This window comes from Nicotiana tomentosiformis, chromosome 11, assembly GCF_000390325.3.
Source record: "Nicotiana tomentosiformis chromosome 11, ASM39032v3, whole genome shotgun sequence".
Lineage (NCBI taxonomy): Eukaryota > Viridiplantae > Streptophyta > Magnoliopsida > Solanales > Solanaceae > Nicotiana > Nicotiana tomentosiformis.
In genome coordinates this window covers 2,401,630-2,473,718 of record NC_090822.1, presented here as the reverse complement: position 1 = coordinate 2,473,718, position 72,089 = coordinate 2,401,630, and the positions used below count along the sequence as shown (strand labels likewise).

The window sequence follows — 72,089 nt, the reverse complement described above, 5'->3', positions numbered from 1 at the left end:
ACTAGGAATTCGTAATGCCTTACCGAGTCTGGAAAGCTATCTTAGGGACATCAGATGCCCTGATCTTCAACTGATGGTGACCAGACCTCAAATCGATCTTCGAAAATACCTTGGTACCCTAAAGCTGATCAAATAGGTCATCAATCCTTGGCAGCGGATATTTCTTTTTAATATTAGCTTTGTTCAACCGCCGATATTCTATACACATCCGCATAGAGCCATCTTTCTTCTTTACAAATAGTACTGGTGCACCCCAGGGCGAGATACTTGGTCTAATAAATCCCTGATCAAGCAAGTCTTGTAAATTCTCCTTCAATTCTTTCAACTCCAGCGGGGACATACGGTATGGTGGAATAGAAATGGGTTGAGTGCCCGGAGCCAAATCAATACAGAAGTTAATATCTCTATCGGGCGGCATCCCCGGCAAATCTGCAGGAAATACTTCTATAAATTCATGAACAACTGTTACTAAGTCCATAGAGGGAACATCCACACTAGGATCGCGAATATAAGCCAAATAGGCTAGACACCCTTTCTCAACCATACACTGAGCTTTCATATAAGAAATAACCCTGCTGGTGGATTGACCGAGAGTTCCTTTCCACTCTAACTGAGGTAACCCCGGCATGGCTAATGCCACTATCTTGGCATGACAATCCAATATAGCATGATAAGGGGACAGCCAATCCATATCCAAGATGACATCAAAATCTACCATATCAAGAAGTAGAAGATCCACACTAGTCTCAAGATTACCAATAGTAACCACACACGAACGATAAACATGATTTACTACAACAAAGTGTCCCACCGGTGTAGATACACATACAGAAGCACTCAGAGAATCACAAGGCACAATCAAATATGAAGCAAAATAGGAGGTCACATAAGAATAAGTAGATCCTGGATCAAATAGAACTGAAGCATCTCTATGGTAAACTGGAATAATACCTGTGATCACACCATCAAATGTCTCGGCCTAAGGTCTAGTTGAAAAAGCATAAAATCGGGGCTGGGCCCCACCACTCTGAACTCCGTCTCTAGGACGGCGTCTAATGGCTTGACCTCCACCTCTAATGGTCTGACCTCTACCTCTAGCTGCCTGACCCTTACCTCTAGCTGGCTGAGCAGGCGGTGGATGGCACGAGAATCCTGCCGAGATCTGTTACTCGCCAACCAAGGGCAATACCTCCTGATGTGACCAATATTCCCACACTCATAACACCCATCTTGATGCCGTGGCTGCTGAAGCTGAAGATGACCCAAATGGGCCGGATAACCGATGTAGTAACTCTGGAGTGGTGGTGCACTGATAGGAGCTGAATGTGCACTGAATGTTGGCTGCCCATAGTAAGGCATAATAGGACCGTGACTCCCTGAAGCACCGTGAGATGCATGAAGTGTTGAATGAAACGGTCTGGGAGGATGACCCCTACCAAATTTACCCCTGCCTCCAGATGAGGCACCACTGAAACCACCAAACTGATGAGGCCTCTTATCAGTCCTCTTTCCTCTCTCCTGTGCAAGAACTATCCCGATCCTCCTCACGACATTAGCAACCGCCTGAAAAGAAATCTCACTTCCGGTGTCCTTGGCCATCTGAAGCCTGATAGGGTGAGTGAGTCCCTCAATAAACCTCCTCACTCTCCCTCCCTCAGTAGATAGTAAAAGGAGAGCATGATGGGCCAAATTCACAAAACGGGACTCATACTGAGTAACAGTCATACTGCCCTGCTGTAGACGCTCAAATTGCTTGCGGAATTTCTCTCTTAGTGTGATAGGAAGGAACTTCTCTAGAAATAGCTGAGAGAACTACTCCCAAGTAAGTGCAGGCGATCCAACTGGTCTGGTCAATGTATAATCTCTCCACCATCTCTTGGCGGAACCCATCATCTGAAATACAACAAAATCAACCCCATTGGTCTCAACTATACCCATGTCCCGCAGCAGCTCGTGGCAGCGTTCAAGATAATCCTGTGGGTCCTCAGAAGGTGTACCACTGAAGTGAACTAGAAAGAGCTTACTAAACTTATCCAATCTCAATAAGGCCTCAAAATACATGGCGGGGCTATCACCGTTCTGTGCCCCAACAACTGGATGAACTACCCCAATTGGCAAGGTTGCTGGAGCCTGATTCTGGGGAGCCATCTACTACGGAGCGGGAGTAGTGGGAGTTTGTGCTCCTCCCCCAGCCTGTGAGACGGCTGGTGCCACTTGAAATGTACCATTCTGGGCCACGCCCTCCATAAGACTTACCAAACGGACTAGAGCATCCTAAAGTATGGGAGTGGCTATGAATCTTTCCAGGACCTGAACTGGACCAACTGGTAGTTTTTGAACTGGAACCTCCTCCTGAAGGTCCACCTGAGGTTATACAAGGTGCAGCTGCTCGAGCTCTGGACTGAGCTCTACCTCGACCTCTGCCTCGGCCTCTAGCATGACCTCGGCCTCGACCTCTACCCCCGGCTATAGAGGTATTACGTGTTCTCACCATCTGCGAGAGAATAAGTGTAGAATGGTTCAATCATCGATAATAGAATAAAATCGCATGACAGAATAAGAAAAAAGTAATATTGTTCCTAAACTTCATAGCCTTTGAGAGATAAGTACAGACGTCTCTGTACTGATCCTTCAGACTCTACTAAGCTTGTTCATGACTCGTGAGACCTATGTAACCTAGTGCTCTGATACCAATTGTCACGACCCGAAATTCCCACCTTCGTACCGTGATGGCGCCTAACATTTCACTTGCTAGGAAAGCCAATATTAGAATAATATTATCCATTTTTAAAATAATTTTTAAATTTATTAATAACAAAGAACAAATGCGAAAGTAAAGTCTAAAAGTAGTGAATAATCCATAAAAATAACGGTGTCTAAATACCATCCCAGAATTGGTGTCACAAGTGCATGAACTTCTAGAATAATACAAATAAAGGTCTGAATAAAATAAAGCTGTCTAGAAATAAACGCACAGCTAAAGTAAAATAGACAGGGACTTCAGAATTGCGGACGCCATGCAGTTATACCTCAAGTCTCCTCCGAGTAGCTGGAATCCGAGCAAATCTATGGCACGCCACAAAGTGTAGTATCAGTATACGCGACCCCATGTAATGGTAAGTGCTGATCCTACCTTCGACAAAGTAGTGACGAGGCTAAGGCGGGTCACTTACATTACTTGTACGCAATATTAATAACAACAACAATAATAGAAATAAATCAGATAACTCATTTATAATAATTGAAGCCAACTCAACAGTCATAACCAAATATCATTTCCATCAATTTCTGTTGCAGCGTACATCCCGCTCTCATAATATATTCATATTTAATTCTGTTGCGGCGTGCAACCCGTTGCTCCAATATATTCATTTTAATCAAGTATATTGCGGCGTGCAACCCGAGCCCCCAATATATATATATATATATATATATATATATATATATATATATATATATATATATATATATATATATATATATATATATGTCGACTTTTGAATAAGTCTGTTACGGCGTGCAACCTGATCCTCCAATATATTCATTTGTGTATATATATATATATATGTTGACTTTTGAATAAGTATGTTGCAGCGTGCAACCCGATCCTCCAATATATTCATTTGCCAATTCTTATAGAAGAAATTACCCCAATGAATGCAACAATTAATATAAAGTTTTTCGGACAACAAGGAAACAATAATAAAGATTTAGTTATGAAATAAACAATGACAAATAGCAATTTATTAAGGAACTCAGGGAGAAAATAGGCAGTTTAATGTTAAATATGTTAAATGTCAAGTATCAATTAATACACATAATTCAAGTAGCATGTAACAATTATTGTAGGAATTCAAAAATTAATATTTGTCAAAGAATAGGAAAGAAACAATTATTATAACAATTAATTCATGATTAAAACAATTTATGATTTTACAAGTAATTATGCAAACAATTAATTCGACGACGTATAGACACTCGTCACCTCACCTGTACATCGTTCACATGCATTTCACATAACAAATAGTTTAAGGGTTCTATTCCCTGAAGTCAAGGTTAACCATGACACTTACCTCACTTTGCAAATTCCAATAAATTATTCGACCACAGCTTTTCCCTTTGAATTTGTCTCCAAAAGTATCAAATCTATTCACAAATAATTTGATATATTCAATACGAATCATAGGAATTTATTTCATATGAATTTAGTAATTTTCCGGGTAAAAATCCAAAATGTATTTTAATATTCGACAGTGGGACCCACATTTCAAATACTTGAAAAACTCACAAAATCTGAACACCCGTTCCGCTACCAGTTCAACTATACAAAATACTATCCAATTCTGATGTTAAATGGACCTTCAAATCTTAAATTTTTTTTTTTGGAAGATTTTATAAAAATCTGATTTTTCTCCTAAAATTTTACGGATTCATGATATAAATGAGTATGGAATAATAAAATATAATCAATATAGGATAGGGAACACTTACCCCTATGTTTTCCCATAAAAATCGCCCAAGAATCACCTTACCCGAGCTCAATAATTGGAAATGGTTGAAAATTGGTCGAAACCCCATTTCCAAAACTTAAGTTTTGTTTTTCATATTTTTATTCATCGCGATCGTGGAAATTCGTTCGCGATCGCATAGAACAAAATTTGCCCAGGTTTGTTTAACACTACATGATCGCGTATAAGTCCATGCGATCGCAGAGAACAATTTCTCAGCCTTACGTGATCGCGTACCGGTTTACGCGACCGCGTAGCACAATTTTGATGCTTCAGCTTCTGCCTCATTCCTTCTTCACGATCGCAGCTTTGTGCTCACGTTTGCAGTGCACTGGGAGCTAGCCTTTTGCGTTCGCATGCCTATATTCGAGAACGCGAAGATTAAAACTCACTGCTCAAAAAGTCTCTCTTCGCGATCGCAGGAATGGCTTCGCGATCCCTATGCACAATGCACGAGAGGACAACAGAAGGTCAAAAACCAGATTTTCTAAGTTCAAAATTATCCCGTAGCCTATCAAAAACTCACCCGAGCCCTCGGGGCTCCAAATAAAATATGCACACAAGTCTTAAAACATCATATGAACTTGTTCGCGCAATCAAATCATTAAAATTAGACCTAGAACTACGAATCAGACACCAAATCAAAGAAAATATTTCAAGAAACCTTAAAACTTGTATTTTTACAACCAGACATCTGAATCACGTCAAATCAACTCTGATTCTCAACGAATTCGGCAGACAAGTCATAAATATTATAGTGGACCTATACTGGATTCCGGAACTAAAATACGGACCCGGTGTCAATAAATCCAGCATCAGTAACTTCTTAAATATTATTAAGCATTCATCTTTGAATTTGTCTCCTAAAGCGTCAAATCTATTCACAAACAATTCGATATATTCAATACAAATCACAAGAATTAATTTCAAATGAATTTACTAATTTTTTGAGTAAAAATCCAAAATTTATTTTAATATTCGACAGCGGGACCCACATTTCAAATACCGAAAAAACTCACGAAATCCTAAAACTAGATTTTAAGTTCAAAATCATCCCGTAGTCTATCCGAAACTCACCCGAGACCTCGGGACTCCAAATCAAACGTGCACACAAGTCCTAAAACATCATACGAACTTGCTCGCGCGATCAAATCGTCAAAATTACACCTAGAACTACGAATCGGACACCAAATCAAAGGAAATTTTTCAAGAAACTTTAAAACTTGTATTTTTACAACCGGGCGTCCGAATCACGTTAAATCAACTCTAATTCTCAACAAATTCGGCAGACAAGTCATAAATATTATAGTGGACCTATACCGGATTCCGGAACCAAAATTCGGCCCCGGTGTCAATAAATCCAACATCAGTAACTTCTTAAAAATTATTAAGCTTTCATCTTTTAATTTTACATCAAAATTCCATATCTCGGGCTAGGGACCTCGGAATTCGATTCCAGGTATACGCCCAAGTCCCAAATCATGATACGGACCTACCGGAACTGTCAAAACACTGATTCGAGTCCCTTTGCTCAAATGTTGGCCAAGGTCAACTCAATTGAGTTTTAAAGCTCTATTTCACATTTTAATCCATTTTTTATACGAAAACTTTCCGAAAAATTATACGGACTGCGCACGCAAGTCGAGGAATAATAAATAGTACTTTTTGTGGTCTTAAAATACATAATTAATTATTAAATTTAAAGATAACATCTTGGGTCATCACAACTGCCTCATCTATGTTATATTGTAGTTACGTGACTTGTCGGGGTGCTTGGTTTCGGGGTAGGGAAAGTTTCATAGTTAAATGTGACATAGGTCGTTTGGAAATGGACTGTTCCAAAAGCTCTGAATGGTGATTTTAGACTTAGGAGCGCGATATGATGTAGATTTGGAGGCTCGTAGGTCATTTCGGCGTGATTTAGCGAAGTTAGGAAAATTAATATTCGGAAGGTTTGGAAAGTTTGACCGAAAGTTTACTTTGATGATAGCGGGGTCCGATCTCGATTCAGGATGTTGGAATAGGTTTGTAATGTCGTTTATGACTTGTGTGCAAAATGTGAAGTCAATCGGAGTTGTTTTGGAATGAATCGGCATTAGTTTTGGAATTCAGAAGTTCATAAGTTCCTAGGCTTGAATCGATGCACAATTTGTGATTCTAGTGTTGTTTGATGTGATTTGATGCTTCGAGCGTGTTCGTATGATGTTTTAGGACTTGTTGGTTTGCTTGGTTGAGGTCTTGGGGGCCTCGGGTGTAATTCAGATCACGTTCAGCGCATTTCGGAACATTGAAGATTGTTGGATCTGGTGCTTCTGGTTTCCATATACGCGATAGCAAGTGCAAAAATGTGACCGCGAAGATTAATGTGGCACTAGAGGGAGTTTGATCTATACGATCGCGAGGTGGTGTATGCGATCGAAGAAGGTTGGTTTAAAGTGAATCGCGAAGGCATGTAGGAGGTCGCGTTAGCGAAGAAGGAATGACGAGGGTGGGGCTGAGGCAGTTTAATCTACGCGATCGCGTGGCCTACGATGCGATCACGAAGTTGAGGCAACTTGTTAATTGCGCTCGCGGTTGCTTTCACGTGATTGCGGAGAGTAAATTTCAGCTGGGCAGAATTGTGTTACGCGATCGCGAAGGGATTTTCGTGATCGCGATGTGTAAATCATTGGGCAATAGACTTAAGTTTTAAAATCGAGGGTTTATTTAATATTTCACACCTTGGACTTAGAAAGCTCGGTTTGAGGTGAAATATCAAGGAATTTTCAGAAGAGAACATTGGGGTAAGAATTTCTAACTCGATTTTAGTTAAATTACTCGAATCTATCATTATTTTTATCATGTAATTAGGGATTGGAGTTGGAAATCTTGGGAAAAGTGGTAGAACTTCTTAGACTAAGTTTTTTAGTTTTGAATGGCGAAATGGGGTCGGATTTGAATAATTCTTGTATGGTTGGACTCGATATCAAATGAGTGTTCGGATTTTGTAATTTTGGTCGGGTTCCAAGATGCGGGCCTAGGTTTGACTTTTGGGTTGAATTTTTAATTCTTCGCAATGATCGTAATTTTTATTATTTTAATTAGTTTCCTATAGTTGCTAGATTCAAGTCGTTCGCAGTTGGATAACCGAGGGAAAGGCCTTCTAGTTAATTGATTTAGCGTGGTTTGAGGTAAGTGGATTGCCTAACCTTGTGTGGGGGAATTACCCCTTAGCATTTGGTGTTGTGATAATTGTGCTATCTGAAAGCCGCGTATGCAATGTGACGAGTGTGTACACGGGCTAAATGTGGAAATTGCCAATTTTTAGCTTTGTAGATTCCTTTCTAGCTTTAATTGAGATACTTTAACATGTCATAGTCATTATATTTGGTCTAATTTCACATGTCTACTTGTCCTGTCTTTCAGTTGCTAATTTCTCTACATGTTTAGTTAATGTTCTTGTTTCCTTATTCCAAATTCATTATTTAACTGTTGAATTCTTACTTGAAATTGCTATTTCTTGGAATATCTTATTGTTGAAATTGGTATTAAGTTGCAAAGGTCGTGATTCCTATTGAGGCAAAGTGTTAAATTGTGAAATATAATTATATTGAGTTATTCTTTGAGTTATTATTGTGTAGACTTTGGGTACATTGTGGTTGAGCCGTGGGCTCCTTATTGTGAAAAACTGTTATTGTTTGGTTTCTCTGGTAACCTATGATATTGGGCACTTGAGGTGCGATTTTTGATACGTTGTCATATTTATACGCATGCGGTGGTATAAGGTCTGCGTATTGAAATGCATGCGGTGAGATAAGGTTGGCTTGATATACATGGCTAGTAGGGGAACTATGTCACGACCCGAAATTTTCCACCGACGGTACCGTGATGGCGCCTAACATTTCACTTGCTAGGCAAGCCAACGTTAGAGAATCATTAACCAATTCCTTATTTCCATTAAGTAATTAACAATAATTAACTAAGATGAAATATAATAAGTGCAGAATATCATAAATCTGTATTAACTACTACCACCCGGATCTAAAGTCACATTTCACAAGCATTCTAGAATTTGATATAAGTAATAGTCAGAAAGAAATACAACTGTCTGAATGAAAGAAACAGTGGAACAGAAAAGATAGACGGGGAATTCAAGGTCTATGAACGCCGACAGATCTACCTTGAGTCTCCAGATAGCGGACCAATAGCAGAATCTCGATCAACCCGAGCCGGTATCAAAATCTGCACAGAAAGTGCAGAGTGCAGCATCAATACAACCGACCCCATGTACTGATAAGTGTCGAGCCTAACCTCGATGAAGTAGTGATAAGGATAAGGCAAGGTACCTACAAATCAACCTGTACAATTTAACAGTGTTTAGGCAAATAATTGAAATGAAGAACTAAACAGGAAATGTCGGGAGGGGAATATACTGAGGGGAATACAAGATAAAGAACTACAACAGAGTGATCATCGAAGCAGTCAATATACCATGAATCAACAGGAATAGTGAGTACAGAAAGAAAAACTTCACGGCATCACCCTTCGTGCTTTTATTCTCAATCTCACAATAAAATAAATAGAATCGGCATGGTATCACCCTTCGTGCATTAACTCTCATATCATGACACGACATCACCCTTCGTGCATTAACACTCACAATATAGCACGGCATCACTCTTCATGCATTAACACTAACAATATGGCACGGCATCACACTTCGTGTATTAACACTCACAATATGGCACGGCATCACCCTTCGTGCATTAACACTCTCCCTTACCATAATACAATGCATAAATATCAACATGGAGATAGAATAACAAATACAAACCTTACCTCAACATTTGGTTCCATAACATCAATCTCAACTTTGAAATAAAAACTCAATTATCACCAGGAAATCCGTAAACATGATAAGAACGATAAATTGAACAACACTAGTATAACATATCGCAATTAGGCATAAGAATGAGACAATATAAGAAAAATTGAGAAACATGAAAAACAGGTAAATTTGGCTGCGCATAAGTACTCATCACCTCACATATACGCCGCTCACATGAATTTCACTTAGCAAGTAATCTAGGGTTCCTAATTCTCTCAAGTCAGGGTTAGACACAACACTTACCTCGCTCCGAAGGCCACTTAATTCTCAATCACAACCTTTCCTTTGGAAATCACCTCCAAACCACTCATATCTATTCAAAATGACTCAATAATATCAAATATTGCTAAAGGAATAAATTATATTGCATAAATTAAATTTCCTAAATTTCCCTCCAAAAAGTCAAAAATGGACCTCGGGCCTACTTGGTCAAAACCCGAGGTTCGAACCAAAATCCATATACCCATTCACCCCCGAGCCCGAACATATAATTGGTTTGGGAATCCGACCTCAAATTGAGGTCTAAATCCCCAAATTTTCGAAATCCCTAGTTTCTACCTAAAACCCCTAATTCTACCATGAAAACCTTGCATTTTAGGTGGAAATCTTGTAAGATATAGTTAAAGATTGAAAGAGACCAGTTTAGAATCACTTACCTATGATTTGGGGAAGAGATGGGCTTTGAAAAATCGCCTCTTGTGTTTTAGGTCTTGAAAATTTGGGAAATGAATGAAAATTCCCGCCCAAAAGTCATTTTGTTCAGCTGCAGACGTCACATTTGCGACCAGAGCTTCGTAAATGCGAAGCTCGTAATTGCGAAGAGGCTATCGCAATTGTGAAGCCTTCACAATCCTTCTGCCCTTCGCAAATGCGAGGAAAGTATCGCAACTGCGATCACTGACCTCGCAAATGCGGACAAAAGATCACATTTGCGATCCATACCCCTCCTAGACTCCTTTCGCAAATGCGAAGAAAAGTTCGCAATTGCGAATACAGGCTGGCCCAGCTTCTCTTCGCATTTGCGATGAGAAGTTCGCAAATGCAACCTCAACAATGATCGCAAATGCCAACCCTGACCTCACATTTGCGAGGTCTGAGGCCTGCAACACAGCTGAAGCACACCAGCTATTTTTCTAAGTCCAAATCACTCTGTAGCCTATCCAAAACTTAACCGAGCCCTCGGGGCTCCAAACCCAACATGCACGCAAGTCTAAAAATATCATACAAACTTGCTCGCGCGATCAAATTGCCAAAATAATACCTAGAACTACGAATTTAGTACCAAATCAAATTAAATTCTCAAGAACACTCTAAAATTTCTATTTTCTCAACTGGACGTCCGAATCACGTCAAATCAACTCTGTTTCTCACCAAATTTCACAGACAAGTCTTAAATATCATAATGAACCTGTACAAGGCTATGGAACCAAAATACGGACCCGATACTAACAATGCCTAATATCTATCAATTCTTAAAAACAAATAATTTCCAGACTTTTAATTTTTATCAAAAACTTCATAACTCAAGCTAGGAACCTCCGAATTCAATTCCGGGCATACGCCCAGGTCCCATAATTTGATACGGACCTACCGGGACCATCAAAATATAGATCCGGGTCCGTTTACCAAAAATGTTCACCGAAGTCAACTAAAATCATCTTTTAAGCCAAAAATTCTTATTTTCATTATTTTTCAACATAAAAGCTTTCCGGAAACCTGCCTGGACTGCGCACGCAAATCGAGGAGGGTAAAAATGAGATTTTTAAGGCTTAAGAGCGCAAATTCGAGTTCTAAAATATAAGATGACCTTTTGGGTCATCACAAACTACTAGAAGTCATGGGGTGTGATAAGGTGGGCTAAAACGCGGGATGCTATTTCGGGAAAAATGATTTTTAAAACTAAATGTAAAGGCTCCCGCAATGATATAAGAAAAGTTTGTGATTTATTTTTGTGATTTGAGACTACGAGGTGGTACCTCGGTAGTGACTCTTTTTTACATTTCCCCATTCTTTTGTACTTGTCTTTGATCGTTGTTTCCTTAACATACTATTAATTTTCCTTATCCATATTGAACTAATTGTTTAGTTATGTGTAGCAAATCTTGTTGTATTATTCGTTGTTTCAATTTCATTACTGTCTTTATTACACTGTCTACATTTGTTCAGTCTTTTATTATTTCTAGTAGGGTCCTGACGAGACCTCGTCACTACTCTATCGAGGTTTGACTTGGCACTTACTGGGTACCGCTGTAGTGTACTCATGATACTATTCTGCATATCTTTTTGTGTAGATTCAGGTACTTCTTACCAGCCCAGGAATTAGATGGGAGTCTAATGCGGAGACTTCAAAGTATACATGCTGGCGTCCGTAGGCCTTGGAGTCCCCCTCTCTCTAGATCTCTTATTTCATTATCCTTCATATCTAGACATAATGTATGGGATTATCCAATATTCATACTTAGATCTTGCGAATTGTATTACGTCAGGTCTCGAGATTTGTGTTTGATGAGTTGTAACGTTGTTTTTATATAGCTGTTGCATATGAGACTTATATCTATTATTATTTCAATTATTCCGCATGTTGTTGGGCTTACATAGTCTTAAAGACTAAGTGATGTCACGATGTCCTATTGAAGGAAATTAGGGTCGTGACAAGTTGATATCAGAGCTCTAGGTTCATAGGTGTTATGAGTCACAAGCAGGTTTAGTAGAGTCTCACGGATTAGTACAGAGATGTCTGTACTTATCTTCGGGAGGATATGGAACTGTTAGGAAAAGATTCACTTCTTTGATTCCGTATCGTGCGAAATTGTTGACTTCAGGATTCTAAATTTCTGTCTTTCTATTCTCTCACAGATGGTGATGACACATATAGCTGGATCGGATGACCAGACACTCGCACCCCCTATTAGAGCCACGAGAGGCTAGGGCCTGGGTAGAGGCCAAGGACATCCACGTGGTGCAGCCCGAGCTTCTACAGAGTAACCACCAGTAGCTCCAGTTGGAGAGCAGGCACCTGTGATGTCTGTTATTACCGCAGCATTTCTGGAGACCCTCACTCAGTTTCTGAGCATGTTTGCACTCTGGCTCAAGAACGGTTAATCCTGCTTGCTCCTGCCACATCTCAGGCTGGGAAAGATGAACAGACTCCTGCCGCCCATACCCTAGAGCAGGGGGTCCGGGTTGACCAGGTCCCAGAGGTCATACCAGTACAACCGATTGTCTAGTTCAACCCGAGGTTAGGGTAGCATCTTCTGAGGGGGAGCAGCTCAGGATCGAGAGGTACAAGAAGTACCACCCTCTTACTTTTAGCAATTTAGCGTCAGAGGATGCCCAGTGTTTTGTTGAGGAGTGCCACCGTATCCTCCGTACCATTGTGGAGCCTAGTGGGGTTGCTTTCACTACATTCCATCTTAAGGGATCGACTTATCAATGGTGGCAAGCATATGTGTTGGGTAGTCCGGCTGAGGCGACTAGACTCACCTGAGATCAGTTCTCAGATATGTTCTTGAGGGAGTTTGTTCCCTAGAGTCTCAGGGATGCATGGCGCGTATTATTTGAGCAATTGCGCCAGGGTTCTATGATCGTATAGGAGTATGAAGTCCGGTTCAGTGACTTGTCCAGGCATGCACCAGCCTTGGTTGCTACTGTTAGAGAGTGAGTTTGTCAATTTATCGAGAGGTTCAACCCTGGTATCAGATTTAGCATGGTGCGAGATCTAGATATGGAGATCGCATGCCACCAGGTAGTAGAGATTGCTAGGATAATAGAGGGTATGAGGATTCGGGATAGAAAGGAGAGGGAGGCCAAGAGGCCTCGAGATTCTGACACATATAATGGTTCCCATGCCCTAGTTGCTGCCCATCATGGCATGGGCTATGTGAGCCACCCTATTAATTCAGCACTTCCAGCTTCCATCGGTATTCCGGCCACTCTTAGGCCCTAGGTTCCCCATTATGCAAATCTAATGTCTAGTGCACCTCCTGCACGGGGTGCTTTCAGCGGTCAGTCCAGCCGATCAGGCTCGAGCCAATCACAACAGCCACGTCCTTCCGAGAGCTTTTTTTTTTATTGTGGTGAAACTCGTCATATGGTGAGGGATTGCCCCATACTCAGTAGGGGTGCACCTCCATACACTACTCAGGCTCCGCGTAATCCACCGGGGCCTCAGGCCATGGTTACCGCACTAGTTGCCACTCCACCTGCACAACTAGCTAGAGGTGGAGGTCGGGCAGGTAGAGGTTGCCATAGAAGGGGAGGCAAGCCACATATTATCCTCTTCCTGCTAGGACGGAGGGAGTCGTATCCGACTCAGTTATCACATGTATTATTCGGTTTGTCATAGATATACATGGATATTATTATTGCTCATTATGGTAGATTTTGATGTTATTTTGGGCATGGACTGGTTGTCGCCCTATCATGCTATACTTGACCGTCACGCCAAGACTGTGACACTGGCTATGCCAGGTTTAACATGGTTAGAGTGGAGAGGTACTTCAGAATATATTCCTAGTAGGTTTATCTCATTTCTAAAAGTGTAGCGGATGCTTGAGAAGGGATGTGATGCGTATCTAGCATATGTGAGAGATGTCATTGTTGATAGTCCTATCGTTGAGTCAGTTTTGGTAGTGAGGATCTATCCGAATGTACTCTCGGAGGATCTTCCAGGCACGCCGCCCTATAGGGATATCGATTTTGGTATTAATTTATTACCGGGCACTCAACCCATTTCTATTCCACCATATCATATGGTCTCACTAGAGTTATTGCAGGAGTTTGTAACTAAAGGAGTAGTTGCAGGAGTTTCTTAATAAGGATTTCATTCAGCCCAGTGTATCACCTTGGGGTGCTCCAGTCTTGTTTGTAAAGAAAAATAATGGTTCTATGCGCATGTGCATCGATTGTCGTTAGTTGAACAAGGTTACAGTAAAGAACATGTATCCATTACCACACATTGATGACCTATTTAATCAGTTACACGGTGCCAGAATGTTCTTCGAGATTGACTTGTGTTCAAGCTATCATCCATTGAACATTCAGGAGCCAGATATCCCGAAGAGTGCCTTTAGGACTTGGTATGGTCATTACGAGTTCCCTGTGATGTCTTTTGGCCTGACCAACGCCCAGCAGCATTCATGCACTTGATGAGAAGTGTTATCCGGCCATATCTTGACTCATTCGTCATTGTGTTTATTGACGATATTCTTCTGTACTCCCGGAGATGGGAGGATCATGAGCAACCCCAGAGGACTATGCTTCAAACCTTGAGAAAAAAGAAGCTGTATGCAAAATTTTCAAAGTGTGAATTCTGGCTTGATCCAGTGGCATTTTGGGTCATGTAGTGTCGAGTGAGGGGATCAAGGTAGATCCAAAGAAGATTGAAGCAGTGCAGAGTTGGCCTAAACCGTCTTCAGCTATTGAGATCCATAGTTTTCTTGATTTGACAAGGTATTATTGTTGATTCGTAGAGGGTTTCTCATCTATTGTTGCACCTATGACAAGAATGATCCAGAAGGGTGCTCCGTTCAGGTGGACCGATGAGAGTGAGGAGAGCTTTCAAAAGCTCAAGACAACTTTGACTACAACCCCTATGTTGGTGTTGCCTTCGGGGTCTTATACTATGCACTGTGATGCATCGCGTATTGGTCTCGGCACGATATTGATGTAGAACGGTAGGGTGATTACCTGCGTCTAGATAGATGAAGGTGTATGAGAAGAACTATCATGTCCATGACCTTGAATTAGGAGCTATTGTTCATGCCTTAAAGATCTGGGGGCACTATTTGTACAGTGTCCCTTGTGAGGTCTATACCGACCACCGGAGTCTCCAACATCTGTTCAAACAGAAGAATCTTAACTTGTGGCAGCGGAGGTGGTTAGAGTTGATTAAAAACTATGATTTCACCATTCTATATCATCCAGTAAAGGCTAATGTGGTGGACGATGCCTGGAGTCGCAAGGCGGAGAGCTTGGGTAGTTTAGCATATCTACCGGTAGCAGAGAGGATATTAGCCTTGGATGTTCATGCATTGTCGAACAAGTTTTTTAGATTGGATGTTTCAGAGTCGAGCCGAGTTTTGGCTCGTGTGGTTTCTTGGTCTTCGCGTATCAGAGAGCGTCAATATAACGGCCCCCATCTGGTTGCCCTCAAGGACATGGTTCAGCACGGGGATGCCAAGGAGGTCACTATTAGGAATAATGGTGTATCGCGGATGCAGAGCAGGTTATGTGTGCCCAATGTGGATAGTTTGCGTAAGTTGATTCTCTAAGAGGCTCACAGTTGGCGGTACTCCATTCATCCGGGTGCCGCAAAGATGTATCAGGACTTGAGGTAGCACTATTGGTGGAAGAGAATGAAGAAGGACTAAGTAGAATATGTAGCTCGGTGCCTAAACTGTCAGCAAGTGAAGTATGAGCATCAGCGGCCAGGTGGATTGTTTTAGAGGTTAGAGATTCCAGAGTGGAAATATGAGCGAATTACTTTGGATTTTGTTGTTGGGCTCTCACAGACTCAGAGGAAGTTCGATAAAATATGGGTAATTGTGGATAGATTGACCAAGTAAGATCATTTCATTCCAGTGGTGACTACTTATTCTTCAGAACAGCTGGCTCAGGCCTATATTCGCGAGATTGTCAGGCTTCATAGTATGCCGGTATCTATCATCTCTGACCGGGGTACGCAGTTTACATCGCATTTCTGGAGAGCCGTACAACACGAGTTAGGCACGCGAGTGAAGTTGAGTACAACATTGCACCCTCAGACGGACAGACAGTCTGAGCGCACTATTCAGATATTGGAGGATATGCTTCGTGTGTGTGTGATGGAGTTTGGGGGTTCTTGGAATCAGTTCTTGCCACATGCGGAGTTTGCCTGCAACAACAGCTACCAGTCAAGCATTCAGATGGCTCTGTATGAGGCCTTTTATGGTAGATAGTGTCGGTCTTCGGTGGGTTGGTCTGATCCGGGTGAGGCTAGGCTATTGGGTACAAACTTGATTTAGGATGCTTTGGAAAAAGTTAAATTGATTCAGGATCGACTTCGTACAACCCAATCTAGACAAAAGAGTTATGCAGATCGGAAGGTTCGCGATGTTGCTTTCATGGTTAGGGAGCGAGTCTTGCTCCAGGTTTCGCCCATGAAGGGTGTTATGAGGTTTTGGAAGAAGGGCAAGTTGAGCCCTAGGTATATCGTACCTTTTGAGATTCCTGAGAGGGTTGTAGAGGTGGCCTACATGCTTGCACTACCATCTAGTCTAGTTGTAGTTCATCCAGTATTCCATATTTCTATGCTCCGGAAGTATCACGAACCATTTCATGTGTTGGATTTAAGCTCAGTCCAATTGGACAAGGATCTGCCTTATGTTGAGGAGCCGGTGGCCATTTTGGATAGGCATGTTCGAAAGTGGAGGTCGAAGAACATTGCTTCAGTGAAGGTTCAGTGGAGAGGTCAACAATTCGAGGAGGCGACGTGGGAGACTGAGCATGATATGTGTAGGCGTTATTCTCATCTTTTCACCACTTCAGGTATGTCTCTATACTCATTCGAGGATGATTGTTTGTTTTAAGAGGAGGACGATGTAACGACCCGGCCGGTCATTTTGAGTTTATTATCCCCGATCCCCTATTTATTGTCTCCTCTGTGTTATATTGTAGTTACATGACTTATTGGCGTGCTTGATTTTGGTGTTGGGAATGTTTCAGAGTTAAATTGGACACATAGTCCCTAAGTTGGAGGTTTAAGTTGTTAGAGTTGACCGTAGTTTGACTTTGGAGGATTCGAATCCGGAATGGAGTTTTGACGGTTCCAATAGCTCTGTATGTTGATTTTAGACTTATGAGCGCGATCAGATGTGGATTTGGAGGCCTATAGTCATTTCGGCGTGATTTGGCGAAGTTGGGAAAATTAAGGTTTGGGAAGTTTGACCGAAAGTTAACTTTATTGATATCGGGGTCGGATCCCGATTTCGGAAGTTGAAATAAGTCTGTAATGTCATTTATGACTTGTGTGCAAAATTAGAAGTCAATCGGAGTTGCTTTGGTATGAATCGACATTAGTTTTGGAATTCGGAAGTTCATAAGTTCCTAGGCTTGAATCGATGCGCGATTCGTGATTCTAATGTTGTTTGATGCGATTTGACTCTTCGAATATGTTCGTATGATTTTTTAGGACTTGTTGGTATGCTTGGTAGAGGTCCCAAGGGTAGTATTTGAATAATTCTTGTATGGTTGGACTCGATATCGAATGAGCGTTTGGATTTTATAATTTTGGTCGGGTTGGGAGACGTAGGCTCGGGTTTGACTTTTTGGTTGACTTTTTAATTCTTCGCGAAGATCATAATTTTCATTGTTTGAATTAGTTTCCTGTAGTTATATTTATAGAATGAAATTGTTTTGGCTAGATTCGAGCCGTTTAGAGTTGGATAATCGAGGGAAATGACTTCTAGTTGATTGATTTAGTGTGGTTTGAAGTAAATGGCTTGCCTAACCTTGTGTGGGAGAATTAACCCTTCGTATTTGGTGTTGTTGTGACAATTGTGATATGTGAAAGCCATGTATGCAAGGTGACGAGTGTATACATAGGCTAAATGTGAAAATTGCCGATTTTTAGCTGTGTAGATTCCTTTCATGCTTTAATTGAGATACTTTAACATGTCATAGTCATCATATTTGGTCTAATTTCACATGTCTACTTATCTTATCTCTTACTTGCTAATTTCTCTACATGTTTAGTTGAAACGCTTGTTTCCTTATTCCGTATTCATTATTTAACTGTTGAATTCTTACTTAAAATTGCTATTTCTTGGAATATCTTGTTGTTGAAATTGGTATTGAGTTGCAAAAGGCGTGATTCCTATTGAGGCAAAGTGTTAAGTTGTGACATATCACTCTATTGAGTTATTCTTTCGGTTATTATTGTGGAGACTTTGTGTACATTGTGGTTGAGTCGTGGACTTCGTATTGTGAAATACTGTTATTGTTTGGTTTCTCGCAATTTGTGATATTGGGCACTTGAGGTGCGATTTGTGATACGTTGTGATATTGATACGCATGCGTTGATATGAGGTCTGGGTGTTAAAACGCATGAGGTGAGATAATTTTGGCTTGATACGCGTGGCTAGTAGGGGAACTACTAGAAGCCATGCAGTGTGATAAGGTGGGCTAAAACGCGGGATGCTATTTCGAGACAAAATGATTTTCAAAACTAAATGTAAAGGCTCCCGCGGTGATATATTGAAAGATTGTGATTTATTTTTGTGATTTGATACTATGAGACGGTACCTCGGTAGTGACTCTTGTTTACATTTCCCCATTCTTTTGTACTTGTCTTTGATCGTTGTTTCCTTAACATACTATTAATTTTCCTTCTCCGTGTTGCACTATTTGCTTAGTTCTGTGTAGCTAATCTTGTTGTATTATTCGTTGTTTCAATTTCATTACTGTCTTTATTACACTGTCTACATTTGTTATGTCTTTTATTATTTCCAGTAGGGTCCTAACGTGACCTCGTCCCTACTCTATCGAGGTTTGGCTTGGCACTTACTGGGTACCGTTGCGGTATACTAATGCTACTATTCTGCACATCTTTTTGTACAGATTCAGGTACTTCTTACCATCCCAGGCATTAGATGGGATTCAAATGCGGAGACTTCAAGGTATACATGCCGGCGTCCGCAGGCCTTGGAGTCCCCCTCTCTCTAGATCTCTTATTTCATTATCCTTCATATCTAGACATAATGTATAGGATTATCCAATATTCATACTTAGAGCTTGTGACTTGTATTACGTCAGGTCTCGAGATTTGTGTATGCTGAGTTGTAATGTTGTTTTTATATAGCTGTTGAGTTTGAGACTTATATCTATTGTTATTTCAATTATTCCGCATGTTGTTGGGCTTATATAGTCTTAGAAACTAGGTGTCGTCACGATGTCCTATGGAGTGAAATTAGGGTCATGGAAGGGTTGGGGGGGGGGGAGAGGAGCAAGGAAACATGGGGACTTGGGGGAAGGGGTGAGGAGAGTAGCATAAAAACATCTACTCTCTAACCAAACACTAAAAAATAATTTCCGAAAAACGTTTTTCACTCACCAATTAAACAAAGAAAAATAAGTAATAAAACCAATTATTTTCATGAAAACATTTTCTAGGAAAATATTTTCCATGGAAAACATTTTCCTTCATACCAAACACACCCTCTGTGTTGCAAGGTGTTATTTTGTTTTAATAAAATGGCAGCCCGATGCACTAAGCTCCAACTATGAGTAGGGTCAAGGGAAGGGCCGGACCATATGGATCTATTGTACACAGTCTTACTCTGCATTTATACAAGAGGTTATTTTCACGGCTATAACCCATGACCGCCTGGTCACATGACGACAACTTTCCCAGCTACGCCAAGGCTCCTCTTCACGTTACTCTTTTTAGATTTCTAAATTTCTCATTTGTGCCATGTTCTGTATCATGTCATGTGTATGTGTGATGTTGGAAATATTTTCATATGATTCGATATTCATTTGCTCGCATATTTACTGCTTTTTAGTTATATTTAATATTGAATACGCTCATATTAGCTTGATTATTGAGTTTTATACTTTTTGGGTGTGTTTACCCATAAAATCGGATAACCATTAAATTTGTAAGTAGTTTTAAGAATATGTAATTTCACTTGGCACAAACTGAGAAATATAAGAATTAATGTTAGAAATTAACTGTAAAATAAAACAAACCAATGTAACGCGCAACTTCGGCCCTCGAGCTAGGTGGCCCTCGAACGATCTGAGTATATTATTGAAAAGTAAGAACTGAATAACTGAATAAAAGAGCTTAAGAGAGAAAACGTAATATATTGCTTTGTTATGAGTATCCTTCCAAAATGATTGGATTCGTCTTTATATAGTATAGGATTTCTACATATGGTACAATTCTAAATACAGAAGGAAATCTTCTGATTGGCTAATCAATCGATGTTGACTCGATATATGCCGAGCTCTCCGCCACGATCCTCGCCCGGTCACGGATTATTTGACTTTCTGTTATTCGACCTAGTAGGCTTCCTTCGATCTCGCTAGATCCCTATCCTTCTCGGTCTCGACCTTAGCTGGTCTCGATCTCGATCGGTCCCTGAATCACGAGCTAGGCAATATTTATTTATGTAACGATCCAATATAACTTAGGATTGAATCTTAGTCTGCCACCCCGGTCTTGATTAACCCAACAAAATCGGGCAAGCACGATTTTGATCGAATACAGATAGTCCCCTCATTGTTTGGAGAGTAATAACAAAGAAATGATTTGAGCCTTCGATCATGACATAATCATCGTGACATAAGCACTAGAAGTGACAGAAACATCTCGTTGGTATAGTTTCCCAGGTATTTAATGCGCGTCAATCGACGGTCGGCCACTACTAGTTTTGAACCGTCGTTGTGAAAACGATAAATAGCCTGTTTCTTCATCACTCTAAACTTTTATTTACGAAACTTTTCCATTCATATCTTTATAGTTTTTTGCCTTCTCCAAAGCTCCCTATTTCCAGGTTTTCAAATTCCGTTGCTTGTTCTTCTTCAAACACCAAATACTTCAATCTCCATTCTCCTTCATTCACAAAAACTAAATGGCAAAAACGTCTAAAACCGTTTAGCAGAAAGAGGTTGCTTCCTCATCTCGGCCGGACGGACAGAAACTAGTAGTGGAGCCACGCATTGTGGAACTTATTCTCGGGGTGTATGTTATTGATTCCGATTTTAAAGTCAAGAAAACCTCATCGATTGCTGGTCGATGCGCGCCGGTATTGAGATAAATATGTTCGATACCTAAAAGCCTTCTTGATCTGGTGAATAAAGATTGCAATTGGGAAAATAAAGAAGTTGTGATACCGGCACCGGAGGAAGCGATCACTACCCACGTGGAAGGGTACCTGAGTGTTTACACTTATCCTTTTACGTTGGATCACCTCAATCCGGTCATCGTCGATTATTTCAAGAAATAATAGGTGACCCTCGGCCAAATTCACCCTTCTTTTCTGGAGGTTCGTGATACTGCTCCGTTTCTTTGTGAGAAAAATCGACGGGCTTCCCTTCACCCTCGACCACCTCATAAGATTATATAGCCCTCTACCAAGGTGGGCTGATAAAGCTTCAACGCCGGGCCACCAAGGCGTTCTCATCGAGTATAGATTAAGACAAAGATCGGGGCTGGATGGGCCGGTTTGTTTGGGTGAAGACCTCGGACCAAATCCCAGCTGAGAGTATGCCATTTCCTGAGAAATAGAATATGAAACGTAAGTATGATCCCATTTTTAGTTTTTGTCATTTTTACTTCTTCATCTTTTCTTATTAGTGTTTTTCTCGACACAGTCGTTGCTTGGATGCCAGGTGCAGTTTCCCACCTCGAGAACTGTGTCGGGTGCCTGATCTCGACGTCAACGTACGCCGAGCGCGTGTGGCGCGATTTGTCAAAGGGTCGGTAGGAGGCGCGTACTCATGGTAAGCCTTCTTCTTGGCTTGCCGTTAAAGATTCTTTTCAAACATGGGTTTACTTACTTTCTCCTTTTGTAGGTCTTAGAAAGGATGCGGCTTTGAGACCCCCGTATGGTAATGAAGAAGCCTTGCCGCCTATCCCAAAACCGGCGAAGGTGATTAAGAGAAAAAGGGCCTTGGACTCCGAGGGTCAAAAACCCAAGAAAAGAAAATCCCATAAACCCAAGGGGACCATAATCCCACTGACTATGGAGTCGGTCAAAAGACTAAAGGATGAAGAAGAAGAAGAACAAGAAGGTGATTCTGGGCAGGTGGCTCATGCTCGAGCTAGCACCGATACTCAGAAGACTTCGGAACTGGTGGAAGTCGATACTGCTCCATCTAGGTTCGATGAGGTCGAAGGGGGGACTTCGGCCCAATTTCCCGAACCGAAGATACTTTACCTCGGGGTGAAGAGACCATTGAAGAGGCGGTGGATGCCGATGCAGAAACTAGGCTTGAGGTTCGTCGAGAGGGAGGCGGTGCCCTAAACAACGTACTTGGGGTAATAGAGATCGGGGATTCCCCCTCGTTTCCTTCATTTTCCCAGTCGATGATACATGACGCTCAGGTCGTGGAGATTTGTCACAGGGAGGGGGCCCACGAGGAGGAAGATCCTTTCGGTGGTTATTTTGCCGGGGTAGAAGATGTCACCGGTCTAAGTGACTTGGAGGCCCCGAATAAGAGCTATGGCGAGGAGTGACTTAGAGGCCCCGAATAAGTTCATTTTCTCTTTGTTAATTTTTATACTTGTATTTTTCTTTCCTTGTATAATTCTTTCTTTCTATTTTTGTAGGTCTCCGTGCTTCATCACGAGGTGTTTCTCCGATCCCGAGGGGAGTTGAGCCGGTACGAAGCTGAAATCCGAGGGCTTTCTGAGGAGAGAGATGCCTTCAAGCTTCTCAGCGAGCAGAGAGAAGGAGACGCAAAAGGACTTCGAGATGAGCTAGAAGTATCTCGGAGAGAACAAACCGATTTGTCCGAGCAGGTAAAAAGAATCTTTGAAGCTAATGACACTAACTCGGGCATGATGGCTAATAGTTCGATACCACAGGTCCAGCAAAAGCTCGATGTCATCAGGCAACTTCGTGTTGAAGTGGACACCGTTAAAGTGGAAGCTGAGGAAAGAAAAATGAACATGGACCGCCTTGCCTCAGAAAAGGAGGTTGCCCGAACTCAAGTGGCCTCGGCCGAGAACCAACTCTAAAGCTTGAAAGAGAAGCAAGCCAATAAAATTGAGGAATTCCAGTCTCGATTACGCTCAGCAACTTCTGATTGAGAGAGGTTGGTTATAGAACTTGCAGCGGCCAAATCGGAGGTTGCCGAGGGTGCTCAAGCTCTAGCAAACTAGGTTGCCGAGCATGCTAAATGCCAGTCTCGGAGGGAGACTCTCGAGGATATCCATGCTCGTGGCTTCGATCTTACATCCGAGATCGAGAATGCGAAGGAGCTTGAAGCCGAAGCCAGAATTTTGGCCTTTCCTAATGATGATGATACCAGCAGTATGAGCGGATCTGAAAGCGAAGGAGGCTGGCGGAGATGCTGCTCCCGGAGAAGACTAAGTCCGTTAGTATTTTTTGTATTTCCTTTAAGACCGTTTTGATCTTTTTTAGAGAAATCTGATCGGGCCATGTTGCCTTTGTAAATGATTTTTGACGTATATATATATAAAAACTTTCTTCCTTTCTGCCTTATAAAATTATGAAGTTGTATTCTAAGGTCCGAGGTTTAGACAATTTGATTGAAATAGAACAAGTATAGCCCTTAGACTTTACAATCGAGTGAGTGCTTTCTCGAACTCGAAGTAATGTGACCCTTAGGTTTTTTTTATTTGTGCGAGGATGGTCTCTCAAACTCAAAGGAAAAACAACCTTTAGGCTTTTGTATTAGGCCGATATAGCCTTTGTAAAAATATTGTTTGTCGGTTTCTCCCTTTTTCTACTTGAAAATATTTTTTATCATTTGTATTTGCAAAACTTGTAATGCCTTATCATGCAATAAGGAACTGTTTGGGAGTTCGAATAATTTTGTACTCATTAGAGTTTTCGAGGCTTGATATTATCGAAGCCTTTTATGATTTTGCCAGGGGTAGCCCTTTTAACTGGTTTGTGAGGGAATTTGAAGGTCTATTCTGTTAAGGAATTCGGACGTCTCCGAACCGTGTTAATTCGGCCATAGCCTTTTTAGTTCGGGATTTTCCCCTTGGGCTTATTTTTCCATTTTACTTCGAGCTTGTCCGAAGTGTCTGTCCCCGAGTGGAGTGGCCTTGGCCTATAATAATCGAGGGTTGCTTAAAAGGTCTTATGATCTCGGAGTTTTAATGATTCAATCTCATTTATTTTTTGGACGGCAGTCCCCGAGCTTGGGGGTAATTATCCGAACTCTGGTCATGGTCGGCCCTTAAGCATGTTTACATAATAGATCGAGAGTATGAAATTGTAAAGTAGAAATTTTTTTCTAAGGCATGAGATATCGGAAAAGAAATATAATTCTCTTTATAAATGATTATATATGTGTATATGTTCTGTGTCAAGGCTCGAGCAACTATTGAATTGTTCGAAGTTATCACGATCAATGGTTGCCTCATTAAACACCTCGTCGGAAAACCCATTTTGGACAAAACCGTTCTAAGGGAAAAAGAGTGCAACGTGTGCTTTTAGACCTAAAGGCTTCGTGTCGAAGAATCCATCATTGTTTCTGGTCGAACACCTGCAAGGGTTAGCTTAAAATATAAATGAAAATTAAAGGGGTCGTACCTTAGCAGTAGTATCATTTTAGGTGCGATACATTCGAATTGCTCGGTAGTTGTTTGCCATTCATCGTGCCGAGCTTGTAAGATCCTTTTCCGATAATTTTGAGATCCTTGTATGGTCTTTCCCATTTCGGACCCAGTTTCCCTTTATTCAGATTACGGATGTTGAGGGTAACTTTTCTTAGCACCAAGTCCACGATGTTAAAATGTCAAAGATTGACTCTTCGATTGTAGTACCTTTCGATCTGCTATTTTTGACCGGCCAATAGGACGAGAGCGGCTTCGCGTATTTCGTCCAATAATTCTAGGCTTGTATTCATGGTCTCGTTATTTGACTCCTCTGTTGCATATCAAAACCTGATGCTAGGTTCTCCGACATCGATCGGGATCAGAGCATCAGCACCATAAACTAACGAGAATGGTGTTGCTCCGATGCTGGATTTCGATGTTGTGCGGTATGCCCATAGAACCTCGGGTAGTATTTCTGTCCATTTTCCTTTGGCGTCAGTCAATCTTTTCTTAAGATTTTGTATGATGGTTTTGTTGGTCGATTCGGCTTGTCCATTCTCGTTGGGATGATAAGGTGTTGATAGGATCCATTTGATCTTGTGATCCTCAAGAAATTTAGTTACTTTGCTACCGATGAATTATTTTCCATTATCACATACAATTTTGGAGGGAATCTCGAATCAACATATGATGTGGTCCCAAATGAATTCTATGACTTCCTTTTCTCTGACTTTCTCGAAAGCTTGTGCTTCAACCCATTTAGAGAAATAATTAGTCATAAACAAAATAAATTGAACTTTACATAGGGCTGACGGGGGAGGGCCAACGATGTCCATTCCCTATTTCATGAAGGGCCATGGGGACAGGATTGAGTGGAGTAGTTCCCTGGGCTGATGAATCATGAGTGCATGCCTTTAGTATTTGTCGCATTTTCGAACGAACTCCCTTGTATCCTTCCCCATATCATTCCAATACTACCCAACTCTGATTACTTTATGGACCAGTGATTCAGCACTGGAATGATTTCCAACAGTGCCCTCATGAACTTCCCGTAAGATGTAGTTGGTATCTCCCGGTCCCAAACATATTGCCAACGGTCCATCGAATGTCTTTCTAAACAGTGTTCCGTCTTTGGACAAAGTGAATCGCGCTGCCTTTGTACGCAGAGATCTCGACTCTTTTGGATTTGATGGAATCTTCCCATTCTTTAAGTACTCTATGTACATGTTTCTCTAATCCCAGGTTAAACTTGTGGAGTTTATCTCGGTGTGACCTTCTTCGATTACTGATTTCATGAGTTGTACGACAGTCCCCGAGTTTAGTTCATCGTCTTCGACTAATGAACCTAAGTCTGCAAAAGCGTCGGCCTCACTGTTCTGTTCTCGAGGTATATGTTGCAAGGTCCATTCCCTAAACCGATGTAGAGTCACCTGAAATATATCCAAGTACCTTTGCATTTAGTCTTCTCGGACTTCAAAAGTTTCGTTCACTTGGTTTACCCCGAGGAGGGAATCACACTTAGCCTCTATGACCTCCGCCCCCAAGCTTCTAGCTAGTTCGAGACCTGCAATCATGGCCTCATGTTTAGCCTCATTTTTAGTCAATTTTGTAGTTCTGATGGACTATCTAACTACATTACATGTGGGTGATTTTAGTACGATGCCTAATCCGGACCACTTCGGGTTCGAAGCACCGTCCGTAAAGAGGGTCCAGACTCCCGAAGATGTACCCGATTTTATCAGTAGTTCTTTTTCAACCTCGGGTATGAGGGCCGGCGTAAAGTCAGCCACGAAGTCTGCCAAGATTTGAGACTTGATGGTGTTTCGGGGTCGATACTCAATATCGTACCCACGGATTTCTACGGCCCGTTTGGCCAATCGACCTGACAGCTAGGGTTTGTGCAAAATATTTCGAAGAGGATAAGTTTTTACAACACATATTGGATGACATTAGAAATATGGTTTTAGTTTCCTAGAGGCTCTTATTAAAGCAATCGCTAATTTTTCTAAGTGTGGATATCTAGTTTCGGCCACACCTAAGGTCCGACTAACATAATAGGCAAGGAATTGAGTACCTTCTTCTTCTCGGACCAGGACTCTGCTTACCGCTATCTCCGAGACTGCCAAGTATAGGTAAAGTTGTTCATCCACTTTCGGGGTGTGAAGCAGCGGCCGGCTTGATAAATACCACTTTAGTTCCTCCAAGGCCTGCTGGCATTCCGGAGTCCATGAAAAATTGCTCGTCTTCTTAAGCAGCGAGAAGAATCGGTGGCTCCTATTTGAGGATCATGAAATGAATCGTCCTAGGGCGGCTATCTGCCCCGTTAGCCTCTGCACGGCCTTTACATTATCCACTACTGTGATATCCTCAATAGCTTTGATTTTATCGGGGTTGATCTCGATTCCCCGATTGGACACCATAAAACCAAAAAACTTGCCCGAGTCAACCATGATGCACACTTTTCGGGGTTGAGCTTCATATTGTACTTTCTTAGTATATCGAAAGTATCAAAAGTCTCCTGCAAATGCCTTAAATGGCCCTCTGCTCGCAGGGACTTAACTAACATATCATCAATATAAACTTCCATTGATTTTCCTATTTGTTCTTTGAACATTCGGTTTACTAGGCGTTGATAAGTTGCACCATCATTTTTTAGACCGAATGGCATTACATTATATCACTAGGTATCGTACTTAGTGATAAACGAGGTCTTTTGCTGATCCTCCGGGTTCATCTGTATCTGGTTGTGCGTGGAGTAGGCATCGAGAAAACTGAGAGTCTCGTGGCCGGCCGTGGCATCGATCATACGATCAATATTAGGCAAAGGAAAAGAATCCTTGGGGCATGCTTTATTCAAGTCTTTATAATCTATACACATTCTAAGTTTGTTTCCCTTCTTAGGGAATACCACTACGTTTGCTAACCATTCAGGATACTTTACTTCCCGAATGGATCCTATTTTGAAAAGTTTGGTTACCTCGTCCTTGATGAAGCCATGTTTGACCTCGGACTGGGGCCTTTTGTTTGCTTCACCGGGCAGAATTTAGGATCCAGGCTCAGTTTGTGAGGGGTAATTTCTGGTGGGATCCCTGTCATATCGAGGTGGGACCAAGCAAAGCAATCCATGTTAGTTTTAAGGAAATGAATAAGTTTTTTCTTGAGCTCTGGGTTAGCCCCGTGCCCTGGTATACCTTTTGTTCGGGCTGATGCTGGCTCAATGTGACTTGTTCTAGCTCTTCGACCGTCGATTTGGTGGCGTCAGAGTCATCGGGAATTATGAAGGATCGAGGGATACAGTAGTTGTCATCCTCGTCGATCCCTTGATTCTGTAATTGGGTCGAGGCCGATGTCTGTGGTTGCTATTTTGCCTCCTGCTTTCCCTTCGAATCTGATCCCTTCATTGAAGAGAGCGCCGATACCGGTATCACTTCATCGACTGCAAACATCTCCTTGGCAGCGGGTTGTTCTCCGTACACTATTTTGACTCCCTTCATAGTCGGGAACTTCAGAACCTGGTGAAGGGTCGAGTGTACTGTCCTCATGTTATGGATCCATGACCTTCTGAGCAGGGCGTTGTACCTCATGTCACCCTCGATCACATGGAACTTTGTTTCTTGGATGGTCCCGGCCACATTTACTGGCAAAGTAATTTCACCTTTGGTGGTTTCTCTTGCCATGTTGAAGCCGTTATGTACTCGGGCTGCGGGCACAATTTGATCTTGTAGGTCGTGCTGTTTTATGACCCTCAATTGAATAATATTGGCCGAGCTACCTGGATCAATCAAAACACGTTTAACTTGAATTTTATTCATAAGGACAGATATTACCAGTGCATCGTTGTGAGATTGTAAGATCCCCTCCGCATCCTCGTCATTGAAAGACAGGGTTCCTTCTAGTACGTAGTCTCGAGTCTCTTTTTCCCTCATGCTCGACACCTTAGTGCGTTTGAATACGGGCCTCTGAGAAGTATCGACCCCTCCAACAATCATGTGGATCACGTGCTGCGACTCTTCTTTCTTATTATGTCTATTTGAATCTCTGTTCTTTAAATGGTTTTTAGCGCGATCGCTTAAGAATTCTCGAAGATGCCCTTCGTTGAATAAACGGGCTACCTCCTCCCTCATCTGTTTGCAATCTAATGTTTTACGATCATGGGTGCCATGATATTTGCACATTTGATTAGGATTTCTCTAGGCTAGATCAGTCTATAGAAGTCGTGGCCACCTGGTGTCTTTGATGCGCCCAATGGCCGATACAATAGCTGATGCATCAATGTTGAAGTTCTATTCTGATAGTCGTGGTGCTTCTTTGGGTTCGACATTTCTCTCGAAACTTCTTTTACTCATGAGCCGTCGAGAGCCCTGTCCTCGATCATTTCTTCTATCAATTCGACCGAGGTTGCGTCTAGGCCCGTTGTTTCTCCGATCTCCAACGTGTGGCTGATATTGATCTTTGTTTGACCGTGGTTCCCGGTCAATATCCTTTTTAACTCTGTCGATGGTCCTGTTTGGATATAGGGACCCGGAAGGAGTCCCCAACTGGTCATCTGCGACCCTAATCTTTGATTGGTACCGATTATTTATGTCGGCCCAGGTTACAGCTAGATATTCGATCAAGTTCTGCTTCAACTGTTGCGAGGCTACCGAATTTCGTATGTTTAGGCCTTGAGTGAAATCCTGAACAGCCCAATCATCGGCGACTAGCGGAAGATCCATGCGCTCCATTTGGAACCAAGATACGAACTCTCTGAGCATCTCGTTGTCTTTCTGTTTTACTTTGAAAAGGTCTGATTTTCTAGTCTCGACCTTTATCGCTCCGGCGTGTGCTTTGACGAAGGAATCCGCGAGCATGGAAAAAGAATCAATGTAGTTAGGTGGCAATTTATGGTACCATATCATCGCCCACTTTGATAAAGTTTCTCCGAATTTCTTCAGCAGTACAGACTCAATCTCATCGTCCTATAGATCGTTCCCCTTTATTGCGCATGTGTAAGAAGTGACATGCTCGTTGGGGTCGGTAGTTCCATTATACTTGGGAATTTTTGGCATGTGGAATTTCTTTGGAATAGTCTTAGGAGTCGCGCTCCGGAGGAAGGGCTTTTGTACGAACTTCTGTGAATCCAAACACTTCAAAATCGGTGGTGCCCCCGGAATTTGATCAACTCGGGAGTTATATGTTCCATTTTTTTGTCATTCGCTTCAATCTTCTTCTCCCCCGATTCAATTCGCTTTGTCAGCTCCTCAAACATTTTCAAGATAGAGGGGTCGGTCCCTGACTAATTCATATTTGACCTCCCCGGCACTGGTTCGGCCCTGTGAACAAATTCCTGTGATGGCTCGGGTTCGACCCTACTTGGTACGTGATTCTGATTTTGAAGTTGTGATATTGCAACTTGTTGAGCCTGCAGCATTTCAAATATTATTCGAAGGCGGATTCCACCTTCTTTGTCACCCTATGCGTTCTGACTGGCTGATCGAACGTCTCTGCGGATGCTATTTTTGGGGTCGATGCCCAGATTTGCATTTAGGGCAATATGGGAACTGACGTCATCCTGGAGAAGGTTCAACTCCTTCTGTTTCATCAAGTACCTCAAGCTCTTATGATCCGTAAAGATCTGGCACTTCCCCCCATACAAGTAATGTCACCATATCTGAAAAGCGAAGATAATGGTTACAAGCTCTAGGAAAGAAAGTGGTCGTGAGGTTACAAAGGTTGTGACTGAGTCTTGGTTGATTAGTTTGCCTTTTCTTGGTCTGGATGGGGTCTGCAACTGGTACTCCCTCAAGATCAACTGGAAGCACTTCATTTCCTGGGGCGGCTACATTGTCATTTTCTCCGTGAGAACCTAGACCATTGTCGATGTGTGTGTGTGTACTGCTTGAGAGTTTGACATGCTGATCCTGGAATCAAAAACGCTTACAAGAACAAGTGTAAAACAGTGTGTGTTATGAAAATTAGCACCAGACAATCACTATTATCCTTGGCCCCACGGTGGACGCTAAACTGTTTACCCTTAAAATCGGATAACAATTAAATTTGTAAGTAATTTTAAGGATATATGATTTCACTTGGCACAAACTGAGAAATATAAGAATTGAAGTTAGATATTAACTGTAAAATGAAACAAACCAATGTAACACGCCACTTCGGCCCTCGAGCTAGGTCGCCCTCGAACCAACTGAGTATATTATTAAAAAGTAAGAACTGAACAACTAAATAAAAGAGTTTAAGAGAGAAAAAATAATATATTGCTTTGTATGAGTGTCCTTCAAAAATGATTGGAACCCTCTTTATATAGTAGAAGAGTTTTACATATGGTACAATTCTAAATATAGAAGGAAATCTTTCGATTGGCTAATCAACCTGTCTTGACTCGATATATGCCGAGATCTCCGCCACGATCCTCGTCCGATCACGGATTCCTCGGCTTTCTATTATTCGACCTAGCAGGCTTCCTTCGATTTTGCTAGATCCCTATCCTTCTCGGTCTCGACCTTAGCTTGTCTCGATCTCGATCGGTCCCTGAATCACGCGCTAGGCAATATTTACTCATGTAACGATCCAATATAACTTGAGATTGAACCTCGGTCTGCCACCCCGATCTTGATTAACCGTACAAAATCGGGCAAGCACAATTTTGACTATATACAAGGTATTAATATATAATGTAGGTACATTGAAGATGAATTTGAGAGTTAAAAAGGCGAATCTGGAGAAGCAATATTTATATTAAGCATTCAAAGAAGTTCATTGTGTTCTACTTATTGGAATTGAAAATATCTTCTTTTAATGGATTAACGACTACATGAAACAAAATAAAGAAAGAAAGATAAAAGCACTACCTGGGAGAGGATGCAAAGTAACGTGGGAAGAAGTGAAAAGCAAATGAACGAGTTGAAAAGTTAGGCAAGGAATGAATTGAAGCAGCGAAACAGAATTTGAAGGCAAACGTTACTGGGTGCGGGGGGTTTTCCTACTTCGTTCGGGACAAGATTATTTCGGCCCTATACAGTCCCAACTCATATAAAAAGGGTCCTAAATCTATTTTGGAGGAAAAATGAGTTTTAGCACAGAGTCTCCGTGGAGGCCGAAATTCATTAGATTTCATCTTTCTTCCGCCAAACTTAGTAATTTTTATGTTTCTTTGTATGATTTATTATTTGGCTACTATGTCTATATGGAGCTAAACTTCATATTCTAGGGTTGTCGTTCTTTCATGACTATTGTTATTCGGATAGTGATTTTTCTTTTTTGATTTATCATATTAATTTATTTATTCAATCATGCGCTTAATTATTTAAGTTTGATCACTAATTGAATACTATCTACGAATCTAGAGTTGAACTCGAAAGTGGAATTCTAGATTGCACATATGATTGAATAGAGCAAGTTCTTGACCCTGGGCATCGGGGAACGGATTCGCGGTTAGGATAGACATATACCTAATTGCCTTGGTTGGTTGATGTACATGAATTATAAATGTGTTCATGTTAGTTCTAATTCCATAGACATATAGGCGTTATGTTAGCTTGAATAGGCGAGTGATGTTCGGCATATTTCGATATGTGTTGCTATTACTTTGCCCATATTTTAACCGCTTCTTATTGTTATTTGATCTTCAAAATGCCCAACATGATTTAATTATTGGTTTTATGACTAATTAAGTTATGTGTGACGATTTAAGGTGTTTGGAGTGCAAAAATATGAAGAAAAGGTGGTCTAGCCAGAGGAAAAAGGGTTGGATGAGTCGCATCCAACCTAGAAAAAAAAAACATCATCTTTCGTGCATCCTTAGCAGTGAAGTCGGCCCATAGCGTCCGCCATAGCATCCGTAACTGGGAAGTAGAAGAGAATGGTGGATGCGTCGCATCCACCCTCGCATGCAAAACTTGGAAGTAGAAGAGAAGGTGGATCCGTCGCGTCCACCCTCACATGCAAAGTTAAGAAATGGAGGACGAGGTGGATGCGTCGCATCCACCTTAGCATCAACCCCTGAAGCCGATTTGGACTAGGGTTAGGAGAACTCTAGCCCACGACTTTTGGACGCAATATATAAGCTTAAAAAATGTTTTTTTTAGGGGCGGATAGATTGGAGAAGGAAAAGAAGCTATATCCAAGTTCTAAAACCACGGAATTCGTCTTGAGTTCTTATTCTCTCTTTCTTTTATTGATTCTTATGCACTCTTATGAAATTTTGGATGATTGCCTGAATATGAGTGGCTAAGAACCCTATTGTTCTAGGGTCATGGGTATACATGAATGTTGATGTTTGAAGTTTAATTTGACGACGTTGGGTTTATCATATTGGGTTGTTTATTTAATTCTGTTTTTAATTATTTTGCTGAGTAGCTAACAGTGAAATACTATCTACGAATCTAGAGTTGAACTCGAAAGTGGGAACCCTAGATTGCATATAGAAGTAAATAGAGTAAATTCTCAAACCCGGACATCGGGGAACGGATTCGCGATTAGGATAGACATATACCTAATTGCCTTACTCGGTTGCAATACAGGAATTGTAAATGCGTTCTTGTTAAACTTAATTCCATAGACGTATAGGTATTAAGTTAACTTGAATAGGCGAGTAAGAACTCGACAGATTCTTACGAGTGAAATTAAACCTGTGAATCAACAATTCAGATAAATCATTTAGTTATTTTAAACTAAGAATGCAACATGAATGTTAGATGACCCGTGAACCTGGAATATTATATCCTATTGATTGTTATTCAAAACTATTTAAGTGTTGTGTTTAATTCTTAGCAAATTATTATTTGATAGTCTTTAGGTAGTAATTTAGAAAATTATATATTTTGTCAGAAATATTTTGAATCAATAAGCTATTCGAGTTTGAATTAGTCAAAAGTTAATCATAAGTCTTCGTGGGAACGATACTTTATTCACTACTTTATTACTTGACGACCACGTATACTTGCGTGAGTGTGTTTGGACCCGACAAGTTTTTGGCGCCGTTGCCGGGGACTTAGAAATTAGCTACGTGACTAAGTTAAGCTTTTATTAGATATTTGTTCAAGTTTTAATTTTCAGTTTGCCTTGTTTGTATCAACGCAGGATCTTCTCTCGAATGCAGAGGAGTAGAAGTGCAAACAACCTCATTCCTCTTGATCCAGAAATCGAACGAACACTACATAGAGTGAGAAGGGAACTCGAAGCTAGAACGAGAATAGAAAGAGAGTTGGACATCGTAGTTCAACCACAGCCAATAGAGATGGCAGGCAATGAAGAGCGTCCGGTGATTGAAGCCACAAGGCCCAATCTTGCGAATATGACTCAGGCTATTGTGAAGCCTGATATCACTGGGCATTTTGAACTCAAACAGTACATGGTACAGCTGATTCAGTCCATAGGACAATATGTGGGTCTATCTCATGAGGACCCGCAGAGGCATATTCAGAACTTCTTGGAAATTACGGATACTTACAATTATCCGAACGTTTCCAAGGACTATGTCAGGCTGACACTATTTCCTTTTTCACTATTGGGGGAAGCTAAGGAATGGTTGCAAAAGGAGCCCGCGAACTCTATCCACACTTGGGATGATCTAGCAAGGAAATTCCTGATCAAGTTTTTCCCAACTAAGAAGACAAAGTCGCTGAGGAGCCAAATTCTTGGGTTCCAACAACGGGATGGCGAGACACTTCGTCAAGCTTGGGAAAGATACAAGAAGCTACTCAGAGACTGCCCGCATCATTGTCAAACTGATGAGGTATTGGGTCACACTTTTGTTGATGGGTTAGATGAAGCATCAAAGATGAATCTTGACTCAGCTTGTGGGGGTAGTTGCATGGCAAGGCCGTATAGTGAAATACAACTCTTGCTAAATAACTTCACTGCTAATGACCATAATTGGCAAGGAGAGGGGGATTCAAGAAGGGGAATTAAACAGAAGGCAGCCGGGTTGATTGAGCTTGATGCATCCTTAGCAATGAAGTCGGCCCATAGCGTCCGCCATAGCATCCGTAACTGGGAAGTAGAAGAGAAGGGTTGGATGCGACGCATCCAACCCTTCTTCCTCTGGCTAGACCACCTTTTCTTCATATTTTTGCACTCCAAACACCTTAAATCGTCACACATAACTTAATTAGTCATAAAACCAATAATTAAACCATGTTGGGCATTTTAAAGATCAAATAACAACAAGAAGCGGTTAAAATATGTGCAAAGTAACAGCAACACATATCGAAATATGCCGAACATCACTACCCCACACTTAAACCTTTGTTCGTCCTCGAACAAACCATCCTATAGTAGACGAAACAAAATTAAGCTCTTATCATTCAAAGTACACTGCACCTATGACCATGGTTATTTGCAACAATTAGGCTCTAGACTATGCATCACATATCCTTCCCTTTGCTTATGCCCTTCTTCAAAAATATTCAAACAAGTCAACATGCTCATAACAATCCTAGCCTCAAAAATCGACTCATTGTCACAATGTACTCGTGGCTTGAACACCCAACATCCTAGAGAAGTCTAATAATGTTACCTATCCCTTTTGAAACCATGTGCCCTCACAAAAATAAAGAAAGTAAAATCAATCCACACATTCAAATCTCATGCTCATATATCAACGAAAATCGCTCACTCTCACAAAAGAAGTCACATGCATGTAATTGGTACCATAAGCTTGCCCTTAATGTAAATCTCTACTAATGTAAGCTCGCTCGATCTAAAATCAATTAGGACTTTTTCATGGTTGTAATGTGGGCTAAGGAATGGGTAGGATATATTTTAGGAATAGTGATTTAACCTCCTAAGCACTTTAACACATCACCAAATAACTTAAGCGCAAATTCTTCAACCCCACTTCAATTTCACAAATAATATCACCCTCAACAATATTTCCTCTTTCTTTAAGCACTACTTTAATTCATACCCACTAACAAGAACAAGACAATAATTTATTCATCTATATTTATTCCAAATTATTTATATATAATTTTTTTTTTTTATTTCCGCTAGTGGTGTATTATTTTACAAAACAAGTGTACCTTTCTTCCTTTCATTGGTTCCACTCAAAGGCCACTCCACACTTAGTTCCTTCTTACTTCTTTTAGCGCTCATCTAACAATTAAAGTGCTTTAAGAGGTAAAAAAAGATCAAAACAATGTCAATTCCAAATAAAAAGGGTATAGGCTTGTAATGTGGGTACCAAATAAAAGTCAATAGGCTCAAATTGGTTAACTAGGGATAATTTTTATTTATGATAAGCAATAAGCTCAAAAAAAATCAAAGAAAGCTCAAAAAAAAATTCATCACTGGATTATATATATATATATAATTCATCTAATGGCATATAATAGCAGTAAATCAAAAAAAATAAACTGAGAGTTACTCCATATAGATGAATTTACTGCTATTATATGCCATTAATCCAGTGAATATTTTAGTACATTCATCCATACAACAAAATATGAATAGCCCCCACCCCACACTTAGGACTGTGCGTTGTCCCCAATGCACACAAACAAGGTAAAGTACGGTGAGAAGAACTCCCTCAAGTCAAGGTGGAGGGCTCATCCGCAGTCTGTGGAAGAGCATCTGCATCCATAACATTCATCAGGACCCCCTCCGGCCTTTCAACATCATCCTCACGCATAGGGAGAGCTGTCATTGTCCTATCATCAACAACTGGAGCTGATTCTGTAGCAGGTGTTACAGCGACCTCAGTAGGCCTGTTGTGTGGAGCCTCAGTGACTATAGGAAGAACAGGAGTGGATGGTCCGGCAGTGGATGATGCAATCAGCGGTGAGATGTCTGTACCTGCACATTGAACCAGAGCTCTGAGGAGTAATGCTATCTCCTTCATCATCGTGACCTGCTCGGTCTGAACTCGGCTTAGATCCGCACGAGTCTGTCTCAACTCATCCCTGGTGGCACTCAACTCGACACGAGTCGCTATCAGCTCAGCCCTATTCTCTTGTATATCTGCTTGCATCTGCTCAAATAATTGTTGAATGGTGAGCTTAGAAGACCTTCCCTTGTTCGGCTCTAGAACATGAGTGACATCGTATGGTCCTGGAGCTTTAGCCTCAATGTCGTCATTCTCCTTGTCCCATAGTACTCCCATCTCTGTCAAGAAAGCCGATAGGGTATTAGCAAAGAACAGCCTCCACTTGTAATTCATCCTGGTGCGCTGCATTTGATCATGCATGATGGCTCCTAAGTTGAGCGGTATCCCCTCTAATAAAGCATATAATACTAGTGCGCGGTGACGAGGGACATCAGTTTTGTGTTGGCATGGCATCAGGCGGTTACATATGAAATTTAGAGCCACACGTGCTAACGCACTCATGAATTCCTTGGCTATAGAATGGTACTCCATACTCCCATGCTTCCACTCTGCATCCTTCCTGGTAGGGCATAGGACAGACTTAATGTGTGCATAATCTGGTGTTTTGCATATGGAGTCAAACCTATCTGTAAGTGTGTGTGGAACCCCTAAGAAGTTATTCAGAGCTTCAGCTGACACATTAATATCTACCCCTCTTACTCGCACAATGTTGCCCCTGGCGTGACGCCAATTGGCGTAAAGCTCTCTAACAATGGTGAGGTTGGCTTTGCCGTGACCTTTCAAGATGGGTCCCCATTGTTGCACCTCTCGATTTGATTTTAGAAACTCTGAGTACTTTTTCTTAAGTGTTCCGATGTTGATCGGCTTTTTCAGAATATACTTCTTTGAAACCAGTATCTTCTTATAGGCTCGGAATGCCTTCTCATTAACAAAGTTTTTCTCCCAAGCAACTCGGTCTATGGGTTCACCCTCATCTTCATCACTCATGTCGACATGTAGGAGGTCATTATCCGAATCGGATTCGGACTCAGATTCTGTAGTAATCTTCTCCTTCTCTTTATCAGTCGGATCACTCTTTTTGGAGGCTTTTCTTTGGTATGTCACAGGCTCTCTTATCTCTATTCCTTTGCTTGGTGTAATACCCTTCTTCACTATCCGCCTGACTAATGTTTCCTCTTCCTCTTGCTCTGAATCATCACTTAACTGCCTAGGCAGCAGTTCCATTTCCTTCTCCGTCCACTTCCTTTTTTTCTGTGGATTTGGGCCGCCTGCTGCCCTTCCGGTAGGCTTTTTGGGCGGTTGCTTGTTACCATCTTTGTCTTGTTGCTTGGACGGTTTACTCGTTGCTGTCATTTTACGAATCTAAGTACCTGCAATGCAAAGAAATCAACAATTAGCATATGAAACAGCGAAGTTCAGCTTTAAAGCAGTTGCAACAGCTTGCACTTCCAATTATTCGTAAAGTCATGCCATTCAATACTTCATGGAATTATAGCTCATGGCTTTCAGCAAGTATATGATAACTCTTTTCAATTTTACAAATAAGTATTGCGCTATATAGATATCGTTATGCTCAACATGAGGTCTATCCTAGCGACGCTCACTAACCACGGTCAATTTCACATAGCACCTCACTCGACCCCACACCTATTCTCAAGCATATACCAATGTTGCTCGGTTACTCAGACTTCACCGACGCCTAAATTTTCCTCATGGACAATTCGTCGAACATGTGATATGCAACAAGTGTGCCTAGTTCATTCTATCAATTGGGTAATGCGACTACCCTCCCAAAATTTGACGAGATAAAGGAAATTATAGTTTATCATCTCGCAACCATTACAACTACCAAGAACGACAGCCCTAAACCCCAGGCTTTTTCAGTTCCTTTCTTAATTACATGTGTGATATTTGAAATTGCAAAACCTACTTGTTGCTACCATTGAGAGAGGGAAGAGAGAAGAATTAGGAGAGAAGCAAAAGAAAGAACGAAGAAGATGATGCGTACCTGTCGCGTTTGTATGCTTCGCAAGTTGAATTAAAGAGATTTGTATGCGTTTGTATGCGTCGCAAGTTCGATTAACGAATTTGTTTGCGTTTGTATGCCTGACTTTTTTTTTCTTAAGATGTGTTAAAATATATAGTACTTACCTGTGCGTGCGAGCTTAGACACGACGCATCCCCTCTTCTTCCTTCAAAATTTGTTGGACGCGACACGGACGCGATAGGCAGACTTCATTGACTTGAGCAATTGGCCCGTCAATCTTTTTCATGCTGAGGGGGATGCGACGCATCCGCCTCGTTTTCCCATATCTGGACAATTTTTTTTTTCTTTTTTAAATTTTCTTTTATTTTATACATACAAGATCTAATTCCTACAAAACAATGAACTAACTAACTTGGGTGGCCTCCCAAGAAGCGCCTGATTTAACGTCGCGGCACGACGCAACATGTTCTTCATGCCTCCACCAAATCCATCGTGTTCTTGTGATGTGCAATGTCACCACCCCAATAGTGTTTTACTCTTTGGCCATTTACCAAGAATGTCGCATTGGACCCCTTATCACACAATTCTATCGCACCATGAGGTTTCACACTAACCACTTCAAATGGACCCGACCATCGAGATTTAAGCTTTCCTGGAAAAAGCTTTAGCCTTGAATTAAACAGTAGAACTTCTTGACCTGGTTCAAACTCACGATGTTGGATATGCTTATCATGCCATCTTTTGGTCTTTTCTTTATACAATTTGGCATTTTCATACGCATGCAATCGAAACTCATCAAGCTCATTGAGTTGTAGCAATCTCTTCTCACCGGCCAAGTCCATCTCCATATTTAGCTTTTTAATCGCCCAATATGCTTTGTGTTCAAGCTCGACGGGCAGATGGCAGGCCTTCCCATAAACCAACCTGTACGGAGAAGTACCTATTGGGGTCTTGTATGCAGTGCGATATGCCCATAATGCGTCATCCAGCTTCCCGGCCCAGTCCTTTCTATTCATACTTACTGTCTTTTCCAAAATCTGCTTTACCTCTCTGTTGGAAACTTCTACTTGACCACTCGTTTGGGGATGATAGGCAGTGGAAACTTTGTGCTTAACTCCGTATTTTGCAAGAATATTATTCAGCAATTTGTTACAAAAGTGAGTTCCCCCGTCGCTTATCAACACTCTTGGAGTCCCAAAACGTGTGAAGATGTGCTTCTTTACAAAGCTTACCACTACCTTTGCGTCATTAGTAGGAAGAGCAATGGCCTCCACCCACTTAGAAACATAGTCGACCGCCACCAAGATGTATCTGTGCTCGTTAGAATATGGGAATGGTCCCATGAAATCAATCCCCCAAACATCAAAAAGTTCTACTGCCAGAATATTTTGCAAGGGCATCTCGTGCTTCCTCGTGATAGTTCCGGTTCTTTGGCATCTATCACAATTTTTAACGAAGGCATGTGCATCCTTAAACAATTTTGGCCAATAAAAACCTGATTGTAGCACTTTTTGGGCGGTTCTATCCCCGGCCGTGATGACCTCCATATGGCGAAGCATGGCAGTCATGCAGTATAGCCTTCATCTCTTCCTCAGGAACACACCTTCTCACCAACTGATCTGCACACTGCCTATATAAGAATGGCTCATCCCACATGTAGAACCTTACATCATGTAAGAATCTTCTTCTATTGTCAGGTGTCCATTCTAGTGGCGTCACCCCACTTGCAATAAAATTCACATAATCTGCATACCATGGGGCTTCACCTGAGGTGACTGCTAATATTTGCTCATCCGGAAATGTTTCTTTGATTGACCCTCCTTCAGCTACATGGTCCCGACTTTCTAATCTGGACAAATGATCGGCCACTTGATTTTCTGTCCCTTTTCGATCTCGGATCTCTAAGTCAAATTCTTGCAAGAGGAGGACCCAACGAATCAGCCTCGGCTTGGCGTCTTTCTTTTCAAATAAGTATCTGATAGCTGAATGATCTGTGTAGACGATGACTTTGGTTCCCACTAGATAGGATCTGAACTTGTCAAACGCCCACACCACTGCAAGCAACTCCTTTTCAGTAACTGTATAATTCATCTGAGCTGGATTCATAGTTTTGCTCGCATAATAAATGGAGTGAAAGATTTTATCCCTCCTTTGCCCCAACACCGCTCCGATTGCTATGTCACTTGCATCGCACATCAACTCAAATGGTTGTGCCCAATCGGGGCCAATGATAATTGGTGCAGTCACCAATCTTCCCTTCAGCTCCTCAAATGCTTTCAGATATGCATTATCAAACTTGAAGGTAACATCTTTCTCTAGAAGCCTGCACAAAGGAGAAGAAATTTTCAAAAAATCTTTAATGAAACGACGATAAAAACCTGCATGACCCAAGAAACTGCGAATGCCTTTAATGGATGTCGGTGGGGGCAATTTTTCAATCGTCTCCACCTTTGCTTTATCCACCTGTAGACCATCTTTTGAAACCTTGTGCCCCAAAACTATACCTTCACGTACCATGAAATGGCACTTTTCCCAGTTTAGCACCAAGTTCGTCTCTTCACACCTAGCAAGCACTTTATCAAGGTTCATCAAACAACTATCAAAAGAACATCCAAACACAGAAAAATCGTCCATGAATACTTCTACAAATCTTTCAACCATGTCAGTAAAAATAGCCATCATACACCTTTGAAAAGTCGCAGGTGCATTACAAAGACCGAAGGGCATTCTCTTGAACGCATACGTGCCATAAGGACATGTAAATGTAGTTTTCTCTTGGTCTTCTGGGGCTATAGCAATCTGATTATACCCCGAATAACCGTCCAGGAAACAGTAGTATTCCTGGCCAGCTAATCTATCAAGCATTTGGTCAATAAAGGGAAGGGGAAAGTGGTCTTTCCGGGTGGCATTGTTCAGTTTTCTATAATCTATGCAAATTCTCCATCCAGTGATAGTTCTTGTAGGAATTAAGTCATTATTTTCATTAACTACTACGGTTATCCCCCTTTCTTCGGCACACATTGAACGGGGCTTACCCATTTACTATCAGAGATTGGAAATACAATACCTGCATCAAGCCACTTAATCACTTCTTTTCTTACAACTTCTTTCATGATTGGATTTAATCGGCGTTGGTGCTCTACACTTGGCTTGTGTCCGTCCTCCATGAGGATTTTGTGCATGCAGAAAGCTGGACTAATGCCTTTAATGTCAGACATTGTCCACCCAATTGCTCGCTTGTGCTCACGTAGCACCCTTAATAGCTTTTCTTCCTGTAGTTTAGACAAGTGAGAAGAAATAATAACAGGTAAAGTGTCAGAACTTCCCAAATAAGCATATTGAAGGTGAGGGGGTAGGGGTTTAAGTTCCAATTTTGGAGATTCTTCAATTGACGGCTTTGATGGGGGGCCACTTGGCCTATTCAGGGGCTCAAACGGGATTATTCCTTGCATGTAAGCACATGATGCATCTAGGATATGCATCATCTCCTCAACCTCATCATCCATCTCCAAGCTATCAAACATCATGATTGCTTTTTCTAGAGAATCGTCTAGATATACACTCGTGTCAAGAAGTTTCTCATCCACCTCCACAACAGATATCATAGAGAGCTCCTCATAGTGGCGGGGAAGTTGGATTGCTTTGTAGACATTGAAGACTGCTTCCTCGTTGTCCACCCTCATAATCATTTTCCCTTCTCTCACTTTAATTATTGCATCACCAGTAGCCAAGAGAGGTCGTCCCAATATGATTGGAACTTGTTCATCAGCCTCGAAGTCTAGAATAATGAAGTCAGCTGGGAAGATAAATTTTCCAATTTGCAGCAGCACATCTTCAATCACTCCTTCGGGGTAGGCTATGGACCTATCAGCTAATTGCAACATCACAGTGGTTGGTCTCGGAGCTCCCAGACCCAATTGCTTAAACAAGGATAAAGGCATCAGATTTATGCTTGCACCCAAATCACAAAGAGCACGTCCCACGTCAATATTACCGATTCGCACTGGAATGGTGAAGCTGCCAGGATTCTTAAGCTTTTGGGGAAGCTTGTTTTGGACCCTTGATGTGCACTCCTCAGTAAGTGCAACCGTCTCGAACTCAGTCAATTTCCTCTTGTGAGCCACTATGTCTTTTATGTACTTAGCATACTTTGGAATTTCACGAAGTACATCCACTAATGGAATATTTAATTGAACCTGACTCAATATAGAGAGAAATTTGTTGAACATGCGATCGTCATTCTTTTTCTGCAATCTTTGGGGAAAAGGTGGTGGTGGCCTTGTAACCTCCATTTGCTCTGAACTTGCATCATTTTCCTTTGACTCTTGTATTGCCTTAGGTGTCAGCTCCCCCTCAGGTATAGGTTTTTCCTTTATCTTCTTTGGCACTTCCTCTAGTTCCCTCCTGTTTCAAAGTGTAACTGCATTAACTTGAGGGTTCTTCTCTGTATCACTGGGAAGTGAGCCTGTAGGTCTAGTATTTTGGTTTGCTGCTAACTGCCCCATTTGCCTCTCAAGATTTCTGAAATCGGTCCTGAGCTGTTGATTGTCTAGCAACAACTTTTTCAGCAAGTCATTCGTACTTTCTTCCATTTGTTGGGGTGGCTTCTGAGGTTGAGTAAAATTTCCTTGAGGCCTATACTGATTCTGATTCTGTTGATTTCCGCCCCATGAGAAGTTAGGATGATTCCTCCAGTTTGGGTTGTAAGTGTTCCCATATTGTGCATGTTGATTCATAGAACCTCTGTTTTGTTGCCCCACATAGTATATAGATTCAGGATTCGTGGGGCACATGTCAATCATATGACTGTCTCCGCATAGTTCGCAACAAATAGACATCTGATGTACATGTTGCATTTTTTGTGTTGTCATTCTATTCATCTGATCTGCCAATTTTGCTATATCGGCTCTCATGGCGGAAAAGTCATCAAGCTCAATCAACCCGGCTGCCTTCTGTTTAATTCCCCTTCTTGAATCCCCCTCTCCTTGCCAATTATGGTCATTAGCAGTGAAGTTATTTAGCAAGAGTTGTATTTCACTATACGGCCTTGCCATGCAACTACCCCCACAAGCTGAATCAAGATTCATCTTTGATGCTTCATCTAACCCATCAACAAAAGTGTGACCCAATACCTCATCAGTTTGACAATGATGCGGGCAGTCTCTGAGTAGCTTCTTGTATCTTTCCCAAGCTTGACGAAGTGTCTCGCCATCCCGTTGTTGGAACCCAAGAATTTGGCTCCTCAGCGACTTTGTCTTCTTAGTTGGGAAAAACTTGATCAGGAATTTCCTTGCTAGATCATCCCAAGTGTGGATAGAGTTCGCGGGCTCCTTTTGCAACCATTCCTTAGCTTCCCCCAACAGTGAAAAAGGAAATAGTGTCAGCCTGACATAGTCCTTGGAAACGTTCGGATAATTGTAAGTGTCCGTAATTTCCAAGAAGTTCTGAATATGCCTCTGCGGGTCCTTATGAGATAGACCCACATATTGTCCTGTGGACTGAATCAGCTGTACCATGTACTATTTGAGTTCAAAATGCCCAGTGATATCAGGCTTCACAATAGCCTGAGTCATATTCGCAAGATTGGGCCTTGCGGCTTCAATCACCGGACGCTCTTCATTGCCTGCCATCTCTATTGGCTGTGGTTGAACTACGATGTCCAACTCTCTTTCTATTCTCGTTCTAGCTTCGAGTTCCCTTCTCACTCTATGTAGTGTTCGTTCGATTTCTGGATCAAGAGAAATGAGGTTGTTTGCACTTCTACTCCTCTGCATTCGAGAGAAGATCTTGCGTTGATACAAATAAGGCAAACTGAAAATTAAAACTTGAACAAATATCTAATAAAAGCTTAACTTAGTCACGTAGCTAATTTCTAAGTCCCCGGCAACGGCGCCAAAAACTTGTCGGGTCCAAACACACTCACGCAAGTATACGTGGTCGTCAAGTAATAAAGTAGTGAATAAAGTATCGTTCCCACGAAGACTTATGATTAACTTTTGACTAATTCAAACTCGAATAGCTTATTGATTCAAAATATTTCTGACAAAATATATAATTTTCTAAATTACTACCTAAAGACTATCAAATAATAATTTGCTAAGAATTAAACACAACACTTAAATAGTTTTGAATAACAATCAATAGGATATAATATTCCAGGGTCACGGGTCATCTAACATTCATGTTGCATTCTTAGTTTAAAATAACTAAATGATTTATCTGAATTGTTGATTCACATGGTTAATTTCACTCGTAAGAATCTGTCGAGTTCTTACTCGCCTATTCAAGTTAACTTATTATCTATATGTCTATGGAATTAAGTTTAACAAGAACGCATTTACAATTCCTGTATTGCAACCGAGTAAGGCAATTAGGTATATGTCTATCCTAATCGCGAATCCGTTCCCCGATGTCCGGGTTTGAGAATTTACTCTATTTACTTCTATATGCAATCTAGGGTTCCCACTTTCGAGTTCAACTCTAGATTCGTAGATAGTATTTCACTGTTAGCTACTCAGCAAAATAATTAAAAATAGAATTAAATAAACAACCCAATATGATAAATCCAACGTCGTCAAATTAAACTTCAAACATCAACATTCATGTATACCCATGACCCTAGAACAATAGGGTTCTTAGCCACTCATATTCAGGCAATCATCCAAAATTTCATAAGAGTGCATAAGAATCAATAAAAGAAAGAGAGAATAAGAACTCAAGACGAATTCCGTGGTTTTAGAACTTGGTTATAGCTTCTTTTCCTTCTCCAATCTATCCGCCCCTAAAAAAACGTTTTTTAAGCTTATATATTGCGTCCAAAAGTCGTGGGCTAGAGTTCTCCTAACCCTAGTCCAAATCGGCTTCAGGGGTTGATGCTAAGGTGGATGCGACGCATCCACCTCGTCCTCCATTTCTTAACTTTGCATGTGAGGGTGGACGCGACGCATCCACCTTCTCTTCTACTTCCCAGTTTTGCATGCGAGGGTGGATGCGACGCATCCACCCTTCTCTTCTACTTCCCAGTTACGGATGCTATGGCGGACGCTATGGGCCGACTTCACTGCTAAGGATGCACGAAAGATGATGTTTTTTTTTCTAGGTTGGATGCGACGCATCCAACCCTTCTTCCTCTGGCTAGACCACCTTTTCTTCATATTTTTGCACTCCAAACACCTTAAATCGTCACACATAACTTAATTAGTCATAAAACCAATAATTAAACCATGTTGGGCATTTTAAAGATCAAATAACAACAAGAAGCGGTTAAAATATGGGCAAAGTAACAGCAACACATATCGAAATATGCCGAACATCACTGGCGAGTAAGAACTCGACAGATTCTTATGAGCAATATTAATTCTGTCAACTAATAAACAAGATAAATTAATTAGTTAATTTAATTGAAGAATACAATAAGATTGTTAGATAGTCGTAACCCTATATCGTTTTCATCGCACTGATAACATAAAAATCTGCTATTCTGTTGTTCAAAGTTCACTATTTATTTTTCTTTATTTTAATTAGTTAGAATCAAATACTTCTCGCTTTAATTCTTGTTGAGATAATTAGGATAGTCTAATTTAGTTAATAATTAATCACAAGTCCTCGTGGGGTTCGACATTCGACTTTTAGTCACTTTATTACTTGACGATCACGTATACTTGCGTGTGTGTTTGGCCGCAACAATGTGAGAATGCTTAAATCGCATAAACTCATGACCAAAAACGATATTTTAATTATTAGAAATCTACTTCAAAACAAGGTTTTCAGAAGAAATTAACTTCTCAAATATCCATTAAATGGTTGCACTCAACCAATTATGAAATTGTCTTAATGTTTTAATACTAATTTAGTTGGATTTTACAATCAAGTGGATGTGAATGGTTATGCTACCTACAAATGGAAGATTGTCAGCAGAAAAAAGAAGAAGAAGAAGTTTAGCTTTAGATTGATGAAAAGATATATACATAAAGAAAGAAAAGGCATACACTAATTGTAGTGAATTTATTTGATGCACCTTAAGATTGCAACACAGAGAAATTTTATATTGTACTTAATCACATGCATCTATGTCAAAGGACAGCGTATTTTCTGAAGTATCAAAAGTTAAGCCTACACCTTGGAGTTGATACATGCCTAATACTGACTGGTCTCTATTCCATCCAATAAAAGCCAAGCAGTAGAGCCCACGATAGTTCACAACAACTCGTTCTTGTACGAGAAACAACATCGTACTGGAGTTTACGCTGCCAAAGTACAACTTCACAGCAGAAAAGTATAAATCACGACCAATTGGATCTTCTTTATCGCAAGTATCAAAAGGTCCGATTGAATTTTCAACCATAGGAATATCTTGTACTTCACCTCTAAATATGTAGCGAAATATGACATAAAAATCATGAGGAAAATAGGTAAAAGTTGTTCCTGTATCCATGAAAATTCCACCCATCATATCTTGCTTAAAATTCCACCACGAGGGATTTACCTGAACTTCCCTATCATTAATAAAAATTTTATAAAGGTTCACAAAATAAAAAGAAGGGTACCTATAATTTGGTAACAATTTTTCGTCGAGATATTTGCATTTGCACCATTTTTGGATTCAAGAACTGAAGCTAAATGACTTGCTCTAGCTTGCGATCGAGCGATTCTACTTTCAAGCAACGAGTCATAGTCTTTGAAATTTGATTTTTCAAATACATCACGATGGTAAATAGTAAAAGTATAGGATGGCATTGGAGGATCTTGAAGTTTAAATGGATCAAGAGACATAAATCTTTCTCTAGCTTGCATAATATAAGTGGAGTAAAGGGGTGATAGAGATTTTGCATTGCCCAAAACTACAAACAGAATAGAAAAAATAATTGATATCAAAATATGGAGGAAGTTTTCCATTGGTATAGAACATCAGTATATCAAGTGAATTTTTCTCATTGCTTGAATTGTTTTTGAATATGTCCACCACTTATTATAATCATGTAATTAATTCTCCGGTGTGAATTTCTCCTAACCTATTCAATTTATTGCAAAATGGGTAGAAACATCAAATATTAACCTATTAATTTTATTGCAAAATAGGAAGAAACAACAAAGTTAACTATAGATATCTGATTCTCTTTGAGAAGCCAAAATGTGAACAACTAGGTAGAGATAAGTTCTCAATTTAGCCAAATATTAAATTTTTTTGCCTTTTTGCCTTTTCTATAACTACTAAGAGGATCAAAGTTTGACACATTTTGATTTTTTTTTTAAATGAAAGAAAATATTTGATTTTGCTAGAAAACCATTCCTAAACAGAGCATTGATAAATCTCGTGAAATCTCGAAGGATATATTCTATTTAAAAAGTTTATTTATTTGGATGAAGTTATATATACTAACAGTGGAATATGTTTTCTAAACAGTAAATTTAATCTATAAAAGCAACTAATTATCTTGGAAATTTATTAATTAATATTTTTTAAAATATATAACTTAATTACCTAGAAAGTGACGCTACTAGAAATTCAGCAAAAATCGACCAAGGTTGACCGACCAACTTTGGTCGGTTTTTCAAAGTATTTTTTTTTAATTTTTTTTTTACGAAACTTTGGCGCAAAAATGCGGAAAACTATTTTTGAGTCCCGCGACATTTATGTTTCAAGAAACCGACCAACTTTGGTCGGTTTTTCAATTAAAATAAATAAAAATTAATATTAAAAAAATCGATCAAAATTGGTCGGTTAATTCGGCGGGTCATTTAAAAAAACCGACCAACTTTGGTCGGTTATTTTCGTGCGAAAATACAATTAAAGAGTATAAATCAAATAAAAGACAGTCTTAAAACAAAATGTACCAATGGTCTAGTGGTAGAATAGTATCCTGCCACAATACAGACCCCGGTTTGATTCCCAAATGGTGAATCTTTTTATTACATAATTAAAATACCGACCAACTTTGGTCGGAAAAAACCGACCAACTTTGGTCGTTTTTTTTTTTGCAATATTCTTTTTTTTGAATTTAATTGACCGACCAAAGTTGGTCGGTAATTTCCGACCAACTTTGGTCGGTATTCCTTTCCGACCACAAAAATACCGTCCACACATAAATGGTCGCATTTTGGTCGGTTTTTGGTCATTACCGACCAACGTTGGTCAATTTTTTTGGTCGATTTTTACCGGATTTCTAGTAGTGTGACTTGACTGTGTAAATAAATTACTACAAGAAATTGCGATTTGTGGCGACTCTTTTAATCACCGATAATGTAAGGGCTTTCATTGCGACTTTAAAAAGTCTGCCCAACGTTTAGTGGCGGCAATAATTTAGTCGCCACTATATGTATTAAATTTCTTTTCCCATTTTGACTGAAAAAGTTTGTGGCCGCTAATCGCAACCAAAAGTATTTCAAAATTGATGGATAAATTAAGGAAATTTTTACATGGTATAACTAAATTATACACTATATTTATCATAAATAAATACACTTTAAATTAATTATTGGGTAATTCAAATCATTTTAATTTTCATTTTACATCTGAATTGCTGTGAAAATATTTTCGCCAAGGCTTGGATTAATGTGAATGTGCATCCGCTTCTTTTGCATTATTATTAATGTTTCATTTTTCGCTTTTGTAGCGACTAAAAAGTAAATAAATGCGCCACTAAGTAGATTTTAGGTATATAAAACACTACTTTCAGTAGCGAGTACCTGGGGTCGCCACAGTAAGTCGTTACTGAAAAATAGGCCGCTAGTGAAAAAGAGCACCTTGTATCAATACTTTTGCTAGCGACAACGGTTGTCGCCACGAAAGTTGTCCTAAAAACTTTATTTCGTGTGGTGCTCTAGCAATAACAAACATTAAAGTGTGTTATTGAAGCCAATTAGATTGATCTCTAAAGTATTACTTTTCTCTAGAAAATTATCTAATCCAAACTATTTTTATGTTTATTATTATTATTATTATTATTACTTTCCACAAAAAGTTAATAAATGTACCAAAAAATAGATTTTAGGCACATGTACATATAGTACTACTTTTAATGTTGACTTTAGCGCCACAGAATGTCGTTACTGAAACATTATTGGATAGAGGATCTGAAATGAAATGCATATGGATTCACAAAAAAGAAAAGGTTAAATATGCAAACATAAAAGAAGAAGACAAACTAGTAGTAGTAGATTTGGTAACTTTAGATTGCAAGACAGAGAAATTTTATAGATACTCAATTACATGCATCTATATCAAAGGACAAAGTGTTTGCTGAAGTATCAAAAGTTAATCCTACACCTTGAAGTTGATTACTTCCTAATATTGCGAAGGATCTATCCCATCCCGAAAAAGCCAGACAATATTGTCCACGAAAGTGCAGAATAACTCGTTCTTTTGCTAGTAACAACATGGTACTCGGGCTTACGCTACCAAAGTACAACTTCACAACAGGAAAGTTAAGTCCACGACCACTCGGATCCTCTTTATAGCAAGTGTCTAAAGATCCTGCTGGAGTATCAACCATAGGAATATCTCGTACTTCTTCTCTAAATACATAACGAAATATAGTGTAAAACTCCTGAGGAAAGTAGGAAATAGTTGTTCCTGTATCCACGAAGATCCCACCGGTCAAATCTTTTTTAAAGTTCCACCATGATGGGCTCAGTTCAACTTCCCTATCATTAATGAAAACTTTATAAAGATTGACAAAATAAAACGAAGGATACTTGATATTTGGTACTAGTTTGGCTGATGTTGCTCTTGGCCATTTGGTTGTATGGAAGTTAAGTGTAGATCCTGTTGCTGAATAAAATCCTGGGAGACACATGGACATTAAATCTGCTCCAAATTGTGTTGGTAAAGAATATCCACCCATGATTTTTCTACGCCCAAGACCAACAATTCCAGAATATTCACCACTAAAAGTAGTTCCACTTGTTTGATCTTTGCTACATCCAAATATAATCCTAACTGGTCTTTGGTCTAAAACAAAAGTAATCACATCATCTCCCATAAAACCTTTTGTTCTTGATCCATCCGCGTATTTAAAATCATAGGTACAACTATGATCACTAATACACTTAAAACTTAGGTCCAGATCTTCTAAACATCTTTCTCCATGTAGAAAGCAATCTATCTTTCGGAATACTTTCGACTCTGTGGAAACATATAAAGGCTGAAGTTTTTGTTTGTAACACTTATTTGGCTCACATGGTCCACATTGCCACCAAACTAAATCACTTCCGGTGTCTATTAGCAAGAAATTTCTAACTTCTTGACTGCCAAGCCTAAAAGATGCAACATACTCACCATTTACGAAGTATGTACTTGTTGATTTTGGAACCTTTTCGCGGTCAATCTTGCTCCCTTGCGCGTTGTGTTGCCTTGCCAGAGTTTCATTTTCACCAATTCCATTGCCATTTTCAATAATCGATGCCAATGAACTTGCTCTAGCATGACTTCGAGCAAGTCTATTTTCAAGTAATGAGTCGTAGTCCTTGAACTTTGATTTTTCAAATACATCGCGATGGTAAATAGTAAAAGTATAGGATGGCATTGGTGGATCTGGAAGCTTAGTCGGATCAAGAGACATAAATCTTTCTTTAGCTTGCTTAATATAGGTGGAGTTAAGGGGTGAAAAAGATTTTTCATTGCCCAACACTACAAGCAGAATTGAGAAAATAATTGACATCAAAAGGTGAATATAGAGGAAGTTCTCCATTGGTTTAGAACTTAGTGTAGGAAGTTATTTTTCTAATTGCTTGATTTTATGCGGAATATATATGTCTACCTCTGCTTACAATCATCAATTTCATTTCAAAATTGTAGACAGTTGAGGAAGGAATTAGTTCTCAATAAAGCTAATATTAGATTTTTTGCCCTTTTTTTCCCTTTTCCATAATTGCAAAAAGGATCAGATTTTGACTACTATTTAATTTTTTGCAAATGAAACAATTATTTTCATTTTTCACGATCATTGTTCCTAAATAGAGAGCATAAAATCTCATAACATAGTCTGGAGTCTATGCTATTAAGGAACTTTATTAATGTAGTATCATCATTTTACTATAACTTGCAAGTTTTCGTTGGATCTAATTTATTATATATCATATTTTACCTCTATAGTAGCCTGTTACTTATAGGATCAATAACCATCATTACTCCGATATGTTATTTGAAAAATTACGTCTCTAACAACCTTACTCAAATGTCGATTTACAGTATTAATTACTATTTTATGGTAACAGAAAAGTAATCTATTAAATATATTTTATTGAAGAAACAATATTAATAAATTTTGTAAGTTCCGAGGAAGTTGGGACACATAAGCTCTTTTGAAATTTCAAATTAATGAACTTGAAGATCTGAAAAAATGCTATTATAGGTGTATAACAGTATAATAACCAATTGCTCAAATGCTACTATAGGTGTATAACAGTATAATAACCAATTGCTATAATATGCAGAAAAAACATGTTGGCCTAAGTAAGTTTTGATGATTGACAAAGGAGCACATACATGAATCAGGTCCATACACAGTGTATACAGGCACAGACAGATTCAAGCACAAGGCATGTCCGTGAAGGAGATAAGCATAAGTGGTTATATCTGATATCTCCTGAACAAAAATGTTGCATATATTGTTAAGGAGTAGGACTCCTTACTTAAAGACAACTCTATCTTAGATAAGATATGAGTTAGAAGTTGAAGATAACTAGAACTCTTCCACCATGGAAGAGTATAGCATTAGAACTATAGTTGTGTAACTACCCGACCGGTCATTTTGAGTATTATAGCCATGTTCTCCCATTTATTGCTTATTCTGTGTTTGTTTGTCGTTACGTGACTTTCCGAGGTGGTTGGTTCGGTTCGGGGGATGTTTTAGAATGAATTGGGATACTTGGTCCCAAGGTTAAAGCCTAAGTTGAAAGAATTGACCGGATATTGACTTATATATAAATGACTCTGGAATTAAGTTTTGATGGTTCTGATACCCTTGTATGATGAATTTGGATTAGGAGTGTGTCCGGATGTTGATTTTGAGGTCCATAGATGATTTCGGCTTGAATTGGCGAAAGTTAGAAAAGTTGAAGTTTGGAGAGTTGAGAAGTTTGACCGAGAGTTGACTTTATTGTTACCAGGCTTAGATTTTAGTTTCGGAAGTTGGAATAGGTCTGTTGTATCATTTATGACTTGTGTGCAAAATTTAAGGTCAATCGGAGTTGATTTCATATGTTTCAGCATTTGTTTTAGAAGTTAAAAGTTCACAAGTTCATTTGGCTTGAATCGATATGCGATTCATGGTTTTAGTTTCATTTGATGTTATTTTAGGCTTCGAGCGAGTTCGTATGATATTTTAGGACTTGTTGGTATGTTTAGTTGAGGTCTTGGGGGCCTCGGGTGGATTTCGGATGGTTAACGGATTGAAATTGGACTTAGACGAGTTATTGATCTGCTGTTAAGTTGCGATCTCACCCGCGGAAGATTGGTCACAGGGGCGCGACCACAGAAGAAAGCCCGGGGTCACAGGCACGGTCTTCTGGTGTTGGTCAGTAGTCGCAGGTGCGAGGATGTTTTCTGCATATGCGAACCCGCATATGCGATGAGTCTCCGCAAATGCGGAGTTTGGTAAATGTAGCTGGACACGCAGGAGCGGAATGGAATCCGCAGGCCCAGATGCGCAGGAGCGATGAGCAGATGATAGAAGCAGTCTTGCAGGCACGATGGTTTTGCCGCACTGGGGAGTCCGTAGGTGCGAAGATGCCTGGGCAGAAGATAAAATCGAGGGTCTTGAGTTTTTTTCCTCATGTTTGGACTTTGCAAGCTCAGGTAGTGGAGACTTTTGAAAGGGGTTTCACTAAATTTCAAGAGGTAAGCCACTTTTGATCATTTTTATTCATTAATATTGATTACCCATTGAATTTCTCACCTAGATTATCTGTTTTTAAGGTGGAATTAGGGAAATTTTGGACTAGGGACTAGAGAGTAAGATTTCGAGATTTGAGTGTCGATTTGTGGTCGGAATTGGGAAGTTTTGGTATAGTTAGACTCGTTATCAATGGGTTTTCGGATTTTGTAAATTTTATTGGATTCCAAGACGTGGGCCCTGGGTTGACTTTTGGGTCGACTTTTTGACTTTTGTTAAAGAACCTAGATTTATCATATGGAATTGATTCCTATAGCTTGTATTGATTGTATTAAGTTATTTGCCTAGATTCGCATCGTTCGTAGGCTGATTTGGGAGGCAAGGGCTTGTTGGAGTAGAGGTTTGCATGGTTTGAGGTAAGTAACACTTCTAAACTTGATACTAAGGGTAAGAATCCCTGAACTATGTATTATGTTGTTGGTGTTGAGGTGATGCACATGCTAGTGACGGGCGTGTGGGCGTGCACCGTAGTAATTGTGAGTCGATTGATTCCGTCGAACTGTGTAATTATCTAATCTTATTATTATTAATGTATTCTCCACGTGTTAGAAAAATTGAGCTGTGATTCATATTAAAAATTATGTTTAGGCTATATACTGGTACAGTTGAGACCCACAGAGGTCATTTCTGTTGTTGAATTATTTGCTTAGTTTGCAATTATGTACTGAGCCACATCTATCATTTGCATATCATATCTCAGTCTCCGTTGCCATTTATTGTTACATCATATTATCATTGTTTGGGCTGATTGTCATGAGATTTGTGGGTCCGAGAGACTGGAGAGATTGATGACTGAGTGAGGCAGAGGGCATGATTGTGAGTAATATTTATGGGACCGGGCTGCATGCCACAACAGGCTATATTGATTCATGCCATTATTTGGCTTATATTAGCGTTTGGGAAGGATCTGCCCCTACAGAGTCTGACATACCAGCAGTGAGCATAGGTACTGATGAGTGGGAGTGCCGAATGATTGATAGTGCTGAGTGATTGAGAGTGCTGAGTGATTGGGAGCGCCGAGTGATTGAGCGTGCCGAGTGAGGATGAATACTCCGAGTGTATGAGTATGACTTTATCATTGTGTTGCGTTATAGTTGACATGCACACTTGACATGTAGATATCGAGATGTGACATTCCTCATATTAGTCATACTTGGCATATTCTATCTGTTTTGTGCTCAAATAGTTAAAAACTAGAAAGCATGTCTACATTTTTGTACTGTCTAAAAATTGATTATTGGATTTCTCTCTGTGATATTACTGTTATTATCTGGATTTGGACAGTACCTATCTGAGCTCGTCACTTCTTTCAACCAAGGTTAGTCCTGTAAGTTATTGAGTATATTGGGTCGGTTGTACTCATACTATACTCTGTACTTCGTGTGCAGATCTAGGTACTTCTGGACACGGTAGTTGCAAGATTTGGAACTTCATCTGCTTGAAGACTTCAGGTAGCTTCTTTGGCGTCCACAAACTTCACTCTCCTTATTTTCCTTTTATTTAGCACTTTTCTATCTTTCCAGACACTTGTATTTGACATTTTGACTATATAGTTATTTAGATGCTCATGTATTGAGTGACGCCTAGATTTTGGGGTATTTTGTATTGAGTCGCGGTATTTTCTTATCGGTTATTTATGAGAATTTGTTACTGTTAAACCTGTTCCATTATCTTTTTAACTAAAAATACATAGTTAGTGGTGATTGTTGGCTTGCCTAGTATTGTGATAGGCGCCATCACGACATATGAGATTTTGGATCATGACAAGTTGGTATCAGAGCCTAGGTTATATAGGTCTCACGAGTCATGAGCAGGTTTAGTAGAGTCTCACGGATCGGTACGAAGTCGTCTGTACTTATCTTCGAGAGGCTACCGAACCATTAGGAAAACTTCATTTTCTTGTATTCTTGTCATGCAGATTTATTGATTTCGGAAACTAAACTTCTATTATTCTATTCTCTCACAGATAGTGAGGACACGTGTTACCGGATCGGGGGGACGACCACTAGTACCGCCAGCTAGTGCCAAGAAAGGTCGGGGCCGTAGTAGAGGCCGAGGTGTAACTCATACAACAGCCAGAGTAACACCTGTGGAGCTTCCAGTTGCTCCACCTCAGGAGTAGATCCTAGATGTGGTTGAGCCAGTGGGACCAGCTCAGGCCCCAGCTGTGCCCATTGTGATTCCAGGACTTCAGGAGGCTTTGGCCTAGATATTGACTGTATGCACTAGCCTTTCTCAGGCGGTTTCAGGTAAGGCCGCACCAGCCACTTCTTAGGCCGGGGGAGGTGCTTAGGATCTGGCCGCTCGTACTCCACAGTAGGTGGTGCATGGACTTCAGACACCGGGGATGCTACTAGCCTAGCCGATTATCGTTGCTCAGGGCCAGGTGGGTCCCCTATGAGTGACGAGGAGCAGAAGAGGCTAGAGAGGTTTGGGAGGCTCAAGCCTCCATATTTCAGTGGGGCTGAGTCTAAGGATGCTCAGGATTTCTTAGACAGGTGCCAGTGAATTCTTCCCATGGGAGGTATTTTGGAGACTATTGGGGTCTCATTTACTACTTTTCAACTGTCGGGGGCAACTATCAGATGGTGGGAGGCTTATGAGTTGAGCAGGCCAGTCGACACTGGACCACTTACGTGGCACAAGTTCTTCGTTCTCTTCTTGGAGAAGTTTGTGCCACAAACCCGTCGGGAGGAGTTGCGTAGGCAGTTTGAGCAGCTACACCAGGAGGATATGTCTGTGACCCAGTATGATATGAGATTTTCAGAGTTGGCTCATCATGCGATCTGGTTGGTTCCCACAGAGAAGGAGAGGATTAGGAGGTTCATTGATGGCCTCAACTATGGATTGCGTGTTGTCATGACTCGAGGGATTGAATCAGGTGCCAGGTTTGACGAGGTGGTTGATATTGCTAGCCGGATAGAGTAGGTTTGTTGTCTAGAGCGTGAGGAGAGGGAGGCCAAGAGGCCTCATGGTTCGAGTGGTTTTAGTAGTGTTTCTTCTAGAGGGCAGTCCCATCACAATAGGGGTCGTCCTTATAGGCCCGCTCAGATGACTCGTCTGGTTCATCATGGTGAATCAGCTTACTATGGTTCATACAATGCTCATCCAGGTCAGTCATCTCTCAGTGCCCTCCCAAATCAAAGTTCATCTCGTGCCCCATCAGTTCAGGGTTTATCTGTGATAGGTTGTTCTAGTAATTATTCTAGTTCTCGGGGTCCGATTCAGTCTTCACCACCATCGGGGAGTTGCTTCGAGTGCGGGGAGTTTGTACATATGTGAAGGCAGTGTCCCCATAATTTTGGAGGTCCAGTTTAGTAGAGGGTTCAGGTTATGACTTCATGTATCTACGCGGGTGGGCGATTATATTGTTGTGGACCGTATGTATCGATCATTTGTGGTGACCATTGGGGGATTGGAGACAAGAGTTGATCTCTTATTGCTTAGTATGGTTGATTTTAATGTGATTCTAGGTATGAATTGGTTGTCCCCATGGCATGCTATTCTGAATTGTCATGCTAAGACTGTGACGTTGGCGATGCCGTGGTTACCCGAGATCGAGTGGATAGGTTCTTTAGACTATGTTCTCAGTAGGGTGATTTCCTATCTGAAGGCCCAATGGATGGTTGGGAAAGGGTGCTTGTCATATTTGACTTTTGTGAGGGATGTTGGTGCTGATACTCCTACTATTGATTTTGTTTCGTTAGTGCGAGACTTTCCGGATCTGAAGATAGAGGCGGTTCAGAGTTGGCACAGACCGTCTTCATCTACTGAGATTCGAAGTTTTCTCGGCTTAGCCGAATATTATCGTCCCTTCGTGGAGGGTTTCTCGTCCATTGCAGCACATTTGACCAAGTTGACCTAGAAGGGTGCTTCATTCAGTTGGTCGGATGAGTGTGAGAAGAGCTTTCAGAAGCTCAAGACTGCCTCGACCACAGCTCCAGTTCTAGTTCTGCCTTCAACATCGGGTTCTTATACAATGTTTGTGATACTTCTCGGATTGGTAATGGGTGTGTCTTGATGTAGGAGGGTAGAGTGATTGCTAATAATTCATGCCAGTTGAAGCCTCTTAAGAAGAACTACCCGTCCATGATTGGGAGTTGTCGGCCACCACTCATGCATTGAATAATTGGAGGCACTATCTTTATGGAGTGTCTTGTGAGATATTTACAGATCATCGGAGTCTTCAGCACTTGTTCAAACAAAAGGATCTAAATTTGAGGTAGCAGAGATGGTTGGAGCTGCTAAAGGACAATTATTACCATTTTGTATCATCCCGGGAAGGCCAATGTGGTGGCCGATGCCTTGAGTAGGTAGGCAGCGAGTATGGGTAGCCTTGCATTTATTCCTATTGGTGAGAGTCTTCTTGCATCAGATATTCAGGCCTTGGCCAATCAGTTCGTGACGTTAGATGTTTCGGAGCCTAGTCGGGTTCTAGCTTGCGTAGTTTCTCAGTCTTCCTTATTTTATTGCATCAGAGAGTTTCAACAGGACGGCCCCCATTTGCTTTTCCTTAAGGACATGGTTGAGCACGGTGATGCCAAGGAAGTTTCTATTGGGGATTATGGGGTGTTACGGATGCAGGGTCGGATTTGTGTGCCCAATGTGGATGGGCTACGTGAGTTGATTCTTGCGGAGGCCCACAGTTCACAGTATTCCATTCATCCGGGTGCCGCGAAGATGTTTCAGGACTAGAGGCAGCACTATTTATAGAGGATAATGAAGAAAGATATAGTGGAGTTTGTAGCTCGGTGCCTGAATTGTCATCAGGTGAAGTATGAGCACTAGATACCGGGGTGGTTTGCTTCAGAGGCTTGAGATTCCTGAGTGGAAATGGGAGCGTATCACCATGGACTTCATAGTTCGGCTCCTGTGGACTTTGAAGAAATTTGATGTTATTTGGGTGATTGTGGACCGATTGACTAATTTTGCATATTTCACTTTATTTAGGACTACCTATTATTCGGAGCAGTTGGTTGAGATCTATATCTGTGAGATTGATCGCCTTCACGGTGTGCCGGTGTTTATCATTTCAGATCGGGGCATACAGTTCACATCGCATTTTTGGAGAGCAGTGCAGTGAGAGTTAGGAATACGTGTTCAGTTGAGTTTATCATTCCACCCTCAGACTAACGGACAGTCCGAGTGCACCATTTAGATATTTGAAGATATGTTACGCTCTTATGTCATGGATTTTGGGGGTTCTTGGGATCAGTTTCTGCCTCTTGTAGACTTTTCCTACAACAACAGCTACCAATTGAGTATCCAGATGGCTCTGTATGAGGCCTTGTATGGTAGAGGGTGTCGGTCTCTAGTTGTTTGGTTTGAGCAGGATGAGGGTAGGCTAGGCTATTGGGTACTGACTTGGTTCAAGATGCTTTGGAAAAGGTTAAGTTGATTCAGGATCGGCTTCGCATAATACAGTTTGGACAGAAGAGTTACACCAATCGAAATGATCGGCTTCGTGTGGTAGAGGACAAGGTATTCCTCAGAGTTTTTCCCATGAAGTATTTTATGAGGTTCAGGAATAATGGAAAGTTGAGTCCTCGATATATTGGCCCTTTTGAGGTGCTTGAAAGGATTGGAGAGGTGGTTTACAAGCTTGCATTACCGCCTAGTCTATCGAGTGTTCATCCAGTGTTTCATGTTTCCATGCTCCGAAAGTATGTCGGTCATCCGTCTCATGTTTTGGACTTCAGCACGGTTAAGTTAGATGGTGATTTTTGTTACGATGTGGAACCAGTGGCCCTTTTGGATTGGAAGGTTTGAAATTTGAGGCCAAAGAATATAGCTTTAGTGAAGGTGCAATGGATAGGTCAACCAGTTGGGGAGGCTACTTGGGAGACCGAGTGGGAGATACGGAGCATATATCCAAACCTATTTGAGACTCCATGTATGATTCTAGACTCGTTCGAGTACGAACGTTTGTTTAAGAAGGGGAGAATGTAATGACTCGGTTGGTTGTTTTGAGTATTATAGCCTTGTTCTCCCATTTATTACTTATGCTATGTTTGTTTGTTGTTATGTGACTTGCCGGGGTGCTTGGTTTGGTTCTGGGGATGTTTCAGAATGAATTGAGATACTTAGTCCCAAAGTTGGAAGCCTAAGTTGAAAGAGCTGACTGGATGTTCACTTATGTGTAAATGACTCTGAAATGGAGTTTTGATAGTTTCGATAGCTATATATGGTGAATTTAGACTTAGGAGTGTGTCCGTATGTTTATTTGGAGGTCCGTAGATGATTTCAGCTTGAATTGGTGAATGTTGGAAAAGTTGAAGTTTGGAGAGTTGAGAAGTTTGACCGAGAGTTGACTTTCTTGTTACCGGGCTAATATTTTGGTTCTGGAAGTTGGAATAGGTCCGTTGTATCATTTATGACTTGTGTGCAAAATTTGAGGTCAATCAGGGTTGGTTTGGTATGTTTCGGCATTTGTTTTAGAAGTTAGAAGTTCACAAGTTCATTAGGCTTGAATCGATGTGTGATTTGTGGTTTTAGTGTTGTTTGATGTGATTTGAGGCTTCAAGAGAGTTCGTATGATATTTTAGGACTTGTTGGTATGTTTGTTGGAGGTCTCGGGGACCTCGGGTGGTTTTCGGATGGTTAACGGATTGAAATTGGACTTAGAGGAGTTGTTAATCTGCTGCTGGTCTGGTGCGATCACAATGGCGGAGGATTGGTCGTAAGTGCGCGATCGCATAAGCGAGCCTGGGGTTGCAGGTTCGGTCTTGTGGGTGTTGGGTAGTGATTGCATGTGCGAGGAAGTTTTCCGCATCTGCGAGCCTAAGATGTGGGCCTGGGGTTGACTTTTGGGTCAACTTCTTAACTTTTGTTAAGGAACCTAGCTATATCATATGGTATTGATTACTATAGCTTGTATTGATTGTATTAAGTTGTTTGTGGCTAGATTTGAGTTGTTCGGAGGTTGATTTGCGAGGCAAGGGCTTGTTGGAGTAAAGGTTTGCGTGATTTGAGGTAAGTAACACTTCTAAGCTTGATATTGAGGGTATGAATCCCCGAACTACGTATTATGCGGTTGGTGTTGAGGTTATGCACATACAAGTTGACGGGCGTGTGGGCGTGCACCGTAGTAATTGTGAATCGGTTGATTCCGTGGAACTATGTAGTTTTCTAATCTTGTTATTATTCATGTATTCTCCAAATATTAGAGAAATTAAGCTATGATTCATATTAGAAATCATGTTTAGGATATATACTGGTACAGTTGGGACCCATATAGGTCATTTCTCTTGTTGAATTATTTGCTTAATTTGCAATTATGTACTCAGTCACATCTATCATTTGCATATCATATCTCAGTCTCCGTTTCCATTTTTTGTTACATCATATTATCATTGTTTGGATTGATTATCATGAGATTTATGAGCCCGAGATACTGGAGAGATTGATGACTGAGTGAGGCTGAGGACCTGATTTTGAGTGATATTGATGGGATCAGGCTGCATGCCGCAGCAGGCTTTATTGATTCATGCCATGATTTGGCTTATATTAGTGCTTGGGCAAGATCCGCCCCTTGGAGTCTGACATACCAGCGGTGAGCGCAGGTACTGATGAGTGTGAGTGCTAATTGACTCAAAGTGTTGAGTGTTTGAGAGTGTTAAGTGATTGGGGGCGCCGAGTGATTGAGCGTGCCAAGTGAGGATGAATACTTCGAGAGTATGAGTATGACTTTATCACTGTGTTGCATTATAGTTGACATGCATACTTGACATGTAGATATCGAGATGTGACATTCCTCATATTAGTCATACTTGGCATATTCTATCTGTATTGTGCTCAAACTGTTAAAAACTAGAAAGCATGTCTACATTTATGTACTGTCGATAAATTGATTATTGGATTTCTCTCTGAGTTATTACTGTTATTATCTGGATTTGGACTGTACCTATCGGAGCTCGTCACTTCTTTCAACCAAGGTTAGTCCTGTAAGTTATTGAGTATATTGGGTTGGTTGTACTCATACTACACTCTGTACTTCGTGTGCAGATCTAGGTACATCTGGACACGTTGGTTGCAAGATTTGGAACTTCATCTGCTTGGAGACTTCAGGTAGCTTCATTGGCGTCCACAAACTTCACTCTTCTTATTTTCCTTTTATTTAGCACTTTTCTATCTTACCAAACACTTGTATTTGACATTTTGACTATATAGTCATTTAGATGCTCATGTATTGAGTGACGCCTAGATTTTGGGGTATTTTGTATTGAGTCGCGGTATTTTCTTATCCGTTATTTATGAGAATTTGTTACTGTTAAACCTGTTCCATTATCTTTTTAACTAAAAATACGTAGTTAGTGGTGATTGTTGGCTTGCCTAGTATTGTGATAGGCGCCATCATGACATATGAGATTTTGGATCGTGACAAGTTGGTATCAGAGCCTAGGTTACATAGGTCTCACGAGTCATGAGCAGGTTTAGTAGAGTCTCGCGGATCGGTACGAAGTTGTCTGTACTTATCTTCGAGAGGCTATCGAACCATTAGGAAAACTTTATTTTCTTGTATTCTTGTCGTGCAGATTTATTGATTCCGGAAACTAAACTTCTATTATTCTATTCTCTCACAGATAGTGAGGACACGTGTTACCGGATCGGGGGGACGACCACTAGTACCGCCAGCTAGTGCCAAGAAAGGTCGGGGCCGTAGTAGAGGCCGAGGTGTAACTCGTACAACAGCCAGAGTAACACCTGTGGAGCTTCCAGTTGCTCCACCTCAGGAGTAGATCCTAGATGTGGTTGAGCCAGTGGGACCAGCTCAGGCCCCAGCTGTGCCCATTGTGATTCAAGGCCTTCAGGAGGCTTTGGCCTAGATATTGACTGTATGCACTAGCCTTTCTCAGGCGGTTTCAGGTAAGGCCGCACCAGCCACTTCTTAGGCCAGGGGAGGTGCTTAGACTCTGGCCGCCCGTACTCCACAGTAGGTGGTGCATGGACTTCAGACACCGGGGATGCTACTAGCCTAGCCGATTATCGTTGCTCAGGGCTAGGTGGGTCCCCTATGAGTGACGAGGAGCAGAAGAGGCTAGAGAGGTTTAGGAGGCTCAAGCCTCCATCTTTCAGTGGGGCTGAGTCTAAGGATGCTCAGGATTTCTTAGACAGGTGCCAGTGAATTCTTCCCATGGGAGGTATTTTGGAGACTATTGGGGTCTCATTTACTACTTTTCAACTGTCGGGGGCAACCATCAGATGGTGGGAGGCTTATGAGTTGAGCAGGCCAGTCGACACTGGACCACTTATGTGGCACAAGTTCTTCGTTCTCTTCTTGGAGAAGTTTGTGCCACAAACCCGTCGGGAGGAGTTGCGTAGGCAGTTTGAGAAGCTACGCTAGGAGGGTATGTCTGTGACCCAGTATGATATGAGATTTTTAGAGTTGGCTCATCATGCGATCTGGTTGGTTCCCACAGAGAAGGAGAGGATTAGGAGGTTCATTGATGGTCTCAACTATGGATTGCGTGTTGTCATGACTCGAGGGATTGAATCAGGTGCCAGGTTTGACGAGGTGGTTGATATTGCTAGCCGGATAGAGCAGGTTTGTTGTCAGGAGCGTGAGGAGAGGGAGGCCAAGAGGCCTCATGGTTCGAGTGGTTTTAGTGGCGTTTCTTCTAGAGGGCAGTCCCATCACAATAGGGGTCGTCCTTATAGGCCCGCTCAGATGACTCGTCTGGTTCATCATGGTGAATCAGCTTGCCATGGTTCATACAATGCTCATCCAGGTCAGTCATCTCTCAGTGCCCTCCCAAATCAAAGTTCATCTCGTGCCCCATCAGTTCAGGGTTTATCTGTGATAGGTTGTTCTAGTAGTTATTCTACCATCGGGGAGTTGCTTCGAGTGCGGGGAGTTGCTTCGAGTGCGGGGAGTTGCTTCGAGTTTGTACATATGTGAAGGCAGTGTCCCCATCATTTTAGAGGTCCAGTTTAGTAGAGGGTTCAGGTTATGACTTCATGTATCTACGCGGGTGGGCGATTATATTGTTGTGGACCGTATGTATCGATCATTTGTGGTGACCATAGGGGGATTGGAGACAAGAGTTGATCTCTTATTGCTTAGTATGGTTGATTTTGATGTGATTCTAGGTATGAATTGGTTGTCCCCATGGCATGCTATTCTGAATTGTCATGCTAAGACTGTGACGTTGGCGATGCCATGGTTACCCGGGATCGAGTGGATAGGTTCTTTAGACTATGTTCTCAGTAGGGTGATTTCCTATCTGAAGGCCCAATGGATGGTTGGGAAAGGGTGCTTGTCATATTTGACTTTTGTGAGGGATGTTGGTGCTGATACTCCTACTATTGATTTTGTTCCGGTAGTGCGAGACTTTCCGGATCTGAAGATAGAGGCGGTTCAGAGTTGGCACAGACCGTCTTCATCTACTGAGATTCGAAGTTTTCTCGGCTTAGCCAGATATTATCGTCCCTTCGTGGAGGGTTTCTCGTCCATTGCAGCACATTTGACCAAGTTGACCTAGAAGGGTGCTTCATTCAGGTGGTCGGATGAGTGTGAGGAGAGCTTTCAGAAGCTCAAGACTGCCTTGACCACGGCTCCAGTTCTAGTTCTGCCTTCAACATCGGGTTCTTATACAATGTTTGTGATACTTCTCGGATTGGTATTGGGTGTGTCTTGATGTAGGAGGGTAGAGTGATTGCTAATAATTCATGCCAGTTGAAGCCTCTTAAGAAGAACTACCCGTCCATGATTGGGAGTTGTCGGCCACCACTCATGCATTGAATAATTGGAGGCACTATCTTTATGGAGTGTCTTGTGAGATATTTACAGATCATCGGAGTCTTCAGCACTTGTTCAAACAAAAGGATCTAAATTTGAGGCAGCAGAGATGGTTGGAGCTGCTAAAGGACAATTATTACCATTTTGTATCATCCCGGGAAGGCCAATGTGGTGGCCGATGCCTTGAGTAGGTAGGCAGTGAGTATGGGTAGCCTTGCATTTATTCCTATTGGTGAGTGTCTTCTTGCATCAGATGTTCAGGCCTTGGCCAATCAGTTCGTGACGTTAGATGTTTCGGAGCCTAGTCGGGTTCTAGCTTGCGTAGTTTCTCAGTCTTCCTTATTTTATTGCATCAGAGAGTTTCAGCAGGACGACCCCCATTTGCTTTTCCTTAAGGACACGGTTGAGCACGGTGATGCCAAGGAAGTTTCTATTGGGGATTATGGGGTGTTACGGATGCAGGGTCGGATTTGTGTGCCCAATGTGGATGGGCTACGTGAGTTGATCCTTGCGGAGGCCCACAGTTTGCAGTATTCCATTGCCGTAAAAATGTTTCAGGACTAGAGCAGCACTATTGATAAAGGATAATGAAGAAAGATATAGTGGAGTTTGTAGCTCGGTGCCTGAATTGTCATCAAGTGAAGTATGAGCACTAGATACCAGGGTGGTTTGCTTCAGAGGCTTGAGATTCCTGAGTGGAAATAGGAGCGTATCACCATGGACTTCATAGTTCGGCTCCCGTGGACTTTGAAGAAATTTGATGCTATTTGGGTGATTATGGACCGATTGACTAATTCCGCATATTTCACTTTATTTAGGACTACCTATTATTCGGAGCAGTTGGTTGAGATCTATATCTGCGAGATTGATAGCCTTCACAGTGTGTCGGTGTTTATCATTTCAGATCGGGGCATGTAGTTCACATCGCATTTTTAGAGAGTAGTGCAGTGAGAGTTAGGAATACGTGTTCAGTTGAGTTTATCATTCCACCCTCAGACTAACGGACAGTTCGAGTGCACCATTTAGATATTTGAAGATATGTTACGCTCTTATGTCATGGATTTTGGGGGTTCTTTGGATCAGTTTATGCCTCTTGTAGACTTTTCCTACAACAACAGCTACTAATCGAGTATCCAGATGGCTCTGTATGAGGCCTTGTATGGTAGAGGGTATCAGTCTCTAGTTGTTTGGTTTGAGCAGGATGAGGGTAGGCTAGGCTATTGGGTACTGACTTGGTTCAGGATGCTTTGGAAAAGGTTAAGTTGATTCAGGATCGGCTTCGCATAATATAGTTTGGACAGAAGAGTTACACCAATCGAAATGATCGGCTTCGCGTGGTAGAGGACAAGGTATTCCTCAGAGTTTTTCCCATGAAGTATTTTATGAGGTTCAGGAATAGTGGCAAGTTGAGTCCTCGATATATTGGCCCTTTTGAGGTGCTTGAAAGGATTGGAGAGGTGGTTTACAAGCTTGCATTACCGCCTAGTCTATCGAGTGTTCATCCAGTGTTTCATGTTTCCATGCTCCGAAAGTATGTCGGCCATCCGTCTCATGTTTTGGACTTCAGCACGGTTAAGTTAGATGGTGATTTTTGTTATGATGTGGAACCAGTGGCCCTTTTGGATTGGAAGGTTTGAAATTTGAGGCCAAAGAATATAGCTTTAGTGAAGGTGCAATGGATAGGTCAACCAGTTGGGGAGGCTACTTGGGAGACCGAGTGGGAGATACGGAGCATATATCCAAACCTATTTGAGACTCCATGTATGATTCTAGACTCGTTCGAGGACGAACGTTTGTTTAAGAAGGGGAGAATGTAATGACTCGGTCGGTTTTTTTGAGTATTATAGCCTTGTTCTCCCATTTATTACTTATGCTATGTATGTTTGTTGTTATGTGACTTGCCGAGGTGCTTGGTTTGGTTCTGGGGATGTTTCAGAATGAATTGAGATATTTAGTCTCAAAGTTGGAAGCCTAAGTTGAAAGAGCTGACTGGATGTTCACTTATGTGTAAATGACTCTAAAACGGAGTTTTGATGGTTTCGATAGCTATGTATGGTGAATTTAGACTTAGGAGTGTGTCCGTATGTTTATTTGGAGGTCCGTAGATGATTTCAGCTTGAATTGGTGAATGTTGGAAAAGTTGAAGTTTGGAGAGTTGAGAAGTTTGACCGAGTGTTGACTTTCTTGTTACCGGGCTAATATTTTGGTTCTTGAAGTTGGAATAGGTCCGTTGTATTATTTATGACTTGTGTGCAAAATTTGAGGTCAATCGGGGTTGGTTTGGTATGTTTCGACATTTGTTTTAGAAGTTAGAAGTTCACAAGTTCATTAGGCTTGAATCGATGTGTGATTTGTGGTTTTAGTGTTGTTTGATGTGATTTGAGGCTTCAAGAGAGTTCGTATGATGTTTTAGCACTTGTTGGTATGTTTGTTGGAGGTCTCGGGGACCTCGGGTGGTTTTCGGATGGTTAACGGATTGAAATTGGACTTAGAGGAGTTGTTAATCTGCTGCTGGTCTGGTGCGATCACAATGGCGAAGGATTGGTCGTAAGTGCGCGATCGCATAAGCGAGCCTGGGGTTGCAGGTTCGGTCTTGTGGGTGTTGGGTAGTGATTGCATGTGCGAGGAAGTTTTCCGCATCTGCGAGCCCAAGATGTGGGCCCGGGGTTGTCTTTTGGGTCAACTTCTTAATTTTTGTTAAGGAACCTAGCTATATCATATGGAATTGATTCCTATAGCTTGTATTGATTGTATTAAGTTGTTTGTGGCTAGATTTGAGTTGTTCGGAGGTTGATTTGCGAGGCAAGGGCTTGTTGGAGTAAAGGTTTGCGTGATTTGAGGGAAGTAACACTTCTAAGCTTGATATTGAGGGTATGAATCCCCGAACTACATATTACGTGGTTGGTGTTGAGGTTACGCACATACAAGTTGACGGGCATGTGGGCGTGCACCGTAGTAATTGTGAATCGGTTGATTCCGTGGAACTATGTAGTTTTCGAATCTTGTTATTATTCATGTATTCTCCAAATATTAGAGAAATTAAGCTATGATTCATATTAGAAATCATGTTTAGGATATATACTGGTACAGTTGGGACCCATATAGATCATTTCTCTTGTTGAATTATTTGCTTAATTTGCAATTATGTACTCAGTCACATCTATCATTTGCATATCATATCTCAGTCTCCATTTCCATTTTTTGTTACATCATATTATCATTGTTTGGATTGATTGTCATGAGATTTGTGAGCCCGAGAGACTGGAGAGATTGATGACTGAGTGAGGCTGAGGACCTGATTTTGAGTGATATTGATGGGATCAGGCTGCATGCTGCAGCAGGCTTTATTGATTCATGCCATGATTTGGCTTATATTAGTGCTTGGGCAAGATCCGCCCCTTCGGAGTCTGACATACCAGCAGTGAGCGCAAGTACCGATGAGTGCGAGTGTTGATTGACTCAAAGTGTTGAGTGTTTGAGAGTGTTAAGTGATTGGGGGCGCCGAGTGATTGAGCGTGCCAAGTGAGGATGAATACTTCGAGAGTATGAGTATGACTTTATCACTGTGTTGGATTATTGTTGACATGCATACTTGACATGTAGATATCGAGATGTGACATTCCTCATATTAGTCATACTTGGCATATTCTATCTGTATTGTGCTCAAACTGTTAAAAACTAGAAAGCATGTCTACATTTATGTACTGTCGATAAATTGATTATTGGATTTCTCTCTGAGTTATTACTGTTATTATCTGGATTTGGACTGTACCTATCGGAGCTCGTCACTACTTTCAACCCAAGGTTAGTCCTGTTACTTATTGAATATATTGGGTTAGTTGTACTTATACTACACTCTACACTTGGTGTACAGATCCAGGTACTTCTGGACACGTCGGTTGCTAGATTTGGAGCTTCACCTACTTGGAGACTTTTGAGGTAGATTTTTGGGGATTTTGTATTGAGTCGCGGTATTTTCTTATTGGTTATTTATGAGAATTTGTTACTGTTAAACCTGTTTCATTATCTTTTTAACTAAAAATATGTGGTTAGTGGTGATTGTCGGCTCGCCTTGTATTGTGATATGCGCCATCACGACATGTGAGATTTTGGGTCGTCACAAGTTGATCTTATTCTACTAACTCTATATATTTCAGGATGTTCTCTTTTATAGGTACGCACAAACGCTGAAGTTAAACAACAGTTGAGAGCAAAATAGGGCATTTTGTGAACAATTCATGTGTGTCTCAAGTGTGCAAACCTGAAGCTACATGAACCATATAGTAGAACCAGTTCCAAGTATTTGTCTTTTATTCTAGTTGTAGCAGGGCTTTTGATTTGTACCTCTCAGCTTTCTCTAGAAGAATCTGTAGTAGGTACTCTGAGTGTATTGTTCAAGTTAGAGTTTACTTGAAGTTGTCGCAACAGGCTGAGGCTGGTTTCCACAAAGGGTTAGAGGTAATCTTTAGGTTTATAAGAGTTTTGTAAACATTGTTTTTGGCTCAGTGATTTAGTTGAGTGTTGGGAAACATCCTACTGGGAAGTAGGTCGTGGCTTTTTCACCTTTTGAGTCAGGTGTTTTCCACGTAAAATATTTGTATTCTTTACTTTCAGCATTCATTATTCTACAAATGTGCACGCAAACTCATTGAAGGACTAGGTCCTTCTATTATTTCTGCACGCAAAAAATTGGACACCACACAAATCACCCCCCTCTTTTGTGGAATTGAAGTATAAAACATCTATTACTAGGCCACCACTCATTAATGGCCAGTACTACTCTTGGTGGAAGTCAAGAACGAGAGAACACATACATGGATAGGACTATGAGCTATGAGACATTGCCACTGATGGTCCACTGGCTACTTTGAAGAAAAATTCTTAAGGAATAGATGTGCCAAAGACAAGAGCTGTGATGACCGAAAAGGTCATCTTATATTTTAGAACACGAATCTGCGCTCTTAAGCCTTAAAATCTTATTTTTACCCTCCTCGATTTGCGTGTGCAGTCCGAGGGTGCTTCCGGAACACTTTTATGTTGAAAATTAATGAAAATAAGAATTTTTTCCTTAAAAGTTGATTTTAGTTGACTTCAGTCAACATTTTTGGTAAACAAGACCGGATCTGTGTTTTGACGGTCCCGGTGGGTCCGTATCGAATTATGGGACCTGGGCATATGCCCGGAATCGAATTCGGAGTTCCCTAGCTCGAGTTATGAATATTTGAAGAAAACTAAAAGTCTGAAAATTAATTATTTTTAAGAATTGGTTGATGTTTGGCGTTGTTGATACCGGGTCCGTATTTTGGTTACGGAGCCCGGTATAGGTCCAATATAATATTTATGACTTATCTGTGAAATTTGGTGAGAAACGGAGTTGGTTTGACGTGATTCGGACGTCCGGTGGTGAAGATAGAAATTTTAAAGTGTCCTTGAGAATTTTATTTGATTTGGTGCTAAATTCGTAGTTCTAGGTGTTATTTTGCGATTTGATTACGATAGCAAGTTCATATGATATTTTTAGACTTGTGTGCATGTTTGGTTTTGATCCCCGAGGGTTCGGGTGAGTTTCGTATAGGCCACGTGATGTTTTAGACATAGAAAATCTGGTGTGTCTATGCTGTATCTAGTATCTGATATGTTGTGCTTCGCGATCGCGAAGGGAAACCTGGTCTTGGGAGGATTTTACTCTACAAACGCGAGACCATGGTCGCAAACGCATAGCATTGGGGGGAGTTTCTCTACGCGAACACCATCTGTCGAACATGAACTCATAGCTTTAGCTAGGCTGGGCAGGGGACCTGGGAAACTCTATGTGAACGCGAGCCTTGTCTCGCGAACGTGAAGGTAAGGGGAGCTAAACCTTCACGAACGCGTAAAGCCTCCTGCGATCGCATAAGTCCTTAGGAGGCTGCTCTTCGCGAACGTGACAATGTTCATGCGATCGCGATGAACATTATCGCCCAGCACTTAAAACAGAATCAAAAATGGGATTTAGCCATTATTTTACATTTTCAAGAACCAAACGGGCTAGAGGCGATTTTCAAGAGATATGTTCTTCCCCAAAGTGTTGGTAAGTGATTCTAAACCATTTTATTTCCATTACCCATTACATTTCATGAATTTTCAACCTAAACTCTAGAGTTTTCATGGTAGAATTAGGGGTTTGAGTAGAAACTAGGGATTTCGGAAATTTGGGGATTTAGACCTCAATTTGAGGTCGGATTCCAAAACCAATTATATATCTGGGCTTGGGGGTGAATGGGTAAATAGATTTTGGTCCGAACCTCGGGTTTTTGACCAAGCGGGCATGGGGTCGATTTTCGACTTTTTTGGAGAAAAATTTTGGAAATTTAATTTATGCAATCTAATTTATTCCTTTAGCAATATTTGATATTATTGAGTCATTTTTGAATAGATACGAGTGGTTTAGAGGTGAATTCTAGAGAAAAAGCTGTGATTGAGAATTAAGTGGCCTTCGGAGCAAGGTGTGTTGTGTCTAACTTTGACTTGAGGGAATTAGGAACCTCAGACTATTTGTTATGTGAAATTCATGTGAGCGGCGTATATGTGAGGTGACGATTACTTATGCGCCGCCAATTTTTTTTGTTTTCCCTGTTTCTCCCATTTTTCTTATATTGTCTCTTTCCTATGCATAATTACTACGTGTTTATACTAGTGTTATTAAATTGATCATTCTTATCACGTTTACGGATTTTCTGGTGATAGTCGAGAATTTATTTCAAAGTTGAGATTGATATTGTGGAACCATATGTTGAAGTAAGGCTTGTACTTGTTATTCTATTTCCCTGTTGTTATTTATGCATTGCATTATGGTAAGAGAGAGTGTTAACGCACGAAGGGTGATGTCGTGCCATATTGTGAGTGTAAAAGCACGAAGGGTGATGCCGTGTCATATTGTGAGTGTTAATGCACGAAGGGTGATGCCATGCCATATCGTGAGTGTAAAAGCACGAAGGGTGATGTCGTGCCATATTATAAGTGTTAATGCACAAAGGGTGATGTCGTGCCATGATATGAGAGTTAATGCACGAAGGGTGATGCCGTGCATTTTTCCTTTACTATATTCATTGTTTCTGTTGATTTATAGTATATTGGTTGTTCCAGTTATCATTCTGCTGTAGTTCCTTATCTCGTATTTCCCCCAGCATGTTTCCCCCTCCCGATGTTTCCTGTCTAGCTCTTCATTATTGTTATTTGTATATACACTGTTAAATTGTACAGGTTGATTTTTAGCTACCTTGCCTTAGCCTCATCACTACTTCATCAAGGTTAGGCTCGACACTGAGGTCGGTTGTACTGATACTGCACACTGCACTTTCTTTGCAGATTTTGGTACCGGCTCGGGTTGATCGAGATATTTCTATTGGACCGCTATCCGGAGACTCAAGGTAGATCTGTCGGCGTTCACGGACCTTGAAGTCCACATCTATCCTTTTTGTTCTATTGTTTATTTCATTCAGAGAGTTGTATTGCTTTCAGACTATTACTTGTAGTGAATTCTAGAATGCTCGTGAATTGTGACTTCATGTCCGGGTGGTAGAAATTAATGCAGTTTTTATATTATTCCGCACTCACTATATTTCATCTTAAATAATTGTTGTTATTTACTTAATGGAATAAGGATTGGTTTAATGATTCTCTAACGTTAGCTTGCCTAGTAAGTGAAATGTTAGGCATCATCACGGTCCCGATGGTGGAAATTCTGGGTCGTGAAAAGTTGGTATCAAAGCACTAGGTTGCCTAGGTCTCACGATTCATGAGTAAGCTTAGTAGAGTCTGGAGGATCGGTACGGAGACGTGTATGCTTATCTTAAAGAGTCTATGAAGTTTAAGAACAAATTTCACTTTTACTGTTCTCTGTCGTACGATTTTGTTTTCTCAATACTGATTGAACTCTTCCACTCTTATTCTCTCACAGATGGCCAGAACACATACCGCTTCCTCAGCTGAGCAACAGCCAAAGCCCCCAGTGGCAG

General features: G+C 40.9%; 3 protein-coding genes across 3 annotated transcripts; 1 reads left to right on the top strand and 2 right to left on the bottom strand.

The window, feature by feature from the left end:
* Window positions 1-46,513: 46,513 nt before the first annotated feature.
* Window positions 46,514-46,909, bottom strand: LOC138900858 (aspartic proteinase nepenthesin-1-like). The gene has a single exon (XM_070188495.1). It carries the CDS (start codon window positions 46,907-46,909, stop codon window positions 46,514-46,516), a length of 396 nt encoding a protein of 131 aa, XP_070044596.1.
* A 2,752-nt stretch (window positions 46,910-49,661) lies between these two features.
* LOC138900857 (aspartic proteinase nepenthesin-2-like) lies at window positions 49,662-51,149 on the bottom strand. The gene has a single exon (XM_070188494.1). The coding sequence runs from the start codon at window positions 51,147-51,149 to the stop codon at window positions 49,662-49,664; it is 1,488 nt and encodes a 495-aa protein (XP_070044595.1).
* Window positions 51,150-55,751: 4,602 nt separating this feature from the next.
* On the top strand, window positions 55,752-56,282 carry LOC138900856 (uncharacterized). Its single transcript, XM_070188493.1, has 2 exons — window positions 55,752-55,852; window positions 55,940-56,282. Exons 1-2 carry the CDS (start codon window positions 55,752-55,754, stop codon window positions 56,280-56,282), a joined length of 444 nt encoding a protein of 147 aa, XP_070044594.1.
* Window positions 56,283-72,089: the final 15,807 nt, after the last annotated feature.

Bases quoted from the DNA above. Each gene is read 5' to 3' on its own strand.
- LOC138900858 (XM_070188495.1), bottom strand. From the start codon at position 46,909: ATGGGTGGAATTTTCATGGATACAGGAACAACTTTTACCTATTTTCCT.
- LOC138900857 (XM_070188494.1), bottom strand. From the start codon at position 51,149: ATGGAGAACTTCCTCTATATTCACCTTTTGATGTCAATTATTTTCTCA.
- LOC138900856 (XM_070188493.1), top strand. From the start codon at position 55,752: ATGAGTGACGAGGAGCAGAAGAGGCTAGAGAGGTTTGGGAGGCTCAAG. The intron at 55,853-55,939 runs GTGCCAGTGAAT...GGCAACTATCAG, and splicing joins GCTCAGGATTTCTTAGACAG to ATGGTGGGAGGCTTATGAGT.